Source organism: Helianthus annuus, chromosome 17, assembly GCF_002127325.2.
Source record: "Helianthus annuus cultivar XRQ/B chromosome 17, HanXRQr2.0-SUNRISE, whole genome shotgun sequence".
NCBI classification, from domain to species: Eukaryota; Viridiplantae; Streptophyta; class Magnoliopsida; order Asterales; family Asteraceae; genus Helianthus; species Helianthus annuus.
In genome coordinates, this window is record NC_035449.2 from 37,732,968 (window position 1) to 37,805,056 (window position 72,089).

A 72,089-nucleotide genomic window follows, 5' to 3' on the forward strand; every position below is an offset into this window, starting at 1 on the left:
GAAAATGTAGGTCCCCTTGATGTATGGATCTTTCACAGAATTGTCAATCTAATCAAGAGTACGGAATCCTCTTGATCAGAATATAGCAGAAAACGTGTAGGAACAGAAATCAGCAATTCACTTTCAAACCGGGTTTCTATTAATTATCAAACAAATGTATTACAATCAATCAAACCCTAACCAATACTCAAATTCGTCCAAGCCTATGTAGCTCTCACGAAATTCCTCACACAAACTGTTTTGGCTTATTAACCTAAACCCTAAAGCCTAACCTTGTTTATATAACACAAGGTTGCAACTTGGGCTAGGTTAAACCTCATAGACTGCGAATTGGTCAAGCCCAATTCGCCCCCATACACCCAATTTGTTGGGTTTGGTTAGCCCAAACATTACAACTAACTATTACAAAGCTAAACTCGCTAACTGTTTAACGTTTAACTAATTACAAGATATCCAAAGACCAAATCTAAGCTGTTGTCACAGAATATGCACCAACTAACTCCCCCTTGACAATAGCTTCATAAAATAACTTTGTCTTCAGTCTTCTTGCAATCTTCATGTAGTCTTGCACTGTCTTTGGTCTTTGGATAGCTTCAGCTTCAATAGCTTCTGTCAGCAACAGACTCCCCCTAAGCTGATGCATCCAATCACCAAATCTTCAACACGTTAGCACTTGAGTAAACTCCAGTTCAGCATTTGTAAAGCAATCTTCAATCTCTTCAACTTTGTCTGCAATGTAGAAAGGAGGGTCTACCATGCATCCAATCAAACTCTCATCTTCACAACAACTTCTCAGCAACCAATTGCTTCAATCTGTATACTATAAAACAAACATCTCGAGAAACCATAAGAATTTTTCAACAAAGTTAAATAAATTATTATTTTTCAAGAGATTGTTAAACTGTATCACAGATTAAGCATTTTCAACTTATCACCAACACGCAAAACTTTTTGTCCAACACACAAGAACCTATATGATTTAAAATTTTGAACTCACTTTCTAACACCGGCTCCCCCTATCAGTAACAATTCCTCCAAGAATAACAGTTTTCTGTACGTTAAGAATTTTTAAACAGAAAAAGACACTATTTTTGGATTTTTATATTTTTGAAAGAAAATAAATACAAAAGCAATAAACACTCTATTTTTGTGAGAATCACCGGTAAGAAGATCATATCAGCACAATCAAACTGTTTCACACAATTAGATAATTTTTTATTTAATTTTTCGTGAAAAGCAGTCCAAGACGATTACCAGTATGTTTGTCCACTTAAACAAAATGCATGAACATTTCAAGTACCATTACCGTATGATACGTTAAGGTAATTTTATTTACTGAAATACTAGTGTGTCCCACTTCAGGATATACCCCCGCGATCAAGGTATGCACAAAGATCCATCGTAGTAGGTGAGTATACTGAATTCATCCATTTTGTTTTTCAACGTTTAGATAATTGGTGATCAGGTCAGTACTTCCGTACAGCAAAGAGGCCAAAATATCTAACGAGGGCTAAGACAAATACCAATTTTGGTACGATTTATGCATTTTGCACATTTGAATGACTCTCTAGGAGAGCTTCTTCATTTATGGGATTTGGCATTTTTTGCTCTTTTAAGATATGGAATTTAATTTGTATTTCCACTAGGTCTTTGGTCCTGAGGGTTCCTATATGTGTTTGGACTATTTGACCTTTGAAAATTTTGATTTTGATACCTTGAATTTTGATTCCAAGAAGCATTATTGTTGTAATTTCTAAAGCCAATGTTATAAAAAGTTCGACCACCATTATTTTGGTATCGATTTTGATATTGACCTTGACTTCTGAAATTATTAGAATTATTATTGTTCATTCTTGGTGAACTGCTTCTAGGTCTCTCATATCTGCCTGGTGGAGATCTAGGCTGAAATCTTGGTTGATTTCTTTGAAAACGAGGAACTTGTGGAGTTCCCTTTTCAGCCTTATCTACACCAATAGCAACATGCTCTGGTTGCTTAGAAGCAGACTTCTTTGGATAATTTGCAACTTTCTCCTCAGTATTATCACCACTCTTCTCTGGTGACTTCTCTCTCTTTTTCTCACTCACTTGTGTTTCATTCTTTTTGTTAGGACAGCAGCTAGCTACATGTCCCTTGGTGTGACATTTGAAGCACGATCTCTTTTTCGAAGACTTCTTATCTGAAGCCTTTGAACTAGATTCAGGTTTTGATGATGATGCCTTAGAAGAATTTGGTTCAGTTTGCTTAGTTTCTGAATTTTCTTTGTTCTTGTTTTTAGCAAACTCTACATTAGATTCGTTTTCAATAACAGCTGTTTCGTTTTGCATGTCACTTCCTTGAACAAAATTAATCCTTTTAACAAGAGTTGGTTTCTTATTCTTAGGATGTGAAGTTTTCTTTTTCAAAACAGGTTTGTTGTTATTATCCTTCTTAGCATCATCACTCTCAGACTCATCACCTTGTCTTGATGTGGAACTACTTGGTGCTGTTGACATAAACTTTGTTAGCTCATCTTCATCAGTTAGGAATGAATAATCATGACTAAGAGGAGGTGGGACTTCATTAAAACCCTTGACTCCCAAACTAGTCTTATCATTACTCTTCTTTAACCCACCCATCATGTGTTTCATAACAAAAATAGAGTCCCTGAATTGACTTAATTTCTTTTCAAGTTCAACAATTTTTAGCATCTAACAACTCTTTGCATTTTTCAGAAATCTCTTTTGTTTTCTCAGCCATCATGTCATGAGCTAAGTCTATGACTTGAAGTTTTTCGTTTAGTGTGCAGGTTAAAGCTTCAATTTCACTTTCATAACCTCTTATCTTCTTCAAGTATATAGATTCATTTCTTTTAGCAAAAAAGTTTGACTCTTTTATGCTCGACATCTCGCTTACCAGACTTTGATTTTGTGTTGACAACCTGTCAACCTCACCCTGTCATTCACGACACCTCAAACACACAGAATTAGATTGTACCTCTTTCTCATGAACTCCTGTAGTTTGATTAGCAATAACCTGTTCAGCTTCACTCTCTTTCTCTACTTCAGCATCCATTTTTGCTTCAGCATTCTCCACTTTAGCGTCAGCATCATTCACAGTAGTTTCAGCCTCATCAACTGACACTATCTCTGCCATGAATGCCTGAGTGGCACTCTCATTATCTTCCAGATGAACACTACAATCATTTGAACCTTCTTGTGCTGTAGAGATCGCAGCTATATTCCTTTTGACATCTTCATTTCCTTGATACCTAATGCATCCCACATATCTTTTGAATGTGTGTACTTTTTGAAGGTATGCTTGATGCTATCAGGTAAGGACATCTTTATTGCAGCCAAGGCTCTCTTTTCAGCCTCATACATCCTTTTATCATTCTCTTGCATCAGCCAACACTCTGGAGGTTGAAGCATCAGCTACACCTGTGGTTGGAATGCAATTTACCTCTATTGAACAAGCATATGCGTTTTACAAATCATATGCTAAGTTAGGTGGTTTTTCTACTCGGAAGGGTGGTGAAGTACACAGTGGTGGTATAACCAAAACTAAGTATTTTGTTTGTTCCAAAGAGGGTCATAAGGCAGTGTGTATTGAAGATCGTTATTCGAAGTCAAAAAAGCCATACAAATCAAGGAACAGGGGGACCATTAGAACTGGATGCAAAGCTCATCTTATGATTTGCACGGTGGGTGATACATTATATACAGTAAAGAGATTTGTTGATGGCCATAATCATAAGTTTGTATGTCCACATGATATTCATATGCTACCAGCTTACAGACAATTGTCAGATGTCTAGGAGGAGATTGTATGGGAACTAGGCACTTTAAACCTTGGTCCTGTCAAAGCTTTCCATATAATGAGGAAACGTTTTGGTGGTTTCGAGAACGTTGGTGCCACGGTTGATGATTGCAAAAATTTTAGGAATCGAATTAACAGCTATATAGGAGAATATGACGCTGACATGGTGATTAATAGGATGACCGACAAAAAACAGTATTTAGCTGATTATTCGTTTGAATATTCTGTTGATGATGACAAACGGTTAACTGGTTTGTTCTGGGTTGATGGGTTATGCAAGCTGAACTTTATGGAGTTTGGGGATGTGATATCGATGCAACTTTCAAGACAAACAGGTAAGTGTTTCAAGACAAATATGTTTTTTTTTATTTTCGCATGTTATACGATTTCCTAAACTTGCAATATCGCAAATGTAGACATTGAAGAGTTGGTGTTGAATATATCGCATGTTATACTGTATTTTTTCGCATGTGATATATGTCTTTTTCGCATGTTTTGTTGGATCGTTATACGACCTGAATGAGTCGATCAGAAGAGTTTTAATCCATATCAAAGGCGGTATTCGATGATATGGACTTGATTACAGCTTGATTCTCCTTAATTATCTTGTTTTTATTGATTTCAAAGCAATACAGATCAGTTGACAATTTGGGAGCACCTCGACTCTGAAATCTGGATCGTTACAAATGAGAAACCAGCTCAGGTATATATAGGGTGACCATTTCGTACGAAACAGACACAGCCCATTTCATGCGAAATGGGTTTTTCCCATTTCGTGTGAAATGGCTTTAGCCATTTCGTGCGAAATGACCTATGCACATTCAAAACCTAATTTTTCGTATACTGAGCACTGGTTTATCCTATCTAGACACACGACTCAATACAAGACGAAATTAAGAGACATTTATGCACCAACAGACTCCCCCTTGGATGTTGACGAAGTCTTCGGCATCGAGTCTTCAGTCTTGATCAGTCTTCTCATTCTTTCCAAACTGTTTGACACTGTAAGCCTCCTTCAATCTCTTTATCTTTTAATTCTCTTGATCAGATCTCTTGATTCTTTAAATTTATCAGCATCAGCAGCTAGCTCTCGAACTCGACTTTTACAATCTTCAAACTCCCCCTTGAATGTTGATCCAGATTACATCAACAAGATGGGATCACGATCTTGAATAGCTCTCATTCTAGAATTGTATTCTGGCTCAAACTTAGCCATGGGGATCTCGCTTTGCTGCTTTTACAGGATCAAAATTGTTTCCTGCTTCTCAGAAATCTGACATTATAATCTATTGACTTTTTGACTTCATTTGTTGTTTTTATCAGCTTTTAATAATCCACTTAAGTATCCAGATCCAAATTAATGACCCTGGGTACTTAATTTGTCTACCAATTCCAACTTAATGATCTTGGTTGACCTGAGACAAAGCAAAACTGATTTTTGTTCAACATTTTTCAAAACATTATTCTGAAAATTACAAGTTTCAACTTAATGAACTTGTTTTGACTTTTCAATTTCACAGGTTTTAACATCATAAGCTCCCAACTCATCTTCCAGTTCAGAAACTTCCTGCATCTGCTACAAACTGTGAATCTGAAGATCAGCTTTTCACTTTGGATTGTCGAAGAAAATAAAGCATAAATGAAAAATCTTTTTGGATTTTGAATAAAGTTTCTAAACTTGAATGCTAAACAGAAATGAAATTCAGTAAATGTAAACTATTTACAAACATATTTTTGGTGAGCGTGTTAGAGAATCATATCAGCTATCGACAAGTTACTAGCACCGTTAAGCTTGATAACATACTAAGTTATTAAACAATTCGCATTGATTGTCGATATACTGATCCATTTTAAATTTTCATACAAATTTCAATCTGTTCAGGATACGAATTAGTGAATTAGAAACTTAGATTATACGCGTGTACCATCTTAGAATATACTCCCGTATCTAGACTACTATATTCAGTCTTACAGGTGAGTGCACACTAATGATATCTGTAAGGGGTAAATGCGAGGCCATGAGAGCTCAGGCTAGAACTTCCGTTCGTACAGAGAGATGATGGCTCGACTTTAGGTGGGTCCCTTTTGGGGATCTTCTTTTTCAACAGCACATGATTAGCATTTTTCAATGTTTCATCATTTTTTATGCTGAGGGTCAGCTTTTAACAACAAAGCAGTGCAGAATATTATACGAGGACTAGGCTATTGCTTCCGCAAAATCAGAAATCCCGGTATAATATCCCAGATATCATCACGTACAAAGACCTAGTATGTCAGAGATAGAGTCTTTCAAACAAGATTTCAGGGGTTACCTATATATCCGAGAGATGTTCCCCACGAAATAAGCAAGTGATAATTTAGGTTTATATCCCAAGCAAACTTACTAAATGTATAAAAACCTATCGACATATCATCAGCGAGACTGTTTAACACTTTAATCATTACAAATCTTTAGCATACTGTAACTGTCTAGCTGATGTACTATCATTTTCCCTTTATACACAAACTCTTTTTCGGTTTTCTATTGTTTTTGGATTTTTGAAATATATCATGTTTTTGGATTTTTGAATTTTTTTATTGTTTTTGTATTTTCTGAAAATATAACCTACCTCCCCTTAAATTCCAAAACAAGTAAAAAATCGACAAACCATTACAGATTGCTGTTCATCATCAGCTACAATGGTACCTTCATCTACGCCAAGAATTTCCTCCAACACCGATAAAAGCTTCAAACCATTCAGTTTTAAAAGATATTGAAAATGGGTTTTATCAAACGCTTTGGTATGTAAATCAGCTTTTTGCTCGTCAGTGTGGATTTTCTCAATTCGTATCAACTTCTTCTCGAAACAATCTCGAATGAAGTGATGACGAATTTCAATGTGTTTTGTTTTAGCGTGATGAACAAGATTTTTAGTTATGTTTATAGCTGCCTCATTATCAACAAAGATAGGGGTGTTAAGAAATTGCAAACCGTAGTCTCGCATCTATTGATGGATCCACAAGATCTGAGAGCAGCAGTTGCTAGCAGATACATACTCGGCTTCACATGTGGATAAAGCGACAGAGGTCTGCTTCTTACATTGCCAGGTGACCAATCGTGGTCCGAAAAACTGACATCCCGCAGTTGTTGATTTAGCGTTAACTTTGCAGCATCCGAAGTCGGAATCAGAATACCCTTCGAGCGTGAAGTCGCCTGCTTTTGGATACCACAATCCCAAAGATGGAGTTCCTTTCAGGTAGCGCAATATCCGTTTCACAATCACCATATGTGAAGCTCTAGGGCTTGACTAAAACCTTGCTGCGAGACAGGTTGGATACATGATATCGGGTCTTGAAGTTGTCAAGTACATCAGCGATCCGATCATGGAGCGATACATCGTTTCGTCTACCTTTTCTCCGGTGAGATCAAGGTTTATCCCACGATTCGTCGCTAATGGGGTGAAGCTGGAGCAGTTCCGGACATCGCAAATTTCTCTAAGATATCATAAACATACTTCGTCTAATGTATGAATATTCCCTTGGGCAGTTGATCAACCCGAAGTCCCAAGAAGAACTTCACCTCACCCATCGATGACATTTCAAACTTTTGCTTCATAACTCTTTCAAAATCTTTGCACAGATCTTCATTTGTTGACCCAAATATGATGTCATCCACGTATATCTGAACTATCAGAAGATGTCCGTTGACTTGTTTGGTGAAGAGAGTGGCATCCACTTTTCCACAGATGAAACTATTGGCAAGCAGATGTTGAGACAACGTCTCGTACCAAGCTCTCGGGGCCTGGTGTAAACCATATAGCGCTTTATCTAGTAAATAGACCTTGTCTTTGTGGATTGGGTCGGTGAAGCCCGGTGGCTGTCCGACATATACCTCCTATTTTACCTTCCCGTAGAGAAAAGCCGATTTAACATTTAGCTGAAAAACTTTAAATCTTTTCCAAGATGCAAATGCTAGGAAGATTCTAATCGCTTCAAGTCTAGCAACGGGAGCATATACTTCGGTGAAATCTATACCCTCCTGCTGACTAAAGCCCTGGACTACGAGTCGAGCTTTGTTGCGAATAATAACCCCACGATCGTCTCTTTTGCACTTAAACACCCACTTGGTGTTTATCTTTCTGTGACCATCAGGCAAGTCTACCAATTTCCACACTCCCAACTTCTCAAACTGACTCAGCTCCTCTTGCATAGTGTTAACCCAAGAATCTTCAGTTAGTGCTTCCTTATATGTTCTCGGTTCGATCTGCGAAATAAAACAACTAAGTGAAAACTCTGTTTGTAAAGGAGCAACTGTAGAATAAAAACAAGTAAGCCCTTGGTCAATTTGTCGTTTGGTGCGGACGCCTGATTGCAATTCTCCAATAATCAGCTCCTCTGGATGGTACGAAAGAGTTCTCGGCATTACCTCGCCCGGAACATCTACCTCGCCTTCCAAATTTATGACATTCTGATTTGCACCTTGTTCACTGACTGGAATTGTTTGATTTGAAATCTGGATTTGCTCCCCCTCAGAATCTGAATCACCACGATTGAATATTGGCCTATTATCAGATTCTAGATTATCATTGACCGCCGTCTGATTGTCAGGAGCATGTTCACGTTCTAAAGATTACTGAATATCATCATGTTCTCCAGCATTGCTTGGACCAGCTTCATTGTCATTGGAAGTTTACCATTGACGCCTAGAAGACTCGGCTGGAAACCTTTCTTGTGATGACTCATATTCTCTTAGAATATCCAACTCATCAAAGAACTCTGGTTCTTCCTCCATGTCAAATGAATCCCACAGAGTGTCATAATTGAAGTGCCATGAGTCACCGGGATTCTGAGGTGGCATTGTATAACCTTGGCATTCAACATTATGTGCTTCAATGATCTGCTTTAAACTTGGAACAAAGACTCGTTTTAGTGGACTTGAGTAACCCACGAATATTCCTTCGATGCTCTTTGGACCAAACTTTCCAAAAGGCTCTAGAACAGTACAGGGAGACCCAAACGGTTCCAGATACTTCAGGTTCAGTTTGCGGTTGTTTATCAGCTCAAAAGACGTCTTGTTGAGTTTCTTCACTGTAAGAACCCGGTTGAGTGTATAGCAAGCGGCTGACACTGCTTCTGCCCAAAAGTTGACAGGTAATTTCGAATCAGCAAGCATCGTCCTAGCCGTTTCAATTAGCGTCCTATTCTTTCGTTCAGCTACTCCATTTTGTTGTGGAGTGTAAGGAGCACTAAATTCTTACAATATACCTCTTTCATCATAATACTCTTCCATTTTGTCGTTCTTAAACTCTGTACCGTTGTCACTTATGATTCTTCTGATTCGAGTTTGATACAAGTTTTCAATTTTCTGAACAGTGCCATCAAACTTTCGAATGTCTCATCCTTTGTCTTCAGAAATGATACCCACGAAAATCTGGAGTAGTCGTCAGTTACTACTAGACAGTAGAGATCACCAGTTATGCTTTTGACGTTCACCGGACCAAAAAGATCCATATGAAGTCTCTCTAATGGTCTCGAAACAGAGTTAACTTTCTTTTGAGGGTGTGATTTCTTCTTTTGCTTGCCTTTGATGCAACTAATGCACTCCCCTTCCAGATGGAAACCTTTCAAATGAACACCGTTTACTAAGTCATTGTGTACCAAATAGTTCATTTTTCGCAGGTGAATATGGCCCATCTTTCGATGCCATAACTGTGACTCCTTTTCACTCGTGACATGAAGCAGTGAGCCTGACCCGTGGTAGTAGTGGCTTCGCTCATATCTAACACATACAGATCATTGACTCTTGGTGCTCTCATAATAATCCATTCTTCAGGAACAACAAACCCTGGTTTCAAAATCAAACATTCCTTATCCGTAAAGTACGTTGTATACATGCGATCACAGATTTGAAAGATGCTCAGAAGATTGTTTTCAAGCTCGGCGATGTAGTTTACTCTTTCAAATGTGACAATACCATTAGATAGAGTTCCTTCACCAACTATTTGACCACCTTGATTGCCTGCAAATCCCACATATCCTCCATTAAACCCTCTAACATCGTACAATAGGGTTTTCTTCCCCGTCATGTGCCGAGAAGCTCCACTATCCGTAATCCAACGTGAAACGGATCTTGGAAGCTCCTACACATATAAAAAACGCTTAGTTAGATTTTGATGCCACCCAAGCCTCTTTTGACTCAGGTAGCTTGACATTGAGGTGAGTTTTTGCAGTGTATAGTGCCGGAAAATTTTTGTCATTCATCTTTAAGCTCTCTTCAGATCCAATCTCAACCTCTTTGTATAAAAAGAAATCCTTTTTCGGAGGTTGACCAGATGATTGGTCTTTCTTTATCACATACTTCTTTTCAGAAATAGACTTTTGTTTCTCAAGTTTCTCATAGTAATTCAAAGGTATATACATCTTCTTCGTTGAAGATGATAATTTTGCAGTCTCAGACACCTTTGTTTTTGGAGAACTTGCTTTCTTTTCTTCAGATTTTGGCTTCCAAGTTTGTTGAGACGAAGCAACCCGTTTGTAAAATTTATCAGTTTTAGTTACCACATTCTTTACGGGTTCAGTTTTGGATTTGGTGTTTTCATTTTTCAAAACTTTCTTCTCAACAACCATTGGAGCTTTTCCTTTTGCATCAACTTTCTTTTTCTGACTCTCAACAGTTTCAGACTTAGGCTTTGAGTTGGTGCACTTTCGTGCAATGTGTCCAACTTTGTTGCACTTGAAGCATGTACGGGTATCAACTTCCCGACTTGTGCCTTCGGTCTGAGGCTGTGAAGCCTTCTTTTCAAAGAACTCTTCATTTAATTTTGAGAAAATTTCAGATTCTTGCTCAGAAAGTGAGCTTGAACTTGAACTTTTCACAAACACCTTTTTCTCAACAAACTTTTTGTTTTGAAAGTTCCTTCTTTGATAATTCTTACCACCCTGATATCCACCCGACCATTTGTTTTGATTGTTGTTAGAAAAACGTGGTTGAACAATAGGTTTTTTGTAGTAAGATTTGTCTTTTTCAAAGTTTAATTGCCTCTTGGAACGTTTCAAACCTTCAATTTCACAAACATTAATTTCGACCAACTTGAACACATTTTTCAATTTATCAACATTCACATTCTCCAAAGGAAATTCAAGATCCGAATACAACTTATCTGATCCCGACATCTTGTACATCACAAGATTAGGTTCTTCACTTAAGTTGTTTTTGGATTTTGATTTCGGAATATATTTATCCAAAAAGCATTCTTCATCCTCAGTTGTGTCACTTTCAGATTTTAAAACATTTTCAACCATACTTTTAACAACTTCTGACTGGACACTGTCTTCATCGGATGATGAAGTGAATGTGACGTCGATTGATTCTGGAAGTTAAACCTCATTTATTTCTTCATCATTAACCAACCCGGACTTTTTCTTTGAAAAAATATTTAATACTGGCGGTGGAACCTGATGATACCCAACCCCCAGTTCCATCCGAGTAAACATCTTCACTAGCTTTGTTCTTCCCAATTGGTTTAGGAACGATATGTTGAAGAACAAAACTTGTGGAGTTGTAGCTGTTGAGTTTCAGATTGATGCGCTCATTCTCAATCTTAGCTTCCTGAAACTGAAGCTTCAGATTAGCAATCTCATCCAACTGTTGGTTGATTTGCTTTTCTTTTAACTGAAGTACTCCTGACAGTTGAAAGTTTTCGTTTGTTGTTTTATCATTTCTTTCATCAGAATCTTTTGTCGTTCTTTTTAGCTTCTCATAATTTTCTGAAATTTGATGGTTTTCATGAATTAACTTTTCATTTTCTTTCCTGATTCGTTCTACGTCAATTTTATCTTTTTCAAGTTTATCAGTTAATTCTTTTATTCTATCATTTGAAGCTTTTACCAATTTGTCACGACTTAGGATCTGATTTTCAACTTCTCTGACTCTTTCTGTCAGTTCTTCAGTCTTTTTACCACTGAGGTAAGCAAGTGTGCTACAAACCTTGCAGTCTTTCATGCAATTTTTGCAGTCACTTTCACTTTTGGCTTTATCAGTCTTACCTGGCTCATTTGTTGAATCATTAGAACTGACCTTGCTCTTTGACTCAGTTCTAGACTTAGGGGCTGTTTGGCAACATCTGAATGGTTAAGTGCTGAACCAGTAAGAGGTTTGAATCATTAATTGCTGAACCAGTAAGAGGTCTGAACCATTAAGAGCCTATATAATTCTTAACCATTCAGAGGCAAATGTCTGACCAATTCAGATTAGAGGTCTTAACCATTCAGACTTTGTATAAATCTTAACCATTCAGAGGCAAATGTCTGAACCATTCAGACATCTACTCGTGAAACAAACAGTCTGAACCATTAAGTGTTGAACCAGTAAGAGGTCTGAACCATTAAGAGCTTCATTAAGAGGTAAACAAACAGCCCCTTAGACTCTACCTCGAACTCTTTCGCTGCAAGAACTTTATCAGCCATTTTCTTCAGATTTTCTGCTGTGAATTTTTTTGTCATGTCGATTATCCCACCATCGACCTTTTTCGACTGTAGCTCTTTTTCTTTCTCTTCTTCTTCACTTCCCCACCACATTCTCTATCTTGCTTCTTCCTCTTCTGCTATTTGCTCGATCAGAGTCTCGACAAGAAGTGTTGATGGTTTCACAAGTATATTTCCCTTAGGATCCAAATAGCTTTCTCTATCAGCATCCCATCTCTTCGCGCTTTTTGCCTCTTTCCATGCACGATAATGTTTGTCTTTCATGCCTTGAGCTAACATCTTTCTGTTGACATATTTTACCTCTTCTGTTCGGGTATCTTTGAAAGGAACGATTTTTGCCATGAAGGCATATCCCACTGCATCTTCTTCCGGCAACACATCACTCTAATCGAATCCCTCATCATCATGGATAACGGCTAATGCTCTTGATTTTTCTTTGGGATTTTCTTCTATCTGCTTCATTCTGGGAGGTTCAGATTTTTTTTGATGATAGATGGCTCTTTTATAATAGTCTTCACGGAAAGGGTTGGCCGTTTCATCAGCAGCTGCATTTCGACATTCTCGTTTAAAATGCCCCTTTTGCTTTCATTTAAAGCATGTAACCTTCGATTTATCAAAACCTAGCTTTGTTGAAGGTCCGCCAATGGAGTGTCTGCCTGTTATCTCCATGAATCTCTAAGCCTTTCTGACCGCACTCGCCATACACCATCTAAAATCAATCAACTCCATCTCTTCGGGGTCAATTTGATCATAATCTTCCCTGGTGAGGTTGGTGTTTCCGATTTTTCAGCAACAAGGCTCTCATATGATTCTAAGACGGATGCCAAAAACACCATTTGCTGTTTGGCTGCTTCTTCGCTGAAGTTTTGTGCATTGTTGAGGTCTACAGCAATATTGCACTGGAACATGTTTTTCGGAACTGACTGTTGTTGTTGTCTTAGAGCAGTTGACGATGATCCTCCATGATAACCACTGCTTGGACTTTCTTGATTTGACATGTTTGAATTTTCTACTGAGAAAGCAGTCTTCGGGGACACAGTTTTGGGAATCATACTTCCTCGATAATATAGGTTAACATTTTGTTGATACGTGGAATTGTTGACTTTGTTCGTTTTCCTGATCTCCAATCCATGACTTTCCAACCTTTCGATTAGTAGATCAACTCTCAGATCACTCGACTTCACTGTGTTCTTCAGCATTAAAGCAAAATACAGCCAATCTTTCTCATCAGGCAGTGAGTTAAACAACTTATCAACCAATTCTTCCTGAGTATACACAATTCCATATCTTGCAAGTTCCAACTTTAAGTGACAGAATCTTTCTATCATCTTTGACACAGATTCATTTTTCATACACCCAAACAGATCGAATTCCTTTTTCAACATTTTTTTCTTATTTTTGACAATTTCAGCACCATCCACACACTTCATCTTTAATTTCTCCCATAGATCTCTAGAATCTTTGTAGTCAATTAATGATATAATATCATCTCTCACTGATTGATGAAGTAAAGTGATGCATTTCTGTTCTGCAATGAAATTCTCTTGCGGAGTATCAGTTAAATTTTCATAGTCAGTTCTTCCGATATCAAAACCACTTCTCATACTCTTCCAACTTTGATAAGCAAATGCCTGTAGCCATTCCTCAAATCTACTCGCCCATCTGTTGTAATCCTCTATGGCCATTAACTTGGGCGGTTTGTTGTAGGTGCCGTAGGCATTATCAACACTCAAAGAGTCAGCAATGGTTTTCTTCGGACTCGGGATTGGTGCATTTTCATTTGTGTGGCTTGTTGTGCCATCTCCTGAACTGCTGGTATAGGCAAAAACATCACTGAACGGATTCAGAAAATCGTCACCCATCTTTAAGTACCTGAAACAATTAACAAACACTTAGACAAATTTTTGAAATTTTAAGAACAAACTTCACAACTGATGTAATTTCATACGAAATGGATTTCAAGCGGAATGGACTTCAAGCGAAATAGTCTTCAAACGAAATGGTCTTCAAGCGAAATGGTCTTCAAATGAAATGGAAGAAAATTTCACACGAAATGGCAGTTTTCATGCGAAATGGTCCAACCAAGTCCAATTCGTACGAAATGGACGAAAATCTCAAGCGAAATGGCAACTTTTATGCAAAATGGACACTTTCAAACGGAATGGAAGTTCAATTCGTATGAACTGATGATCTTTCAAGCGAATTGGCACTTTGGTGCGAAATGGGGTCCACCAAGTCTATTTCGTGCGAAATGAAATCCACAATGTCCAATATGTGCGAAATGGAGTTCATAAGATCTATTCCGTGCGAAATGAAGATCCAGACTTGTCAATCTGTGCGAAATGAAAATCTCGTTCAAACGAAATGATGTTTTTGTCAAATTGATCACGTTTTAGGTCAAATTATGGTCTGATTCTTTCAAGGATTTGTTAAAACTGTGTTTTACATGATATATGTGAAATTCAAGCCATTTTAACCGTTAAATCCTGATTAATTTTGAAAATTGTGAAGAAGAATGAGTAGAAGTCAGAAATTCCGGTGAAAACAAGCTGAATTGGTATGAACTCTTCCTCCTGAGCTCTGATACCACTTGTTGGATTGTTATACGACCTAAATAAGTCGATCAGAAGAGTTTTAATCCATATCAAAGGCGAAATTCGATGATACGGACTTGATTACAGCTTGATTCTCCTTAATTATCTTGTTTTTATTGATTTCAAAGCAATACAGATCAGTTGACAATTTGGCAGCACCTCGGCTCTGAAATCCGGATCGTTACAAATGAGAAACCAGCTCAGGTATATATAGGGTGACCATTTCGTACGAAACAGACACAGCCCATTTCGTGCGAAATGGGGTTTTCCCATTTCGTGCGAAATGACCTATGCACAATCAAAACCTAATTTTTCGTAAACTGAGCACTGGATTATCCTATCTAGACACACGACTCGATACAAGACGAAGTTAACAGACATTTATGCACCAACATGTTTCAATGTGTATTTCGCATGTGTTTGTTCAGGTACAAGATGGTGTTTGTTCCGTTCACTGGCATTGGCAACCATTGTCGAAATGTAACCCTTGGAGCTGGGTTGTTGTCATCGGAGAGCATTGAATCCTATAAATGGCTTCTGAATTCATTCATAAAGTCATTTGGGCGGCAGCCAAAGGTTGTAGTGACGGACCAAGACCCTGCTATGAAACAGGCTATTGAGGAGGTTTTTTCTACCAGCAGACACCGATTGTGCATGTGGCACATAATGAAAAAATTTGCAGATAAGGTATAACATGCTATATTGTCTTTCGTTAGCGTTTTTTTTATAATATAGATTTTGTTATAGGTTGACATAAAAAGGATTTATCGGTATAGGTTGGACACGAGTTGTGCAACAACGATGAGTTTAAAAGGAGGATGTGCGACATTGTATGGACTGATTCCATTGAGCCTGAAGAATTCGAGAGGCAGTGGAAGTTGGTGATGATTGAGTTCGGTCTCAGTGAAAACAAATGGATTGATGATATGTTTTCGATGAGAAACATGTGGATTCCGGCTTTTTACCGGCATGAGCCCATGTCTGGTCTCATGCGAACAACTTCGAGATCAGAGAGCGAGAATCATTTTTTTTGCCAGGTGTCAAATTCACAACTCACTCTTGTAGAGTTTATGAATCAATTTGACGGTGCAATGGATGTCCAAAGGTTCAATCATAGAAAGAATGATCATATTTCAAGATATACTGAGCCTGCTGATTGGAGCGAAAATACTTTGGAAAAAGATGCTGCTAAGATATACACCAGGTCTATATTCTTTGATCAGCAAATAGAGATTCATGGAACAATTTCCGAATGTCTGCCGATGGACACCAAAATCGAGGGTCCACAGATCAGGATATTGATGAAAGACTTTAAAGCCCATGGAGATGGTTTATTAGAGGTATTATAGCATATATATTTCAAACATGCGATTTTGAAAACCTATTTGCGAATTTCATTTTCAGTACAAGATTTTGCAATATCGATTTTGATGTACGAATGCGATTTTAAATTTATACAACTAAATGATTTTTAGACATGCAAAATTGTTAATTTACACATGCGATTTTAGTTTTTAATATATATTTTTTCTTTTGGTTTTCTTAGGTGTGGTTCAAGAATCTTGAAAATGATGTAACTGCACAGTGTAGCTGTTTGCGTTTTGAGCAGTATGGGCTGCTATGTAAACACATCTATTTTCTTTTCAAGATGTTTGGTGTTAAAGAAATACCAAACAAATATTTTATGAAGAGATGGACAAAGGATGTGGTTCCGAATGAATTAAATGTGAAGTACAATTTAAGGGTGGGTGACAAGGATGTGCAACACAAGGCTAAATGGATTGCTCGTGTAATCATCCACACAGGGGAGTATTTGGTTAGCAATTTGATTTCCGGCCTTGATCAACTTGTTTTAGTGAGGGATCAAATGATGCATCTTAAAGAGAGAGTTGATCAGAGTCATATAACCACGCAACTTGATCCAAAATTTGACCGATTTTCCAAGTTGATTGGTTATCAACAACCAGTAACTAATGCTCCTCCTACTGTCCGTGTGCCGGCTGGTATAAGAAACAAAGGTCGTGGCTCGCATAAAAGGATTAAATCCAAGAAGGAACAAATGATCAGCCGCAAAGGAAAAAGATCTAGGACATGTAGTGTATGCAATGTAAAAGGTCATGATATTCGGACTTGCGAGATACTGAAAGGCAAACAACAAGGCAAACAACAAGGCAAACAGCAAAAGAAGAAGATGAAGGGTGTCCAGATTGAAAAAGATCCCAGAGATAAAGACAACGAGGTCGAAGACGATAAAGAGGAATATGAGTTTGAAGATTACAGTAGTGATGATGGATCTGAAGAAGAAGATCAGTGGGAGGAGGTTTCAGAAGATGATGAGGAAGATTAATTTTTTTTAAATGTAAATGTAATTTTATATGAAAACATGCGATTTTATACTCATCTGTTTATATCATTTTTTCATGCGATTTTAGTATATAAACATGCGATTTTATATGCATCAGTTTATAATTAGTCTTACATGCGATTTCACTTTTAGTTCATGCGATTTTGAGTTATCTTGTTTTTTGTGACAAAGATGTCTAAATCATTCAGGCGATTTTATATTATAATTAAGCATAAGATGTGTTCAAAACATGTACCCAAAATATAAAATAGTTGTTATTGGCTAACACAGCTATAACCATAAAACGATTAAACAGAGAATTTAGTTACTTGAAGCAAAGATTTTGTCACGTTCAGCAGAGCTGAACTCCATCTTCTCCTTCACAGTATTTAGAGCATCTTTCAGGAAAGAGAAGGCTAAGTCATCAGCTTGAGATTGCTCTTTTATATGATTCAAAGCTGCGTCTCTAAAGCTTGATGGTGGTTCTTCAAGTAGTCTCTCCCACATCTCTTGATTTTTCTTGATTTCTTCAAGAATTTTCCCCTGCACATCAAGAATCAAATGAGAAGAGGTGACATCGGTGCTTATTTCTGTCAATGTGTGAGTTAACAATAGCTCTTTTATTGCAATGTTTTTTTTATTTTTTCTGAATCTTCAGATGCCATTTTTTGTGGGTGTGTTGTGTGTATTTTTGTGTTCTATGTCTTAATATAGAAGGTAGTTACTTGGGTATTTTATATTAAAATAGTAAATTTATTATGTAGGTAGGGTGGTAAGTTCAGTAGTATTTATTGTAAAATTGATCACTACATGTCAAATTACAGTTACATCGGTAATAAATTAAGTTTTTTTATATAAAATAGTTAATTTTTATTTATTTTAGTTATTAATTCGTAATTTTTATTTTTTTTTTTTTGCATTTTTTAGGTCAAAGTAATTTGAAAGTATGAGCAGCATTTTATTCAAAATCGCATTTGATTCTAAAACGAATTCGCAAACTTTAAGAAATCTCAAAGATAATTAACTTTTTTTGAAATCGCATGTGTAAAAAAGCATGAATTCGCAAACTATAAGAAATTTCAAAGATTATTAACTTTTTTTTTTGAAATCGCATGTGTAAAATCATGAAGTCGCACATCATAATACATCTTAAACATATTACCTTTTTTTGTAATCGCATATAATGTTATATGATTTCGCAAACTTTATAAAAAACACAACCTTTCTTTTTGTCTGAAATGTTTTTTGCACGTTTGATATGTATTTCGCATATTTTATTTGAATTTCATCCTGCATCATCTTCTTCGATAGACGGTCTATCTATTTTGTTTCAGTTCTGAACTTCCAAATTCAGCAGAAGTTCAATTCGCCGAAGGAGTTGGTGAATAAGAATCGATCAATTTTTGATTACTTGTTAGATTTTCGAATACGATTTTGAATAAGAATCTTACGGTATGATTTGAGGTTTTGTTTGCCGATTATCAGGGGTTTTTGATTTCGTAATGGATCATTTTAACCTTGGCGGTTTCATATATATATTTTAATTTGATTAATTTAATAGTTAAGCACGGGGTTTAATTGAGATGATCTGACGGTTGTGGTTATAGCGTACGTAATGTAAGGTTAGGCATATTGTATGATAACCGGCCTATATATAGGGCTGTAAACGAACCGAACGTTCAGTGAACCGTTCGGCGGGAAGTTCGTTTACGTTCATTCGATAAGCTTAACGAATGAACACGAACAAAAAAAATTGTTCGATAAGCTTAACGAACGAACACGAACAAAGGTCTCGTTCGTTCGACTGCGTTCGTGAACGTTCGGTAATATGTTTGTTTATGTTCGTTCGTGTTCGTTCGTTTATGTCCGTTCGTGTTCGGTTTTTTATGTTTATTTTTCTAAAAGTTTTTAATGTTTTATTAATTTTTTACTTTCCCCCATATGTATTATTTCCCTCTCTCTGGCCCTCTCCCTCTTTGATATCACGCTCATTCATTCAGGCTATCTCCAATCGATTGAACCCAATATCATCCATCCCTTCAATCTTTAAATGGTTATATTTAACTACTTTCTTTGTGTACAATGTTTAAGATTAACGGCGTCTTTTTTAATTTTCAAAATTAAAGTTCATTTATGTCCGTTTGCGTTCGTGGTTAGTGTTCACGAACTGTTCGCGAACAACCAAAATTCCTTAACGAACGAACACGAACACAAACTTCTGTTCGTCATGTGTTCGCGAACAGTTCACGAACATCCAAATTTCCTTAACGAACGAACACGAACATAGCGTTGTTTGTGACACCTCGGATCTTTCCGGATAACCTTTCGATGTAACAAACGTGTACGTAATCGACTAACAGTAAAAATGTATGAAAAACTATTTGTTATTATGGGTTATGTGCCGATTTACTTGTGTGTATGTATATATATATCAGTGTTATATATATGTGAACCAAACCCGAGACCCGACTCGAGACCACGGTCTCGAGTGAACAGTGAAGCACTTGGGCCGTTTGGGCCTTGTAACCGAGAACCCAACCCGGAAACCCCTAGCCCAACTCGGTACATTATATAAACCCAACCCCACCTCCCTTATCCATTTTACACACTCATCACACTCTCCCTCATTCACTCTCTTCTTCACTAAACCCTAAAACCCTAGCACAACACTACAATCCCTCTTCCTCCTCTTGGGTTCAACCAAATCAAGAACATACTCGGCATTAGCTCGGAACCACCAACCGGAAGCTCATTCATCGAACCCACACACCTTAAGTCTCTACCGGTTAGTGTTTATATGCTCATGATTGTTGATGTTTGTTATGGTTGTGTGCTTATTAATGCTCGATCGTGATGTTATTGCTATAAAAGACTTGTTAGATGATAAAGGTGATTTCTTGAAATGATTATGTGTCTTAATGAAAAATAACCCGGTTTGGTGTTACATGGTTTTGATATTATGCTAGATGTTTGTTTGAATGATTTTGGCCGAATAATATGTATGTTTCGGATATGTGCTAGTTGCTTGAATGATCATATCAAGGGCTTGATTATGAGGTTTTAAGTGCACGGTTTTGGGTTTTTAATAGTATGTCTTTGTTTGAATGATTTTCAGTTTATTGCTTGAATGTTCTGTTAAATGATGATGATGAACATGAAGAACAATTTGAATGCCTTTGAAATATTTTTGAAATGTGTACATTTGATCTGTTTTGGCTAATGATCAGACAAACAAACATGTTTTAGTGGAAATGGTACATAATTTTCATGAAAATGCATTTCTATTGGTTCGTACAAATGACAGGTTCTAGAAGGGATTGCCATGCACGTTATCACGGTTGCGAGTCGCAACCTTTGGTTGCTACTCGAAACCACGCATGACCAGTCGAAACCTCCCAGTTGCGAGTCGCAATCAGCACGCATCAAACCTAGTTGCGAGTCGCAACCACACCCGCTAAGTCGCAATCTCCGGTTACGATTCGTAACCAAAACGTGACGGACCGAGACCGCAGTTGCGAGTCGCAACCTCGGTTGCGAGTCGCAACCACCTTAGTTTCGACTGGGCTGTTTTATGTTATTGGGCCTTGACTGTTTGTCTTGTTGTCTTGGGCTTCAACTGTTGGGCCTCCTGTGGACTGGACTTCATTTTGATCTGCTACTGTATGTATACATGTTGCTGTCGTATTTCTGCCTGTTAATTGTTTGTATACGTGTATGCTATACGTGTTTACTTGTACCCGACTTGACCCATACTTGGTAACCATGCTAGGACGTGGTAACCAACGAGCTTAACCAAGTAACGTATCTTACCGAGCAACCCAAGGTGAGTTCACAACTTAAAAGCATGCGTCCCGGTGGTTTGGGACACGAGACTGAAACAACCCTATCCCCTTGTAAAGGGGATACCGTCTACATTCCTTCCCTAGTTACTGGGAAACAAACTTACTTTATCTTCCCTTGTATTGGGAAACCCTTTTTAGTTAATTACTGTTTATACGGAATGCAACTAACGGCACTAAACGCAACTCTATCACTCAAGTCCCTACTACATAATACCGATTAGTCGCCGGTGCCAGGCGAACGGGTTATTAGTTGATAGCGCTATTTAGGTCTTACCAGCCTCACACCGTGCCATGGTATGGGATCGGTCGTGAACTAATGTACTCAGGCATCCGTCAATGATGATAGAACATTGACATCGGGGCATCCTGCGGAAACGCATTCGGTTACCTAGTGTTCGGTATTGGAAAAACAGTTTAGTCGCTAACTTTTGGGGTAGCTCCCCATGGCATGTATAAACGGATAAATTAACTGGTGAAACGAGTTTTTGGTAATTAAAACTGGACAACTAGTGAACTCACTCAGCATTATTGTTGACCCCTTACTGCATGCTTTGCAGGTGACCAGTGACTGGAGCAGCTGCTTGGGATGTGTAGTGGTCGTCTGCCCGTGTGTTGGGCATTTATTATGTTTACCTTGCGAACAATGTTTAAAACTGTTAATTATGCTTCCGCTACATTTACTCTGAACTTAAAACTCTGAACTTGATATTTGCTAATCTTATGGTTAGTAAGTATTACTTTAAATATTAACCAATGCTTAGTATAATTGGTGGCTGGATCCTGGTCAGTCACGCCCTCGAAGCGGGTGTTACCCGCGGGTGGAATTTGGGGGTGTGACAGATTGGTATCAGAGCCATTGGTTATAGTGAACTTGGTTTTAAAAAGGGGAAAAATCTTTTTGAGAAAAACCAGACTATAACCCGTGACTCGTGACGACACTACACTCCAAGTACAAGGCTCGACTTATCTGACCTCATAGCTCGGACTCATAGTTACTTGCTTGATTGTCTTATGTTTCTGCTTTACTATACGTACTAGTTTGCCTGATTAGATAGATACATCTTCTCTCTTCTATCTTATTCTCGCTATCACGCACTCATACTATGTTTTCTGGTTATGAAGACAATGAGTGGACGCGGACGAGGAAACGTCAACATGACCCAGGCTCAGTTCACTAGCCTGCTCAACACTGTGGCTGCAGCCTTCGCAGCTCACCCGATAGGTAAACTCGTTGTTTTAGGATGTTTAGATCCTACCGCCACATCGTCTTTTCGCCTCTAAACCTATTTCGCTTCACTCCTCACAACAGGTCAGCCTGCACCTGTGCAACCACGCGTCTGTACCTTCAAGACCTTCATGGATTGCAAGCCTCTTCCGTTCAGTGGCACTGAGGGTGCCATAGGACTCCTGCACTGGATCGAGAAGGTCGAAGCTGTTTTCGCTGTCTGCGAGTGTCCCCCTGCTAATTGGGTGAAGTTTGCTACTGGTACTCTGGAGGGAAGCGCACTTTCATGGTGGAAAGCGCAAATTCAAATGCTTGGTTTGGAGACTGCTAACGCTACTGCGTGGGAAGATTTCAAGGACATGATCAAGGAAGAGTACTGTCACAGGGATGACATCCACAAGCTGGAGAATGAGTACTATGAACTCAAGATGGTTGGGTCAGAGATTGAGACCTACACCAAGCTGTCCAACGACTATGCTGCTCTTTGTCCAAACATGTCTCGACCTATGTATCGAAGGATCGAACTGTACATCAAGGGTCTGGCTCCAGAAATCCGAAGCCATGTAACTTCAGCCAACCACACTACCATTCAGCCAATCGTTCGACTTGCTCACAAACTCACTGATCAGGCTGTGGAAGAGGGCAGGTTGCCCAAAAGGATCAGTGCTGCGGAAGGAACTTCTAGTGATGGCAAACGAAAGTGGGATGGAAATCAGGGCAAGGATGCTAACCCTACTCAAGCCCCAGCTCAGCAAAGGAAGACTGACAACAACAAAGGCACTCAGCAACAGGGTGGCTACCGGGGAAACTACCCTAAGTGCAACAAGTGTAACAGGCACCACAATGGGGCATGCAACAAGGGTCAGTGTCAGCGATGCCACAAGATGGGGCACGAAGCAAAGGATTGTAGAAGTCAGTTTCCGGCAAGACAGAATCAGCAACAACCCCAACAGCAGCAGCAGCAGGGAAACAACAGAGCATGTTTTAAATGTGGGGCAACAGGGCACATGCGAAAAGATTGCCCTGAACTGAATCAGAATCGCAACAACAATCAGGGAGCTGGGAACAATGAGCAAAACAACAATGCTGGGAATGCAAGGGGAAGAGCTTTCGTGATTGGAGCTGGAGAAGCGAGGAACGATCCCAACGTCGTGGCGGGTAAGTTCCTACTTGATGATCGTTATGTTTCTGTGTTATTTGATTCCGGTGCCGATGCCAGTTATGTATCCCTTCGCATTAGTAAGAAACTTAAGCACTCGCCTGCATTATTAAGTACTAAGCACACCGTCGAGATAGCTAATGGTAAGAACATCGAGGCCACGCATGTGATCCACGACTGCACCTTGGAATTGTCTGGCCATACGTTTAGTATCGATCTTCTCCCTGTCAAACTCGGAAGCTTCGACGTCGTCATTGGTATGGATTGGTTATCCAAACACCGCGCTGAGATCCTCTGTCAAGAGAAAGCAGTTCGTATACCTCGCCGTTCTGGTCAACCCCTCATCGTTAAAGGCAACAAGGGTGGAGAAGTCACAGGCATTATCTCGCTTTTAAAAGCCCAGAAGTGTTTGCAGAAAGGGCACACCGCTATCTTAGCACTCGTCACCAATACCCACGATAAGGAAAAGAGGATTGAAGATTTTCCTGTAGTACGCGATTATCCCGAGGTATTTCCTGAGGAACTACCTGGACTCCCTCCTCACCGTCAGGTCGAATTCCAAATCGAGCTAGCTCCCGGAGCAGCACCCATAGCTCGTGCACCGTACCGTTTAGCCCCTGCAGAACTGAAGGAACTCTCTACGCAACTACAAGAACTATTGGATAAAGGATTTATCCGTCCTAGTTCATCACCCTGGGGAGCCCCAGTACTCTTTGTCAAGAAGAAGGACGGCACATTCCGAATGTGCATCGACTACCGTGAGTTGAACAAGGTTACCATCAAGAATCGTTACCCTCTCCCGCGCATCGACGACCTATTCGATCAATTGCAAGGATCGAGTTACTATTCCAAGATTGACCTGCGATCAGGCTACCATCAGTTGAGAGTACGTGACGAAGACATCTCTAAGACTGCGTTCAGGACCCGTTATGGTCACTATGAATTTCTCGTCATGCCTTTTGGAATGACCAACGCACCTGCAGTGTTCATGGACCTTATGAACCGCGTATGTAAGCCTTACCTCGACAAATTTGTGATTGTGTTCATCGACGACATCTTGATTTATTCGAAAAGTCAAGAAGATCATGAACAGCACCTACGCCTTATCCTCGAACTCCTTCGCAACGAGCAACTGTACGCCAAATTCTCTAAATGTGACTTCTGGCTTCGAGAAGTCCATTTCCTCGGCCATGTAGTTAATAAGAACGGAATTCATGTCGACCCAGCTAAGATCGAATCGATAAAGAACTGGCCTACGCCTAAGACCCCCACTGAAGTTCGTCAATTCTTGGGTTTGGCGGGCTACTACCGCAGATTCATTCAGGGATTCTCAAAGATTGCACAACCCCTCACGACTCTTACTCAGAAAGGCGTCGCCTACAAGTGGAATGCAGCATAGGAATCTGCTTTTCGGAGGCTTAAGGATAACCTCTGTAGCGCTCCTATTCTCTCGTTGCCTGAAGGTACTGACGACTTTGTGGTTTACTGCGATGCGTCTATTCATGGGCTCGGTTGCGTGTTGATGCAACGCGAGAAAGTTATTGCCTACGCCTCACGACAACTCAAGACGCATGAAAAGAACTACACGACGCATGATTTGGAACTGGGAGCAGTGATCTTTGCTCTTAAGATATGGAGACATTACCTGTACGGTACCAAGTGCACCATTTACACCGATCACAGGAGTCTCGAGCATATCTTTAGGCAAAAGGAATTGAACATGAGACAACGTCGATGGGTCGAACTCTTGAATGACTACGAATGCGCCATCAAATACCATCCGGGCAAAGCCAATGTCGTGGCAGACGCCCTCAGCCGAAAGGACACTATACCAAAGCGCGTACGAGCACTGCAACTTACCATCCAGTCTAACCTCCCTACCCAGATTCGAAATGCTCAAGTTGAAGCATTGAAGCCGGAAAACGTCAGGGCTGAGTCTCTGCGAGGATCGAGACAGCAACTGGAACAGAAAGAAGATGGTGCTTACTATGTAACAGGACGCATTTGGGTCCCACTCTTTGGAGGTTTACGTGAACTCGTGATGGACGAAGCCCACAAGTCCCGCTACTCAGTACATCCTGGTTCGGACAAGATGTACCACGACTTGAAGACTACGTATTGGTGGCCTGGTATGAAGGCCCACATAGCAACATACGTCAGCAAATGCTTGACTTGCGCGAGAGTCAAGACAGAATACCAGAAGCCAGCAGGTCTACTCCAACAACCAGAAATCCCGAAATGGAAATGGGAGCAAATTTCCATGGATTTCGTTACAGGGCTACCTAGATCTCAACGCGGAAATGATGCTATTTGGGTAATAGTAGATCGATTGACCAAGTCCGCACACTTTCTGGCTATTAAGGAAACAGACAAGTTTTCTACCTTGGCGGAGATTTACTTAAAGGAAGTAGTTTCGAGGCACGGAGTGCCGACCTCAATTATTTCCGACCGAGATGCTCGATTTACTTCGGAATTGTGGCAAGCTATGCACAAATGCTTTGGCTCACGTTTGGATATGAGCACTGCTTATCACCCGCAAACGGATGGACAATCCGAACGCACCATCCAAACTCTAGAAGACATGCTTAGAGCGTGCGTGATCGATTTTGGCAAGAACTGGGAGAAGCATCTACCGTTAGTAGAGTTCTCATACAACAACAGTTACCACACTAGTATTCAGGCAGCACCTTTTGAGGCATTGTACGGTCGTAAATGCCGGTCACCTCTCTGCTGGGCAGAAATCGGTGATAGTCAAATCACGGGCCCAGAGATGGTGGTGGATACAACGGAAAAGATTGCCCAGATCAGACAACGCATGGCGGCAGCTCGTGACCGTCAGAAAAGTTACGCTGATAAGCGTAGGAAGCCCTTGGAATTCCAGGTCGGTGACCGGGTTCTACTTAAAGTCTCACCCTGGAAGGGTGTGGTTCGCTTTGGTAAACGGGGCAAGCTTAATCCACGATATATCGGACCATTCGAAATTACCGAGAAGATCGGTAAGGTCGCTTATAGATTGAGTCTGCCTGAAGAACTGAGTGCGGTACACAACGTTTTTCACGTATCCAACCTGAAGAAGTGTTTGTCGGATGAAACACTTGTGATTCCTTTTAAGGAACTATCGATTGACGAACAGCTACACTTTACTGAGGAACCAATCGAGATCACGGATCGAGTGATCAAAACCCTCAAACGTAGCCAGATACCTCTTGTACGAGTTCGTTGGAACTCGCGATGTGGCCCAGAGTATACCTGGGAGCGGGAAGACCAGATGAAGCACAAATATCCCCAGTTGTTCCCAAACGAAAACCCCAGCACTGAAGCTACGAACGAATTTCGGGACGAAATTCCAAACTAACGGGGGGATGATGTGACACCCCGTTGAAACGCTTTCACTTACACTAGCTTGACAGTGGCTGCCTTAACTTTCGGGACGAAAGTTCCTAAAACTTGGGGATAATGTGACACCTCGGATCTTTCCGGATAACCTTTCGATGTAACAAACGTGTACGTAATCGACTAACAGTAAAAATGTATGAAAAACTATTTGTTATTATGGGTTATGTGCCGATTTACTTGTGTGTATGTATATATATATCAGTGTTATATATATGTGAACCAAACCCGAGACCCGACTCGAGACCACGGTCTCGAGTGAACAGTGAAGCACTTGGGCCGTTTGGGCCTTGTAACCGAGAACCCAACCCGGAAACCCCTAGCCCAACTCGGTACATTATATAAACCCAACCCCACCTCCCTTATCCATTTTACACACTCATCACACTCTCCCTCATTCACTCTCTTCTTCACTAAACCCTAAAACCCTAGCACAACACTACAATCCCTCTTCCTCCTCTCGGGTTCAACCAAATCAAGAACATACTCGGCATTAGCTCGGAACCACCAACCGGAAGCTCATTCATCGAACCCACACACCTTAAGTCTCTACCGGTTAGTGTTTATATGCTCATGATTGTTGATGTTTGTTATGGTTGTGTGCTTATTAATGCTCGATCGTGATGTTATTGCTATAAAAGACTTGTTAGATGATAAAGGTGATTTCTTGAAATGATTATGTGTCTTAATGAAAAATAACCCGGTTTGGTGTTACATGGTTTTGATATTATGCTAGATGTTTGTTTGAATGATTTTGGCCGAATAATATGTATGTTTCGGATATGTGCTAGTTGCTTGAATGATCATATCAAGGGCTTGATTATGAGGTTTTAAGTGCACGGTTTTGGGTTTTTAATAGTATGTCTTTGTTTGAATGATTTTCAGTTTATTGCTTGAATGTTCTGTTAAATGATGATGATGAACATGAAGAACAATTTGAATGCCTTTGAAATATTTTTGAAATGTGTACATTTGATCTGTTTTGGCTAATGATCAGACAAACAAACATGTTTTAGTGGAAATGGTACATAATTTTCATGAAAATGCATTTCTATTGGTTCGTACAAATGACAGGTTCTAGAAGGGATTGCCATGCACGTTATCACGGTTGCGAGTCGCAACCTTTGGTTGCTACTCGAAACCACGCATGACCAGTCGAAACCTCCCAGTTGCGAGTCGCAATCAGCACGCATCAAACCTAGTTGCGAGTCGCAACCACACCCGCTAAGTCGCAATCTCCGGTTACGAGTCGTAACCAAAACGTGACGGACCGAGACCGCAGTTGCGAGTCGCAACCTCGGTTGCGAGTCGCAACCACCTTAGTTTCGACTGGGCTGTTTTATGTTATTGGGCCTTGACTGTTTGTCTTGTTGTCTTGGGCTTCAACTGTTGGGCCTCCTGTGGACTGGACTTCATTTTGATCTGCTACTGTATGTATACATGTTACTGTCGTATTTCTGCCTGTTAACTGTTTGTATACGTGTATGCTATACGTGTTTACTTGTACCCGACTTGACCCATACTTGGTAACCATGCTAGGACGTGGTAACCAACGAGCTTAACCAAGTAACGTATCTTACCGAGCAACCCAAGGTGAGTTCACAACTTAAAAGCATGCGTCCCGGTGGTTTGGGACACGAGACTGAAACAACCCTATCCCCTTGTAAAGGGGATACCGTCTACATTCCTTCCCTAGTTACTGGGAAACAAACTTACTTTATCTTCCCTTGTATTGGGAAACCCTTTTTAGTTAATTACTGTTTATACGGAATGCAACTAACGGCACTAAACGCAACTCTATCACTCAAGTCCCTACTACATAATACCGATTAGTCGCCGGTGCCAGGCGAACGGGTTATTAGTTGATAGCGCTATTTAGGTCTTACCAGCCTCACACCGTGCCATGGTATGGGATCGGTCGTGAACTAATGTACTCAGGCATCCGTCAATGATGATAGAACATTGACATCGGGGCATCCTGCGGAAACGCATTCGGTTACCTAGTGTTCGGTATTGGAAAAACAGTTTAGTCGCTAACTTTTGGGGTAGCTCCCCATGGCATGTATAAACGGATAAATTAACTGGTGAAACGAGTTTTTGGTAATTAAAACTGGACAACTAGTGAACTCACTCAGCATTATTGTTGACCCCTTACTGCATGCTTTGCAGGTGACCAGTGACTGGAGCAGCTGCTTGGGATGTGTAGTGGTCGTCTGCCCGTGTGTTGGGCATTTATTATGTTTACCTTGCGAACAATGTTTAAAACTGTTAATTATGCTTCCGCTACATTTACTCTGAACTTAAAACTCTGAACTTGATATTTGCTAATCTTATGGTTAGTAAGTATTACTTTAAATATTAACCAATGCTTAGTATAATTGGTGGCTGGATCCTGGTCAGTCACGCCCTCGAAGCGGGTGTTACCCGCGGGTGGAATTTGGGGGTGTGACATTGTTCGTGTTCGTTCGGTTCGTTTACAACCCTACCTATATATATATATATATATATAAAAGCACTATACGCATGTTTTCATCGACGTACACGTAATTTTTTTACACATACATATTAGATGATGTCTCTGCATATAAATAGAGTCGATGGAATATTGATGAGGCTCATGGAATCACAAATGAATATCTTATGTATAGGCATTTTATTGCTCTTCATGCGGCATGGGTGTAAGTTCATATATAACAGTTTTATCATATTACTTTTTTCATATGAACATCCTAATTCATATTATCGTTTTTGGATATACAGGTGAAACAAATAAACATCATACGGTAGCATTCGGGGTTGCACCACCAAAAGATTGTACTCCACGTTGTGTTCAATCACTAGATTATACCCATTGGTGTTGCTGTGGTGAATGCGTCTTTAGTAAAAATATATGTGAACGGGATTGTAGTGAAAAGAAAAGGGAAAAGAAAAGTTGTTGCTAGTAACAAACATAATTTATATATATAAAGATAGTATTCTATTAATATTGTTATGAAATAATTTGGCAATAAAGAAAATCTATATATTTAGCCTACTCATATGTGTGAGTAATATATATATATATATATGTATATATAGGATGAGGATCATTACAGAACACTAATTATTGCAAGAACAAAAAGAACAACTCTAAATCACTAAATTTTGGGATTTAAGGTTCATATTTCTTAAATTTTATGTTTCTTACATTCATATGTGTTTTATATATACATAAAAAAATCATATATTTTTTTCCTACACACAGTCTACATACATGTAGATAATTTAGCCTACACATAACCTACATGTGTGTAGGTTATTTAAAAACTGGAGATTTTTCATATTTTGTTTTAAATTCTAGTGTGAGAAACAATAAATCTTGCATTTATAAGATTTTCATTTACTTTTTAGCTTTTTAAGATTGAAAAAATGAGTGATTCATTTTGTTCTGCGTGTTCTTGCAATATTTAGTGTTCTGCATAGAACCTTCCCCTATATACATACATACATATATATATATATATATATATATAGGGTAGTGTTCTGGAGTGAACAACCTCCCAAGAGTGAACTGCGTGAACTGATCTGGACCCTTGATTTTGTAGATGATAGATCTTAGATCAATGGCACAATTGTAATTAAATGTATAATAAATTTAATTTAAATTTTAATCTAAAGGGTAAAATAGGAAACTTTCATATTAAACATATGGAAACTAATCAATACGTTTGTCATTTGTAATCCCCTAAAAGTCTCTGTATCAGTTTCAAAGATAAACACTATATAAAAAAAATCCCCTAATGAAATCACAAAGACAGGACATGTGTTCGACGATGATCCAGTTAGTTTTCCGGTGATAATATTTGAATGATCCGGCTGGTTGTTAAGGTTCGGGGTTAATATCTTCGGTCTGCGGAGGTGAGTTCAGCACCAGATGAACGGCGGAAATGGCGTCATGGTGTTCAGATCTGGCGATGGTCTTCAGATCTACCGGTGGCGGTTATGATGGTTTTGACTTTTGAAGAAGACATGACGACAACAAGGTGGTTCAAAGCTTAGCCAGAGTTCTTCCTGCAGCGGCAATCATCGATTCATCGATCTGGTTTTTGTTTAGGTTGAAAGAAGAACAAAAATTGAATGGATAAAAGACAAATGGTTATTATTTACAAAATTTGAGTATGATGTTGGCCTTTCTTTACTTTTAGACATAGAAAAATGACAATACCGTGACAATCTTTATTAAATTATATTATAGTTCCATATCTTATTTTTTCCATAAATCGAAGCAAGACTCTTTTTTTTCGTCTTCTTCAGGCTTTCGAGATTTTTTTTTCAAATGGCTATTCATACTTCCGGTGGCTTATTGAAGGTATGATTCTTAGTGTTAATCTTCCTTTTTTTTTTGCGATGTTAGGTTGTTCATTGACTGTACACATATGTATTGTAGCAGGTTTTGTGATATCTTAGAAGGTTGTGTGTATTGATTGTGTGAAGTCGTTGATGTACACTTGTGAATAGGGTTGATTTAACAAGATAGTGGATTTTACTATGTTTTTATGCGATGTACACATGTGTATTTTGTTGTCACCACGGAGATGTACACATGTGTGTATTGTTATGAAGATTTATTAATATACTAGGTCGTACACATACGTACAAGGTATTTTTTTTTGTTTATCTGCAACCTGGGTTGTACACTATGTACACATGTGTATAAGCAGTCGATACACAAGTGTACAAAAGGTTGTATACTATGTACACATGTGTATAAGCAGTCGATGCCCAGGTGTACACAAGGTTGTTTATATGTCTGCAACCTGGAATACACATCATTGATATTAAGACCGTTCGATCATTCAAGTTTACGGATAATGTGCAGGCAAATGGTGTTCCTAACAGAGTCCGGAATAGGTCTAATGTACTTTCAAATAAAAAATTTTCAACATAATGTGTGGATGGGAGATGCGATTATCAACTGCTTTGCTTCGATGCTTAATTATGAAGAGGCTAGTAGAACAAAGGGAACAAGTCTGCGGCTTTTCTGACACACAATTTGTTTTGTAAGTATTTTATTTAGTTTAGTTATAAAATTTATTAATATATGTGTAGAAAATAACATTAATAAAGTTGGTTACTTGCACACTTAATATAGATTGAAGATGTGTTTGACCCGGTTAAGGAAAAAGTATGATGTGAAGATTGTGTGCTCCCATGCTAACATGCTCCACAATTAAGTAATGCTGAAACGGTTACATACAACGTGGGGAATAGGCTTAATATTTAAAACGCTCGATGTAGACAATAATATGTTTATGACTATGTTTTTTTTATTTTAACCATATGTGGTTACGTGGTTAGGTTGGTTTTTGTTTTTTATGATGAAAACTGGATGTTTGATTGGTTGGTTTAGTTTTATTCTAGTTTTGGATTAATTTTTGTGGATTAAATGTACAATGTATTCAAGTGTACATGTTATATACACAAATGTATTTATAAATATTTTCTTTTATTCACTTGACAATTGAACAACATGTAAGTTAGATAGTTTAATTCCCAACCTTATATAAACCCAAAAGAATAATTTTGTGATAAAAAATGTCATTATATGAAAAGTAAAGAAACAATATATATATATATATATATATATAAGTAGAGGATCCTGTACAAAGTCCATTTTTTGTAAGAAGTGTAAGAAATAATTTGAGAATGACAAGTGTCCCTCATCTTAATTAATTCAAAAGGGTATATTAGTAATTGTACATTCTTGTCAATTAATTGATTTCCAATGTAACTGAAAAAAAAATAACTGGCGATGAGAATGTTTAGGGATTGATTCAAATTTTGTATTTTTTTTTTTTGCAAGATCCAATACGATTGTTATCTACGTATCATTTATGAAATCGCTAGAGACAATACAGTTGTTTAACTTCTGCGATTGATTCGATTCTGGTGTTTTAAAGGGTTATATACATACAGCTTCGATCTTGAATTGGTGTTTTAATGTTTTTTGGATTCCAGATAAAACACCATGACTTGAATCATAGTCATGGTGTTTTAAAATCTGGGAATGTTGCGTATTGATTGTCCAGATGTTAAAACACCATGGATGTAATCACAATACAATGTTTTCTGGATTCCAGATAAAACACCATGACTTGAATCATAGTCAATGTCTCCAGATTTTTAAAACACCACGCCATGAACAATGTCTCTACATAAAACACCATGACTTGAATCATAGTCAATTTATCCAGGTGTTTTAAAACACCACGCCATGAATCTGATTATGCAATGTCTCCATATAAAACACAATCACTTGAATCATAGATGTTTAAAACACCACACCATGAACAATGTCTCCAGATAAAACACCATGACTTGAATCATAGTCATGGTGTTTTAAAATCTGGGAATGTTTTGTATTGATAAAACACCACGCCATGAACAATGTTTCCAGATAAAACACCATGACTTGAATCATAGATGTTTAAAACACCACGCCATGAACAATGTCTCCAGATAAAACACCATGACTTGAATCATAGTCAATTTATCCTATTGTTTTAGAACACCACGCCATGAATCTGATTACAGATCTCTTTATGATAACGTATGAAGAATATGCAACCAAAGACCTCCCTACAATTAAGGTGAATCATTAATTCCTATATTTAAGGAAAAGGAGTAAATGTAGGTGTTTTTGGTTGTGTAGGTTACGGTTACCATATTTCAAACATTGAAAAAGACACTATTGCCCTTCAATTTTACATAAGGTCCCTCTAATTAAAACACAATTTACATTTTTATACCCTATTGATCTCAACCATTAGATTAAATATCCAATGGTTTAAAACACTTCTTACCCTTCTCACATTTTAAACACTTTTTACCATATCCCTACCCTATATATATATATATATATATATATATATATATATGGCAAGGATATATAGGAAACCATTTTGTAGTGAGAAAACTAAGGAAACCCAATTGTGACCATTGATCTTGATGATCTAATAGTTGAGGAAATAACTAGCATTATTGAGTTAAATAAATTGCAATGTTTATCTTCATATGTAGTTTAAAGGGTATTTGGGTAAAAACACAATAAAACAAGGTACACAAAATTTATTAAAAAATGTGAGGCTTGTCCTCTTATTCTCTTTCTTCTGTATAAGTCACCATTATCATTATCATCATTCATTCTCTCTCTCTCTCTTCATGTTTCAAAATAAACACCAAGAACACACACAAGTGTGTGTGAGAGAAGCAGGCCTAAATCGTTGTTTTTTAAGAAAGAGAAACACAAAAAACACACACACAAGTGTGTGAGAGAAAGAGAAACAAGATTCTCCATCATCTTTATCAAGAACACCAAGATGTGTGAGAGAGAAGCAGGCCTGAAATCATTCGGTTTCATGAGTTTTTAGAGAGAGAAAGTTGTTGGAAAACCAAAACCACAAGTTTGAAAGAGAGAAGCAGGTCAGAAATTCATTTGGTTGCATGCGTTTTTAGAGAGAGAAAGTTGTTAGAACACCAAGAACACACACGTATGAGAGAGAAGCAGATTTGAAGATTTCTTTGAGAGAGAAGCAGATTTGAAAATGAACATGAGAGAGAAGTAGATTTAGAGAGAGGAACAACAATCTTCATCGTGTTCGTCTCGAACACCAAGAACACATGCACAAAGTGGTCTAGTAATGGTAAATGTTTATGTAGTTACAGGTTTTTGTTTTTGTATTAAAATCATTTTTATTTTTTGATATTTTAGTTGTTATTAACTTACAAATCTATATCTTTTTAAATGTTGAAATGTTATTTTAGATGAGTTGTTAGTTATCTTGTATAAACTTCACTCCGTTATCACATTTTCATTACCTTTTAGAAAGTCCATAATTTAATAGTTGATGATCTCGTTCATTTTATATATAAAAGTTGTTCTTTTTGCTGCTACATATGTTGTAACAATGTTACACGTGTTTCTTATGTTAAAACAAGCCCTTTCTTGGACACAAAAGGGGCTACACATGTGTAACACATGTTTGTAATGTGTGTTACACTAGAGGGTAACACATCTAAAACAATTGTTGTGGGAGCACACTGTCCAGTCTAGAAAACAAAAACAAAAGCTATACGACGGCAAACAAATACGAAAGGTTGTGCTAACATATGTTACATGTTTGTTTAGTGCTTGCAGCGAGGGAGTTGGTTCCACAGGATAGTAGTTGTTTGAAGTGTATGGTAACTGTTTACATATGTAACCTTTTTTGGGTGGTTTTACTTAGTTTTTTTTTATGTGTGAAATGATGCAGATAAAAACTCAAAATTTGGGGAGTCTTCAAGTTCAGGGCATAATTGGGTAGAAGGTAACTAGTGTTAGTTATGTTACTACTATTTTTTTAATTAGTAGATTAAAAATACTGGACTGTAACTTGTGTTATTACGACTTGACTATAGCAGTTGCAGCCAAACGAGAAGGGATCTTGGCAGGAAGAAAGATAACCACAATATCGGATGCGACAAAAGGTGGCCATAAAGCGAAAGAAGGTATATGGAGAAACCGATGAAGAAGGGGAACAAGAAGTCAATGAAGGGCAGGTGGTGGGTACCTTTGACGTTGTACAGAAGTTACCCTCTAGTGTAACACATGTTACAAACATGTGTTACATATGTTCAACCCCTTTGTTACCAAAAAACGCAGCTGCACATATGTAAGCCATGTTTTGTAACTTATGTTACACTAGAGGGTAACACATCGATATCCCCCAAAAAGGTTACACATGTTACGACAGAATGGGAAATATGTAGCAGCGTTCAATACTGTTGTTCCATTCTATAGTGTGTAACATGTGTGACATGACGTTTGTCAGCAAAACATATAACTTGTAAGGTGATACGGCTGTATCTTTGAAACATATTTACCTATAAGTACTTACATGTTACATGTTGTATCTTTAAAACATGTTTAAACTGGAAACTAGAAACACTTACAACGTATAAAGCAAAGTTACACAAGATGTAACATGTGTAAACTGGAAACACTTGTGCAACACTTCGATGTAACACATGTTACAGGTTGTATCTTTAAAACATGTTTACCTATAAGTACTTACAAAATATAAATCAGAGTAGGAACATAACTTTTAAGGATGTTACACACGTTGTAGAGAAGATGTTACATGTGCACACACAACTAACATGTGTAACATGGCGACAAGTGTCATGTGTGATCTTTTTTTGTTACCCTAGGGTGCTAAACGTATTATAACGTTCATAACACACATAAACTTATACTAACATCTGTCCCTATGTCCACAGATGATCTAGAACATACTCCATGTTACCATCTTTACGAGTATCTAATGGCACTAAATTGTGGACACCGAATGTCAACAAGCAATATCATCCTATTATTGTTAAATCATACGTCACACCGGAAGAACTTCTTGCCATGTGTAAGACTTATGACCAATAAGCTGGGTTCAATGTAAAAAAATATACATTAATGCAGTTTTTTATCTACTAATAACATTGTTAATAACAAGTCTAGGTACATATGTAACATGAAGTGTATCTTTGTCCCTTTAATTTGTTACACTAGTCTCATATACTTATCTTCCACACTTCTGCTACGACTTTGTTGTATCTGATGGGAAGTTGAAGGTTGTGTTTTGGGCTGATGAGATATCCAAGCTAAACTACAAGGCTTTTGGCGATGTGCTAGCGTTCGATGCTACTTACCAGACAAACAAGTTAGTAGATATATTACATATGTATCATACTTACCTAATATATGGATACGCATGTAGCTCTTATGTTACAACCTTTTATGTTACTTCAAAACAATAAGCAATTGTAACATGTGTTACACATCTGCCTTCATCTTGAACACAAAACATCCATTCACCTATGAACAAAACAAGTACATCGGTATATGTTATAACATGTGTACTTGTGTAAAGTTTTGTTGTAACACGTGTAACAACTATATGTAACATGTGTAATGTGGCTATACATGTGTTACCACTCTAATGTAACACAAGTTACAAACATGTGTTACATATGTGCAGCCCCTTTTGTGTCCAAAAAGGGTTGGGGTAACTATAAATAACATGTAATATATGTATCTAATTATCCCACAAAAAGACACTACTTTTTATTTTTAAAATAAACGATATATTATGAATAAATTATGAAGTTTCTAAAGGTAACACATGTTATAACATATAGGATAAACAAAAGCCCCAAACAAGTAACATATAGGGGCTTGCACATATGTAACACATGTTTGTAACTTGTGTTACACTAGAGTGGTAACACATGTATAACATGTGTTACGTGTTACACATGTGTAAACTTTTTGTTGTAACACATGTAACATGCCTATACATGTGTTACCGCCTAGTATAACACAAAAAACAGTTAGTATTCAGATCAAAAGCCCCAAACAAGCAATCAAACTAACAAAAACAGTTACTGTTCAGATCAAAAGCCTCAAACAAGCAACCAAACCAAACACAATTTTTTTTGTAAAATAAACGAGATCATCAACGATTATATTATGGACTTTTTAAATGTAACTAATATATAACAACAACAACAACAACAATCATTATCTCAGTTCTAATTTTTTTAATACACTTAAAATAAAAAAAAATACCCAACAAACTATCAAATCTATTTTACTAATACACACACAAAATCATTCAACTTTTACCAAATAAATAACATTAAGACATGGAACCAGTCCATGTCATACTTGTGAGTATGTTCTTTGTGTTCTAACAAGTTTTTCTCTCAACCAAAACCCATGTAACCAAACGATTTCTGACCTGCTTCTCTCTCACACAATTGTGTGTTTTCTTGGTGTTCTAACAACTTTCTCTCTCTAAAACCCATGAACCAAATGATTTTTGACCTGCTTCTCACTCACACACTTATGTGTGTTTTTGGTCTTGGTGTTCCAATAACTTTCTCTCTCTAGAAACTCATGCAACCAAACGATTTCAGCCTGCTTCTCTCTCACACACTTGTGTGTGTGTTCTTGGTGTTCTTCATGAACACGATGGAGAATCTTGTTTCTCTTTCTCTCACACGCTTGTGTGTGTGTTTTTGGTGTTTCTCTTTCTTTAACAATAACGATTCAGGCTTGCTTCTCTCACACACACTTGTGTGTGTGTTCTTGGTGTTTATATTGAAACATGAAGAGATAGGATGAGAGAATGGATGATGATGGTTTGATGGTGAATGTATAGAAGAGAGAGAATGAACAAGATGAAGAAAGAACAATGGAGTTTTAAAAAAGAAATGGTTTCTAAGAAGATAAGAAATACAAAAAGGTGATGGATGATGTGTTGGGGTATAATCGAGTGTGGATGGTGGGGAAATGTGTTGGTTGGTGAAAAGTAGAAAGCACATTCTTCAAAGAAAAGAACAAAAAGACCAAAATACCCTTAAAGCATGGGTTTAGATGAGGTGATGTGGATGAATGTGGTCCACATATTCTAGTTTGCTAAGTTTTCTCTATAAAATTGGTTTTCTCCATATACTTACACTATATATATATATATATATATATATATATATATATATATATATATATATATATATATATTCTACTATAATAAAAGAAACCAAGTTTTGGACACATGTCATTCATTGAAGGTATCCTCAAATTTATATTTATTTTATATTAACTAAATAAATAATAAATTAATATTAAATCTTATCATACTTTAATAAAATAATATCCTCAAATCTAAATTGTTAATTTAATATATTTTTAAAACAAATACCTCTATTTCCTACTTATCTTATATTAAATATATAAATAATAAATTAATATTAAATGTTATCCTAATTTATTAAAAATATAACTTTTTAATAATTTGTATACAAAATTAAATTTATTCCACACCTGTAAAATGCGGGGTTTTAAAAAATATAACTTTTTTTATTATTTGCTATACAAAATTACATGTGTATAACCCGTGTAATACACGAAGTATTTAAAGATATAACTTTTTATCATTTGTTATGTAAAATTAGATTTATTCAACACGTGTAATACAAGGGTTTTTTAAGGATATAATGTTTTTATTATTTGGTATATTTTTCAACCCAACTATACACGGGTTTTCTAAAGATACGACGTTTTTAGCATTTAATATACAAAATTACATTTATTTAATATGTGTAATACACATGGTTTTTAAGGATGTAATTTTTTTATTATTTGGTAGATTTATTCAACCCGATTATATATTCACGGGTTTTTTTAACGATACGGCGTTTTTAGTATTTAGTATACAAAATTACATTTATTTAATCTGTGTAATGCACATGGTTTTTAAAGATATAATTTTTTAATTATTTGATATATAAAATTACATTTATTTAACCCGTACATATACGGGGTTCATAAAAATATAATTTTTTATTATTCAATATATAAAAATTACATTTATTCAATCCGTGTAATACACGGGGTTCTAACCTAGTATATATATATATATATATATATATATATATATATATATATATATATATATATATATATATATATATAGGATGAGGATCATTACAGAACACTAACTATTGCGAGAACAAAAAGAACAACTCTAAAATACTAAATTTTGGGATTTAAAGTACATATTTTAAAAATTTTATGTTTCTTACATTCATATGTGTATTATATATACATAAAAACCCAACTATTTCAATCCACACATAACCTACATATATGTTGGTAATTTAACCTACACATAGCCTACATATGTGTAGGTTCTACAAAAAGTGAAAATTTTCTATATTTTGTTTTGAATTCTAGTTTAAGAAACAATAAATCTTATCTTTGTAACATTTTCATTTACTTTTTAGGTTTTTAGAATAGAAAAAATGGGTGATTCATTGTGTTCTGCGTGTTCTCGCAATATTTAGTGTTCTGCATAGAATCTTCCCCTATATATATATATATATATATATATATATATATATATATATATATATATATATATATATATATAGTGGGGATCCTACGGAAAGTGTGTTTTTCCTAAAAAGTGTAAAAAGTCATAAAACACAATAATTTCAGGCATAAAACACACCTAAAACTCACAAATAATAGAATGAATATTACTAAAACATCATATTCAAACTCTAATAGTCCATAAAAACTTCAAACACACCATCGTAGAACTATGAATATAAAACACACAATGCTAAACAACATAAAACACAATAATATTTGTCATTCCACAATCAGAGCCTTAACATCTAAAACACAACACAAAACCCACATACATGATGTTTTAGTAATCTTCATCATATTATTTGTGGGTTTTTGGTGTGTTTTATGGTTGATATTATGGTGTTTTATGACTTTTTACACTTTTTAGGAAATTTAGACTTTCTGGCCAACTCCTATCCTATATATATATATATATATATATATAATGTTAGTATCTATAGAAAACCCACTTTAATTTAGAAAACCCGAGAAACTCAAAGCTCCCAATGTTTTTTTTTCTTGAAAAAATTTACACATGTTATATACATGTTTTTAAGGGTTTTGGGCAAAAAAATCAAAAAAGCGCCGAGTAGATATTTTTAAAAAAAATAAACAAGTTTTGGTGTAACACATGTTACAAATATGTCAGATGAATGTAACATGTGTTACACCGAAACTTGTTTATTTTTTTTTTAAATATCTACTCGGCGCTTTTTTGATTTTTTTTTGCCCAAACCCCTTAAAAACATGTATATAACATGTGTAAATTTTTTCAAGAAAAAAAAAACATCGGGAGCTTTGAGTTTCCCGGATTTTCTAAATTAAAATGGGTTTTCTATACATCCTTCCCCTATATATATATACACACACTCTAAGAAACTCTCTAACAAAATAAGAAACGTCTCTAACAAAAATATTTTAAATAAAAAATTGATTTGGTCTCAAAAGAAGTAAAAGCGGTTATAAATAAAATGAGAAAAACATGAGAAAATAAAAATGATAAAAATAAATGGTGCGTTTGAATTCAAAATCAAGATAATCATGGATAAAATTAAATGAAATCTCATGTTTTCGAATAGGAAGTAACTGATTGATCATAAACAAATATTAATTCAAAAAACAAATATTAAATGTAAAATTACAATCTTATCCTTTTCATCACAAAAACAAATGAATGGTTGAGATTAATTCACTATGAAGATGTTCACAAATGAACCTAATCCCACATATATATATATATATATATATATATATATATATATATATATATATATGTGTGTGTGTGTGTGTGTGTGTGTGTGTTTCGGTACAATATTATTAGAAAATATGTCTTATGCAACTTTTTATAAACAATTTTTTAAATGAGTTTTATTTGACTCTAATGTAATTTCGTTGAAGATAAAGATTGTATTGCATCAAAAAAGAAGTTGCAAAGTTATGCAACCTTTTTATTAAAAGGCAGATATTACCAAAAATTGCAACTTTTTCTTAAACATGTTCATCTTTTAAAAATCAAATTAAATAAAAATGAAAATAATTAAAAGCATATATTATGTAAAATATAAGAGGTGAAATTGGTGCATAAAAAAATTTCATACAATACCATAATAAGTTTATGTTACTATTCATAAAGGCTCTAAGTTGATATATTTCGCACGCGATGTGAAGAGAATTCGGTTAATATCGATTCGGCTCGTGACGGTATAGTTATGGTACTGACATTCGGTTTAAAGTCAATGATATGCACAAAAGAATGCATTTTACATTGAAAACTATAAGAACAAACATTGGTACTAGTCCCAATAATAACAATACCAGTACCAATGTCGATAAAAACCATAAAAACAGATACCGGAGTACCGGTTCTAATAATAACAAAACAATATCGAGACCAATGTCCTGGCCGATTTATCACTGGACTATTTTGAATAAAAAGACCTTTTCAAACAAAGTTTATGTAACAACGCTGATAAAAAATAAAAATTATAATAAATAACTTGTTTCTTTGTCATATGCTCTTCATATTCTTTAGTTTAGCAGGTCGAAAAATGCCAGTTTTTATAATGGTGATGTCCATTTCATATTATCTTTATATTCAAGAATGAAAGATTTTCAAGTTTTCATTTCATGTTTAAGCAACAGATCACGCATAACAAGTTACAAAAATGAACTGAATACAAACCTTAAATCAAGCAAACGATAATGTTGGCTATTTAATATTATAACAACAGTAACACCATAAGAAACCGCTCACAATAAACTACATTATCATACATGAATACTTGCACAGCAAGCAACATCTATACAACGTAACCAAAAGAGAGTATAACACCACGCATTACGAAACTTCTATCCATAACTAGCAACTGCTGGTCACAAAAGTTCCTTGTCATAAAAAGCAAGGAGTTGCTTCACATGGTTATTCCAGGCCGACACGTTTTGACCGTCCACAGTTACCCAGTCAACAACCGTTGACGCTGGCTGTTCCCACCATTCCTCCAGCTGTTCCCAAAAAACAAAACCAATCCGTTAAGACCCAAACCCATTTGGACCCAGTACCTGACCCGCCCGTTTATTTCAAATCCCGGAATACCAATCCTTAATTCCTTATGATGTCAGAAAAAACTACTTACCAACCCTGTGACATATTTGCAATCATCGAGACTCTTCTGAGCGTTCACAACCCCGTTTCTTAGCTCCGGCAACCACTTTTCATTGATTGTTTTTTCTTGTTCTGATGCCAGTTCTAAGCAGTAACTTGTTGTCCTGCAACATACACAAGTTGTGTCAATGATAAGCCAAGTGATGCAGGAATTGGGTGGTGGGCCTGGATATAAAGCAATTTTTAGGACGCCTTATAAAAGGTCGGGTTGTGCATCCTTTAAACAATTTCCCTCGAGTAAAATGCCATTTTTGTCCCTGAGGCTGGCCAGTTTTGCGACTTTCGTCCAAAGGTTTGTTTTTTCGCATATGAATCTAAAAAGTTTGAGCTCTTGTCATTTTCATCCGGCTCGTTAACTCCATCCATTTTTCTCCATTAAGTCAGGGTTACTTCCGTCTTTTTTGTTAACTTAAAGAGCAATTTGGTCTTTTTCACTTTATGTACAAGCATTTAACATAATGTACAGGTATTCAAAACACCGAATTGCCCTTTAAGTTAACAAAAAAGACAAAAATTCCCCGAACTCAACGGAAAAAAATGAATGGAGTTAACAAGGCAGATGAAAATGGCAAGATTTCAAACCTTTTGGATCCAGATGCGAAAAAACAAACCTTTGGATGAAAGTCGCAAGACTGGCCAAACCTCTGGGACGAAAATGGCATTTTACTCATTAAACTCATTTCCCTTTTATCTACAGTTTCCAGCAATATACCAAATTTGAACCATTAACGATATAATATATCTCAATTTGACCCATGTTCATACTAATTGTAGAATATAAAACTTCAAATATGAACGTTAGTCGTCTACAAGGTACCTTTCATATTCTTGTTGAGCATGATAGGCATGATTTAACAACGCATGACCGCTTTCAACAAGATTCCTTCGTATATGAACCAAATTAATCGCCTTTGCTAAGTCCTCTAACACACAAGCTTCGGAACCCCTCAGTTTCAAACAAAATTCCATTGATTCCAGCACCGAGGCTAACCCAGCATCCGAACCTTCCAATCCTAGTTAAATAAACGTCAAAACAATCATCTAACGGTTGTTGAAAACACCGGTGAGCTATGATTTAATTGAGTAAATATTGCAATAAACTATCAAGCACACCTGCAGGATACTGAAGGGCTGCAGAAACACGACATATAGAAGGAATTGCAGATGGGTCTCTTGCACCTGCTCTGGCGGTCAAAAGCGCAGCACTCTTTTCGGCAGCAGCAACCGCATCAAGTCCGGTTGAACCAGTGGGACCCATAGACTCCAAAAGTGCCTGTGGGGTTGATGGAAGCATGTAAAGGCTATTATCAGGACTTCGATAAAAAGCGGAAACTTCCTTATCGATAAGATCCTTTGCGTTATTTGATATGTCGATAAGAACGTTGCAAGCTGGAATAATGGTACTTGATGCATAGTCTCTAGCAGCTATGGGTTGTTGACTCCAGAATGCAGCAGCATCCTACATCGTGAAAGACGAACAAATATTAATTTTAGTTATTTTACATCTACTGTTTCGGCTTCTTACAAAAATGTCATCTTTGATCTTACCATGTTTGCTTTAAGTAGAGCGCTATAGATAGACTTGAGTTCTAATCTTCGAGCATCGAACTCTTCAATTTTCTTCCATTTTTTCTTTAACGAATCTTCAGCTTCCCTTCTCTCTTCACACAACATGTTTAAACGTTGAACTTCAGAGATTAACGTTGTCAAGCTCGCCTTTAATCCAGCCGCTTCTCTTTCTTTTGTCCAAACATCCAGCTGAACCAGTAAAAGACTTTCATGAGCAAAAAATGACAAACTTAAAATAACGTTAGCGAGTTTGACCGACCCATACAATATTACCTCTAGCTGTCTTAGACTACTCATAGTCTGTGCGGTCCCACCAACACCGAGAGGGTGTGACGGGTCAAAGTCAACACTTCCATACAAGCGTTTTAAAAGCTTTTGGCATGTGCTTCTAGCCTCTGCAGCTTTGTTGAGTTCATCTTCGGTAGCAACAAATTGCTGAACGTGTGCTTTCTGTACGCAAAAATAAAACGCTTCTGAAGATGTTTCAGACAAAACACAAATTGTAATAATAATATATTATATATAACAAAAGAAGATGTCTTAGGAATAGTACCCAAAACACAACCTCCGATCTTTATTGTTTTTTTGGCCATACTTACAACAATGCCATCCATGTTTTTTTTCTTTTTGTGTATTCAACCCTTCAACTTTTAGCATTGCCACTTACACCCCATCAGCTTTCTAAAAACTTTGTAAAATTAATTTTTAACTCCCTCGAGTTTTACGTGCTTATTTTTATGTAAGTGGGTCACATAAAACGTTTCGTGCTTATTTTTTATGTACGTTTTTGGTTGGTCTATGCTTTGTTCGAAAACGAGTCGGGTCAAATATAATACGTTTTCACTAGGCGGTATAAATTCGAGTTACTTTATGTTTCAACTCTGCCGCAAAACGTGGTACCATTTTTTAACGTAAAAAACACAATTTTCTTACGTGCTTATTTTTAAGTATGTTTCGTTATAAATCCAAGTTGGTTTACGTTTCGAAGTAAATTTTCTTGGTAATGAGTCGTGTCAAATACAATACGTTTTCGAGCTTATTTTCATGTGTGTTTTCAGTTGGTCTGCGTTTTAACGTAAATTTTGTTCGAAAACGAGTCGGGTCAAATATTGACGGTATAAGTTAGTGTTACTTTAAGTTTCGACACCGCCGCAACACGCGGCGGGTCAAAATACTAATTACACCACAATCACACTTACTTTGTTAAGGACATAAAGTAAAACGTAAGATACCTGTCTTTCAAGAAGTTGATTTTGCGTTCCTCTTGAAGGCATATCCATCCCACTTTTTCCGTTACCGTATAGTTGAAACGGCAACGGTGAGTTCACGTCAGGAGAAGAATCATGCATCACTCTGTTATTTTCATACTTGTACCTGAACGACGTCACGAGCATACAAAATACCATCAAACTGGAATTACCGTCACATTTAAATAACACCGAGCATTGTTAATTAAAAATATACCTTAACATATCTGCATCGGCTCTAACGTCAATTTTCTCGATTTCTTTAGAGACTAAAGATTTCAACCTCTGAGTGTACGTGGTTATAGCAAGAAGCAACTGGTTCGGACTTTTAAGACAATTACGAATCACATCAAGCACATCATCCGGTACATCTCCATCAACATCAACACCTAACTTTCCAGCTTCTATTTGAGGGTTCGAATGGATACCGATTCCTTCATACGCAGGAAACGAATTCTGAATCCTTTCAATCATTTGTAACGCAAGTGATTCGCACACCTTTCGGATGTTTCTTTCCCTACTTGTTTCAATAAGAATTACATCATCTGCAGGTTTTGACCCTTTGACAGTTGAATAAACGTCTCCTTTTTCGTTGTCTGTTTGGAAACTGGTTACTACTTCGTTTGATGACTCTTTGTCTACTCTTTGAGCGTCTTTGACTTGATTAACGTAGGATCTAAGTCGCTTATGATATTCTGAAAATATTCTTGCGGCTTCATCGCACTGTTGATCATATGCATCCAACACCACCTGCTTATGCCTGCAATAAGAATCACAACATGTTATAATCCTTACAAAAATGTAATTGTCTAGCTATCTTTACTCTTTAGCTTCAATCAACATATATATTTATAACTGGTATTTCTTCCTAATTAAGTGTAAAGTGAACGAGAAAATACAGTTGAATACTCTAATTAGAATTAGGGGTGCAAACAAGCCGAGACCGAGCTCGACCAGGCTTAGGCTCGAGCTCGATTAACTTAGAGCTCGAGCTTGGCTTGTTGGTAGTTTCTCAAGCTCGAGCTCGAGCTCGTTTATATTAACCATATTTATTAATAGCGCTAGGCGCACTCAAGGCGTATAGGCCTCGCCTAGGGCCTAGGCGCGAAGCGCAAAAAAAGCGAGGGCCTGAGAAAAAAAAAGTGCACTTAAATGAAATAAGAATTAAACTATACTATGTAATGAAAAATAATACTTTCTTCACATTTTTTTTATATAACTAATATACTTAGCAGCTAAAATGATTTAACAAGTATCAAAAAACTTAAAACCTTTTAAAATAACTTAAACTTAAAAATACTTTGTGAGAAATAAGTATTATTGAGCATGTATTGTAATTGTTATGTAATAGTACACTTCTGAAACTCTTCAGAACTTTTTCTGAAATCGCTTTTCAGCTAAGCAGCAAGTTTTAAACCTTTTATTGACCTTTGGTCATATACAAGTCCATCTTCAGATCTTCTTCATCTTCTCATCTACATCTTCATTTTCTCATCTTCTTCTTTCTATCTTCTTCAAGTTTTAGGCTAAATCTTTTAATATTGATGAACATGAAACCTAAAGGCTGTCTAGAAAAATATTCTGGTAACTTATAGGCTGATTAAAGCTGAATCTGGCCGGAATATTGCCAGAATCCGGCCGGACACTCACCGGAATCGCGCCTTAACTGCCAAGAGGCGTTTTTCCGGCGCCTCGCCTCGCCTGAGCGGCTAGGCGCAAGAAGCGAGCGCCTTTAACAACTATTATATTAACTAATATATTAAATAAAAATAATATAAATAATAGACTCGTTAAGCTCGCGAGCTCGATAACTGAAGCTCGGGCTTGTTTACTAAACAAGCTTGCCTTTAGGTTCTAGCTTAGCTCGTAAACAAGTTTTTTTAAGCTCGGCTCGGCTCGTTTACTAGACAACTTTAAATAAGGGGTCAATGTTATTATATATATGAAACGAAAGTCTTGATGAACAGTATTTGTTTATTCTTTAATATTTATTTAATTTTGCTTTTGTTTTATGAGCATTTAATTTTTGATATACTTTTTTAATAAACTTATATTTATTATTTAACTTGTTTATTTTTTCAATAAGTTGCGTTCGTTAACTTATTTAAAAAATCTAAATTTACAGATACGTTTTTTTTACAACATTTCTATATAAGTTATATTTAATATGGATATTGTGTTGTTCTCCTTCTAAACCAAACCGAAGCAAACGATAAATGGTAATTTATTATCTTGAAGTATTTATTCATTTATTTAATATAATTTTATTCATCATTTAATTTGATTTTTTCCGTAATAAGTTGCATTCTATGTTTATTTTTTTCAATATTGCGATACAACTTTTATTGAAAATGAATATTATGCTGCTATTGCCCCAAAACGAACTGAAATAACTGAACAACATCTGTATCGGTGCCGTTATTTAAATTTATTGTGTTTTGCTTTTGATAAACCGACATAATACCACTACCATACCGTACCGAACAAGACCGGCAACGGTAGTTGTATTCATTTTTATGGCTTCATGTTTAATAACGGGACCACATAAAAAAATTATAATTTTTAGTACCGGTTTTTTTTTATTAGGTTTGCTTTTAATAAACTTACACCGTATCATACCGAACAACATTGGTACCTGTACATATATTTATTTTTATTGTTTTAGATTTAAACAGTTTTTGACTTCTACAAATTTGTTTGCGACGGTATATGAATATCGGTACCAGTACCGCCGTGACGATCTGAACCGATCGATACCACTCGAACATTGGTGCTGGTATCGGTGTTCATTTTTATCGTTTCGATCGATGTAAAACACGTGTTGATTTTTATACTTGGTGCAAGTGTATCATACCGATACTATAAGGAACCAAACCGATACCGATCCAATCCTTGCGATAATGTACCGCCGCAAGGCGCGGCTAAATACCCTAGTTAATTATTAATAAAAACTAATATTACATTAAGGCTGATGAACTTCACATGCCAGGCTCGAGCCCGGGCTTGATAAATAAACGAGGTTTATTTTAGGATCAAGCTCGGCTCAAACTCGATAAGGCTCGGCCCGTGCGTTTCGAGCTTTTTCTTGAGCCGATCTCGAGCAACTCACAAGCCGCTCGGCTCGTTTGCACCCCTAATAGAATGCAGGGGAACCTCAATATATACCGAAAAGAAACCAAAAACCCTAGAACTACCTATCTTGGGCGTGTACACTAAACACAACTAAACCTTAACACTACAATATTAAGGATTCAAATTCCTGATATCATATACCTAAAAACCAAACAAAATGCAGAAATCACTAACTTGGGCAGCGGGCTAAACACAACTAAACCCCTAACACTGCAACATCAAATAACTATATCCAAATCAAAAATTCAAATTCCTGATATCATATACCTAAAAAACCAAATAAAACGCATAATCAATAACATTCAAATTCCAACCATTAATCAACACCACACAAACCTATAATTCGACCGTTCATCAAGCATCCGTTTCCGCTCCGCCTCCTCACGCGAAACCTCGAGCATCCGCGCCTTCAACTCCTTCCGCTGGCGCCTCACCATATGCCGCAACCTCTCCACCTCCTTCTCAGCCAATTCCCTCTCCTGCAAAGCCAATTCTCTACTCCCAACATCCCCTGAACCCAAATTCCCCACAGTTTTCTCCTTCTTCCTCCCTCCTCTGCTCCGCCCGCCCTTCACCGTCTCCGAACCACCACCCGCAGCACCCGCATTGTCCTTCTCGCCGTGCACCATGATATTTCGCCTGATACTCTCAACTGTCTTCTCTGATTTGACTCTTTTTAGTAAAAAGTTCCAGACTGGGATCATGTTTCCTCTGCAGACTCTTCGGATTGATTCGGGTGGTGGCATTGAGGCCTTGGTTGATGCTATGTAGGGTCCTAGTGGTCTATAGCCCATTTCTTTCTGGAGCCAGTCTAGTATGGCGTCTGGGGAGCTCTGCATTGTTGAGAGGAAAGAGAACAAGGGCTTTCAGAGGTTGAATTGAAGATTGTTTGAGTTTGATTGTAGTGGATCAGTTTGGGAGTGGAAGTGAAACCCTAGAATTTGGGGGGAGAAGTAGATCTGTGGATTCTGGTGAGGTGGGTTTGGCCGGCAATTTACAAATTTGGGATTCAAGGCATCTTTTTTCTTTAAATATTATTATTATATTTAAATGAAATAATTCAAATTTGAATAATAGGAAGTATAAAATAGAGTTAATTACTGTTTTCGTCCCTGAGGTTTGTCAAAAATAACGGTTTCAGTCCATTAGTTTAAAAATTGTGATTTCAGTCCATTAGTTTCATTTTCGTAACCATTTCAGTCCACCAACTTAACTCCCATCCATTTATTCTGTTAACTTTAGGTGAAATTACAAAATTGCCCCTATGGTTTAATTAAAAAAAAAACGCTGGTCACAGGTTTCGAACCTGTGACCTTTGCTTTGAAATGCGATTGTTAAACCAATAGGCCATGTATCAAGATTCTAAATGAATTCAAATTGTTTACCTTATAACATTGCATATTCATCATCATCTTCCCTAAACCTTTCATCTTTATACATACATATGTATGTGTGTGTATGTATGTATGTATATATATATAGAGAAAGAGAAAATGCTCTATGGAAACAACGTTTTTTTTAGATCCATTGACGCATTTTTATACCCCAAATTCAAAGCACAGGTGTATGACAACAGAAATGAAAAGCACAAGAACTGAGAAAATATTATATACCGAAACGCGACGAAGAACTCGTGACGTTGTTCCGGCGTGTTCGGTTTACTCCGGCGTTGTCTTCTTCATTCGAACAAAGATCCGTAGGTTCCGTCGACGTGCGTTCCAGGTCTACGACGAGTTTACGTTCATCCTGGGGATGTTCCGATGTCGAACACACGAACACGTAAAAGAACCGTCGCGTCGAGTTCCTCTCCGGTCGTCTTCTCCGATCTCCAGCGAGTGCAAAGGTTTACGAAAGGTGTTGTGAGGGTTGAAGGTGTGTTGTGGGTGGTCGGCTTGCCGGAAACTCGGCCGGAACCGGCCGGAATCGTCGCCAGAATCCGCCGACAGAGAGAGAGATGGGATGTTGATATGTGTGAGTGTTGAGATAATTTGCAGAGTATAAAGGTGAGTTGAGGCTGTAATCTCTATGTGTGGAGGAGATGAGATCAAGTTCTTCATATTTGAGTGATTCTAGTTGCAGAGATGATGATGAAAGGGTTGGGGAAGATGATGAATAATATGCTATGTTATAAGAGACAATATGAATTCATTCACAAGTTTGATACATGGCCTATTGGTTTAACAATTGCATTTCAAAGCAAAGGTCACAGGTTCGAAACCTGTGACCAGCGTTTTTTTAATTAAACCATAGGGGCAATTTTGAAATTTCACCCAAAGTTAACAGAATAATGGATGGGAGTTAAGTTGGTGGACTGAAATGGTTACGAAAATGAAACTAATGGACTGAAATCGCAATTTTTAAACTAATGGACTGAAACGTTATTTTTGACAAACCTCGGGGACGAAAACAGTAATTAACTCTATAAAATATAAGAGCATTCACATCCAACCCCCTAAAATTATACATACATTCCACTAAAAAACAACTCCTATATCAATATATTTCCACTAAAAACAAATACTTTTTCTCTCTCCTTTTCAATTAAATAATATTTTTATACCTTTATCATTATATTTTCTCTCTCCTTCACTCACAACCACTTTCAATATATATTAAAAAATTGTAGTGGGTGAACAGTGTCCCCCCAAATATACAGATGAACAGTAACATTTTCTCTCTCCTCCACTCACAACCACTTTTTATACTTTTTATATTTTAAAAACACCACACTGAGAATATGATGCCTTGGATGTGAATGCTCTAAGAAGTATAAAATATAAGAAGTATAAAAAGTGGTTGTGAGTGGAGGAGAGAGAAAATGTTACTGTTCATCTGTATATTTGGGGGGACACTGTTCACCCCTATACTTTTTTAATATATATTGAAAGTGGTTGTGAGTGGAGGAGAGAGAAAATGTAATATATATTTGTAACGTCCGCGTTTGCGTCTAATAAAAGACGACTAAAGGACACTAGAAGAATAAAAAAAAAATTTCTTAAGAGTGTCCAACTTTTCGCAATTTAAAACGATGATATCAATAACATATGCATTAATTTTAACAAAATTTTGGCATGACCCGTCCGTAAAACGGGCATACCCTTGTTTTAATCATAATCAAACTAGATACAACTCTACAATTCGTTCAACAAAATACTACTAAAAACCATTACAAAAATTTTTGGACCAAAAACAGTTGGACAAGCTAGCAGAAGCGTTTGGTATGACATAACATGAACAGCGCTCGCTCCGATTCTCCAAGTCGCCTAAATTGAGGATTTACCTACATTCAACAACAAAGCTTTAAAAAGTTAGTCAATATACTTATCTGCTTATAAAACCATTATTTTAATTCTATTCGAGTATGTACTTTCATTTTTCTTACGCATTCGATTACCCAATTAAATGGGTATGACATATATTTTCATGCGACTCACCCGTTAGTAGATGATGACGACCAAGCATAAAATATTATATAAACTAAAACGTCCATAGCGTATTCTAACCGCATAAGTTACTTCCACCCAATTAACCTTCCATCATTCAATCGTTTTATTTCTATATCAACACTTCGAAAGTCCGACATACATAACCTGCACTTTCAAACATACTCAATAATAACTTGGTTAGCAAACCCGTAATCTCAACATGTTCAAGTACTACATTTTCGTAAAAAGGGTGCCAACCGTTTATATACATCTATTTAACTATCACACAATGTACGCCTTTCGCATAACTATGAACATGCATATGTATATATATATATATGTATTTTCCATACACATCATGCATACTAGTTTATACGATTTAAACTCACCATGACACCAATTATTCATACCTACATACCATCCTATTCACTTCAACTTAATTAACACACCTCCCTAGTCATGCATATGACCATCCGATAATAGACTACTTATAAACAATTCCTTCTGTACTAGTCAATTCATAAATCACGATTAAATCCCTTTTAATATTACAAAAATCCCATACTCGATACTTACAACCCCTTGGTTTAATCCACCAACCCTGTTTCCAATAATCTTATCCCTATTAGTTCCAATTCCTTTACTTCGTATATTAGACAAACTAAATATATATAAAGATCACATACCTTATACTCAATCCTCAATAAACGATCTTGTGGTAAGTCTACACTGCTTATTACTCTCAGTATCTGCATCTTACTCCCATCACCTTGTTTATGATTTAATCATACTAATAAACTCGGATATTTATATCACTGACAATAATTACCATTATCACACAACTTCGTACTAAGATTAACTCTCCTCTACAATCTTACCGCACACCATATAAAAATTTTCACAAAGGTATTTATATAATTAATAAAACATGCTACATGAGTAAAGCGTCACTCACCTTTTTCCATAGAGGTGTTGTCTTCCATGCCATCCTTGTGACCCGTTGTTTCCCATCTATGTCATACCTGCTAAACAACAAGTCAACTTGCAAATCATTAGAACACATAACGACCATTCACCCCCTTTTTAATACGTAAGTATTATTTATCCAACTCGTTATATGTGTTATTGACGATTTTCACCATCAGTCTTTTAATTAGGTCAACCCTACTCATTTGACCCGTTTTCTCCTCTTAGTGCAAGTGCTTGCAATGCTCTTGAAGCAAGTACTTTAAACACTTCTAATATACTAAGTTAGATACACATAAACAACTAAAACTAACCATTTATGTTTAGTTCTAATGTGTTCTAACATTCTTTTTATTTAGTTTTACAAAAACTTTATTTTTAGTGCACCACTATTCTGCGCAACTGTTGTATTCAGCCTATTAGACCCTTGTACAGTTTTAGTTGGTTTGAAATCTTCAAATATGATATGTAAAACATTCTTATATCTTTTCAACCCAAAAAAATATCACCCCAAGTGGAATTTTCTATGATTTTCAGAAGAGACAGAACTGATTCATAAATCAACTAATAATTCAGCTTTAAACCAATCTACTAAGCTGTTTTGTACTGCAGTTTTCGTATACCTATCATTCTTATTTCCTCTCATTCTAAACATATTCAGAAAATTTACTCCTAGGGCTTTCCAACCATATAAAGAACACCCCAAACGGACACTCGGTTGATTTTATATGATTTTTCGAATTCTGCCCAAAATCTGATTAAAAAGTTGCGAAAATCATGTTTATGGTGCTCCTAACTTCGACCCAAACCATAAAACGCAGCCCTCTTTCATGGTTAAAACTTATGCTGAACTCTTATTAAGGGTTAGGAACATCAAACACATTTATTATATATCAATGGATGGTAAAACATTACAAATTTGCAAACAATCATTCCAAAACCATCCAATTTCCAAAATCCCCAATTTAAATCAAAAACCCTAATCTTCATAGATCAAGTACAACCATAGTTAATCATCAAGGAAGTAATTACAACTTACTAACATCAACATAAAGTCATAAAATTCAGGTTATAGTCATAGCTTGTTCAATCAAACAAGAAACCCTAACATGCATATTAATCAACAATGGAGTTTCTAAGTATCATCAACATGAAATAACTATGCTAGAATTGTTAACTTCTCACCCAATGGGTTTTTGCTATAACTCAATCAAAATGCTAAAATCAAACATGATTCCTATCATATCTTGCATTCATAACTTCAAATCACACTCATATTTGCATAATTTCATGATTAGATGAAAAACCCTTTTCCTAAAATTCACCAAATCAAAGAATTCGACTTACCACTTTACTGAACAAGTTAGATGTTTGCAAATTGAGGTTCATGCATCCGATTTTCATTGAGATTCCTACTAAATTTGATGAAGTTGGTGAAACTAGGGTTTCACCTTGCCTTCTGCCCCTGTACGATCGCAAGAAACCAAACACTGGTTTCTTTCTTTTTTTTTTATTTTTATTCCATTACACATTTACACATTAGCCCCCTTGTCTATCAAAGTGTGTTTAAGTTTGTTATTTCCCTTACTAACTTGGCCTTTTATCTTTATTTAACTTAGATACACACATATATAAATTTACTATCATTTCTTTACGGTACCGTTTTACAGTACCGTCTTCCGTTGTCTAGCATCACAAAATAATATTATTTTATAACATACGAAGTTTGGGGTGTTACAAGTCTAACCCCCTTAGAGGAGGTTTCGTCCCCGAAACCTTGCTCATTTCCACTTAACATTGAATACCTTTCCTTACGGGTTATCACCAACCCTTCTATTTAGCACACTTAGGGCACACTTGTAGATTGTATACCATTAGATTTTGAATTCTTGCCTCATGTTAGTTCCCTAGTGATGATTATCAATACAAGTTCATTCGCTCGTTTCATTCAAAACGCATATCATGGCATTAATTCACTCATGCCTTATAACAGGGGCTTTGTTCAGGAACAGAATATAATCGTACGCATTGACCCTATCTCCTTAAATTAGTGATTTACTTTCATAATCACACAAGGTTCAGTGTCTGACCCAGAGCTCTTATTAGTGTCTTTTACTTTATAATGCTAGCTCATAGCGCATACCATCACTAGCGTTTCATTCATCAAATTTATTCCAATTTTATGCAACTATTAATCGTGCATACCCAAGTCTATTACTTGTTTCTAACTTCCTAATTAACCATATTACATTCATATATTTACTAATCGAAATAAATCGATTTATTTCATACTACTCATACACCATACGCTATCTTTCCTTTTGTTAACTATGAGTCATCCTAGACATTCCATTACTATCATTACTTTCGTTTACCTTTAAGCTCATAGGAGGGGTCGATATATTACCATACGCATACTATAATCATTCAAGGACTTATTATTACAACTATAATCACCCTTCCTAAACTTACTTATCCGTACTTAAATCACGAAGGCTAAACATTATTCCCATAGTTACTGTTGTCATTTATGCCATGTGTATCTTTTTCTACAATGTCTTGTTCAAATGAACATGGCCAACAAGCCGAGCATCAAGGTTAGTATTTCTTAACGATACTTGTCGTCTCTTATATTCTATCAGAATTTCCACCGTTACGAGCATTCAAGTTCTATACCACTCGACGATCATTACGAGCATTTTGAAATTCATTCTACATTTTTGCATTACGGTTTGTATATATACATTCTATTTTAACACATCCATCTCTAGTCGAGTCATAACCTCCTATTTATGTCATAACTCTTTTTATACATACCTGACGGAAGTAAATTCCATTGATTTGTTATCCATGCCTTACGATGATCATTCCTTTCCGATTAGTGACATTGCGTCTCTATTCTTCAAGCTCACCTATGAGTATAAAACTTAACAAATCAAATCATTAACTACCGAGTTCAAATGGCGATCGCCGTCTGACCCGTATGTCCCATTTATCATTTCTACCATTCTTGCATACGACGCATCTGCATAAATATATTCATGTATATATATCATATATATATATATATATATGTAAGTTTAAACATAATTTGGGTCATATCACTTAAGGAATATTTACTTGTTCGGTCCGTAACTACTTACACATTCGAATATTTTCATTCTTATCATTCTTTTGCTCATTTGTTTTACATTTACTTATCATGGTCAAGCTATCGACTTCTTCTTATGTAGACTAGTTTCGCCTTTTATATCTTAAATCTGTTTCGCGGATTCGAACAGATTGCATTCATGCCTTTCATTCCTTGAATCCGTCTCGCGGATTCAAGCATTGCATCCATATCTTTCATTCCTTGAATCCGTCTCGCAGATTCAAGCATTGCATTCGTATCTTTCATTCCTCGAATCCGTCTCGCAGATTCAAGCATTGCATTCGTATCTTTCATTCCTTGAATCCGTCTCGCAGATTCAAGCATTGCATTCGTATCTTTCATTCCTTGAACCCGTCTCGCGGATTCAAGCATTGCATTCGTATCTTTCATTCCTTGAATCCGTCTCGCGGATTCAAGCATTGCATTCGTATCTTTCATTCCTTGAATCCGTCTTGCGGATTCAAGCATTGCATTCATACATTGTTGGTCCGTACTTCTTACGGATTCAACATTTTATTCTTATCACTTGCACTTTTACTCTTACTTAGTACTCTCAATCTCCCGAGAGTCTTACTACTCATTTTACACGTACGCCCACCTGCTACCCAACTCTAACGGACATACATGTAGCAATTATCACGGTCTCACGAACGTGATACGTTTCTTGTGTACTGGCCAGGTACACAACCCACGTACTAGTTTCGTGTCTTCGCGTAATCGCCACATCATGCCCGAAGAATTAAGTTTCGGCTCGTGCTACATTTTTAAAACTCCTCTACCATGTCGTTGTTATATTCATTTAGAATTTCCTTTCACTTACCTAATTATACTATTTCATACATTAACGCGTTGAGTATACGTACCAGGGGTCAATTCGTCTTATTACTTACCTTAATGCCAGTCCTAGACCGCATTCACGGATCATTCCTTCCGAACAATTGTGTTTACCCTTCACGTAACCCGCGTGCTCTTGGCCTTATAAATAACATATAAATAAATGATTAGCATATTCCGTTTATCTTATCCACTAATCATGGTCACATGTATCGTACTACGCCTTACATAGATCTTATACGAACATTCATTAAGCTTTTGGACAATTTGGAAACTCAAAGTACGAAAACAAGACAAAACAAAAAAAAGTTTCAGCGGATTTGATTTCCGCTAGCCGTCGGCGACGGCTTCATACCCCATCGGCGACGGGCTTTGTAATTGTGCGTCGCCACAAAAGTCCGTAGACAGAAAAATAGGCCGTCGGCAAGCATGAGGGCGTCGGCGACGACATCACAGCCCGTCGGCGACGGCCCTTCCTATTGCTGAAACACCGAAAAACCGTTTTGGGACGTTCTGACTATTTATCGGGTCCGTTTTTCAGCTACACGGGTCCCGGAACTTCTTATTTTACACACCTTATCACCCATAACCTACTTGAACCTTAAAACTTATACCGTAACAAACTATACATACTTATATTTGTAACACCCTAACACGTAATTAACGAAAGTTGCAGCGGAAGTTCATGCCATAAAAATTCTTTCATTATAAACCTTACGTCTTACTTGAAAGTTCATTTTTATAATAACTCTTTTATATTGAATACGACAAACTGACTCAATTATAGAATAAATCATAGCTTATGTACAACAATTTGCATCCTTAGACAACCCCGTACAATCCCTTATGTGACTCGTTCTTCGATCTTTATTCCTCGATGATCCTCCGTGACCCGCACAACCTGCATTCACCACATACATTCAAAAACATTAGCACACGATGTATAAACAAGATCATTCGCATACACTTTACATCTCGTTCTTTATCAAACTTCAAGCATTTCATCTACGTATCCATTTCCTGGCGAGGCTTCATGAATGTACCTGTATTACTTATCATTCTTAAGGTACACCATTAATAACGTTAATCCTCAATGTGTCTAAATCATACACATATACGTATTTACATACCCACATACATATACATCTACATACGTACGTACACTCATACATACCCTTATACATATCTACATGCACAGCTACGTACTTACATATCCTTCCTATAACTAGACATACATTCAAACACTCATGCATATTATTAAGCATAACTACATAACCCACTACATACGTACACTTGGAGTTATAAACATACATACCTTTCCTTTATCAAAAATGCATCAGAAACTTGATTTTGGTCCATTCGGGAGCTTAACGGAGCGCCGGGACACGAACTGGATCAACCGGGTTCACATATGGAAGAAAACAGAAAACATAAACTCTGGGCACCGTCGCCGACGCCCATAATGGCCGTCGGCGACGCACCTTCGTCGTCCAAAAGCTCCGTAGACAGGAAACTAGGCCGTCGGCCAAAATCCAATTCCCACATGCCGTCGGCGACGGCCCTTCTGGGCGTCGGCGACGGCCCCTCGTTTATTCATTTTCCTGCAGTGTTATTTCGTTGTTCGCATAAACTAAAATTCGCATAACTTTCAACCCGTTTACCCGTTTAACCTCCCGTTCCTTTCTACATGCTTGTAAATTCACCGTTTATCATAAGAACCCAAAACCCAACATCCGGATCAAGGAAATACTTGTCTTACACGCTCTTGGCTTATTATTCACTTATGAATTATTCGACCCGTTATGAGTATTTATACATTAAAAGGTCTATAACATACATAACCCTATACTTCGCTTTCATACTAAACCAAGACATTACTCTAATCGAATAACTCACTTCCAAATGACTTTTAAGGTTGTTTACCCGAAATCCCCACCAAGGGCGTTTTAGTCAACCTTGCCCCATTATTAACAACAAGCACTACCTTGCATAAGCAACCAATCCTACTACCTAGTTACGATTCTCAATCACGCATACCTTGCTCGGATCAAAGCTGAGATCCGTTTAATACTTCATCGATATCATACCATTTGTTCCTATTCGATCTCAATTATCATACCTAGTTAAGTTGCATATAACTTTACATAAATAACTAAGAAGTGATTACGGAATCACTTACCTTGTGCATCCGTGTTCATACCCGCTTGCTTGCCTCATCTTGACCCGTTAGTCTTTCGTGCTTGAGTCCATGTCCACATGATCCCTAATGCTTTCATATTACCGCAATCACATCCTTGTTAGTGTACATGATTTCACATCTAAATGATCATATCAAGAGCGTAACTCACATTTGACTTTCATGGTCAAGTCTAATAAACATAAAGCATACATCCAAAAACCACATCTTTTTAGACTCATGCAATCCATCACGTTAACGCATAAAACACATATTAATTTAGCACCTACCATACGACACTATGTACATTTCGTACTTATGATGCTAAAGTACCTACAACCACATGATCACATAATCATACTCGCATACACATTTGCTTACATATACTTTCACATATCATACACCTTCGCTCTTAATTACCTTGATATCAAGCACATCTAATACAAGGTGAGCATTACACCATTCAAGCACAAGGTACAAACTCCTAATGCATAATTTTACCAAACCATATATTCAATCCGAATTCTCATATGGACTCCACCTTAAGCACACTTAACATATTATTTTGCTAACGACTACACCATAAACACCTTCTATACATACTACCCACAACTTTCATACGATTTCACAATTTTGTTCTCTTAGGCATTTCATCGAACACTTGGCGGGTATCACATTTGTAAAACATTATGTACAAGCTTTTAAAGCGTGATTCCTACTAATTCTTCACATAACTTATTAACAATCAATCAAGCTCATAACAATATTTCGCCCTAACTACGGACATATGGTTGTGACACCAATTATTCGTAACAAGATCACCAAAAACAATCAAATTAACACATAGAAATCTTAATGTTTCTAGCCATTCCTTGACATGCAAGTGGGTTTAGCCTAATCCATGTTCATATTCAAAATTTAACATATCTCGATGTCTACTCAGCCATTGCAACCATCATTCATACTGGATTTAGCATTATATTCATGAATTACACTAAACCCACTAAATCAAACATCACCAAATTACAAAATTCGACTTACTTGATGTAGGAAATGCTTAGATGATCACCATTCTTAGTTTATGCAGTCAACTAGCCTTCGATTTCCCTTTTAATTTGAAGATTTTGAAGAAACTAGGGTTTGAACCCTTTTCTTCCTTCCTGCTCATCGACACACACACACACTCTATGTGTGTGTGGTGTTTAATTTCTTTTTTATAAAATCATGTTTCCCACTTAACGGTTTTGGTCCCTCTAGTTTCATTTCGGTTAATTAAGAGATTAAAACTTATTTGTTTACATCAACCGGGTTTTTAATTTACCAAACCCGTTTTTGGGGCGTTACAAGTCTACCCCCCTTAAACGAGGTTTCGTCCCCGAAACCTTTCTCATTCTTAGTAGACTAAAACTACTCTTATTTTCCATCTATTCATTCACGATGCTCATCATAACATGAATATATTCGGGATCTTGGTCAGAAGTTCGTTTCATACCTAAACATGATCGTACGCATTGTCCTTACGTTCTTAAATTATATAAGTTACTTCCACCATTCTTACTACAACCTAAACGCATTCGGGATCTTGGCAAATGTTTTATTCGTGCATGAACATAATTGTACACCTCGTTCCCATGCCCTTATATTAAGTAAATTACTTTCATAATTATACTTACGTCAGACTCTTCTCCAGAGCTCTTATTAGTGTCTTTTACTTTATATTACTAGCTCTTAACACATAGCATTACTACGTTTCTTTCATCGAATTTATTCCAATTGTATACAATTATTAATTGTACAAACCTAAGTATCCGACTTGTTTCTTACTCCCTATTTAAGCATATCATATTCATTTATTTGCTAATCAAAATAAATCGATTTACTTTATACTACTCATTCATCATATACTATCCTTCATTTTGTTCGCTATGAGCTATCCTACACATTCCATTACTCTCATTACCTCTGATTAGCTTTAAGCTCATAGGAAGGGTCGATTTATTATCATACGCCTACTGCAATCATTCGAAGACTTATTATTACAACCAAGTCACCCTTTTTACACCTACTTATCCGTACTTAACATGAAGACTAAGCATTATTTCCATGGTTACTATTGTTATCTATGTCATGCATATCTTTTCTACCATGCCTTGTTCAAATGAACATGGCCAACAAGCCGAGCATCAAGGTTAGCATTTCTTATCGATACTTGCCGTTTCGTATATTCTATCATAATTTCCACAGTTATGATCGTTCAAGTTCAGTACCACCAGTTCACATAAAAGCATCATTCAATATGTAACTTTCTATTTAACATCCACAAGTTAAACCATTTACTAACCTTGCTAATTTGGCACCGTCCAACGTGTAACAACCCGAGTTGACTCGCTCCTTCACGAATCCGTATCTTAACAGGGTTGATCTTGTCCATCTGGTATCATGAGCTTTCATTCATGAGCATTCTTTCACCGTTCTCGGTAGATTCATTGCATCATGATTTCTGCCAATCTCATTATAAAATTAGGGGTTTACACACTTCATTCGATTTTATTTAAACATGATGTTTATCACCCGACCTCGTTTTTACATCAATACTTTATTAATTCCTTCTTAAGACATTAGTGTGTTAGACCTATTCATAACAGGTCAATACATGGCCATTTCTTAATATATCATTCTTGTTATATATATATATATATATATACGTATCGAGGTACATGTTTTAAATCCGTCCCACGGTTTTAAATGTAACATCCATACCCCTCATTCCTTCTATGTTTGAATCCATCTAGCGGCTTCAAACATATCATTCGTACCTTTTCTTCCTTACATGTGTTTTAACAAAAACTTAAAGTTTTGCCTACCTTCAGCAACAAGATTTTAAAGTTAGTCATCTCAGTTGTCGAATCATAATCACTTCATTTTAGTTCCATCCACATATGAGCTTTCTTCTTTCTTACACATTCAACTACCCAAGTAATTGGGTTCGGCATAAACACTCTCAAAGAGAGTTAAGCATACACATTCGACTACCCAAATAATTGGGTTTCGGCATAAACACTCTCAAAGAGAGTTAAGCATACACATTCGACTACCCAAATAATTGGGTTTGGCATAAACACTCTCAAAGAGAGTTAAGCATACACATTCGACTACCCAAATAATTGGGTTTTCGCATTTAATCATAACTTCTTCTTTCAATCCGTATAACGGATTAAGCTTCTAACATTCATTAGAGCATTCAAAATCACCCGTTCAAAACGGATGGTAGCTTATTCTTATTCGACTTGTTCGCCAGAACCGGTCGACTCGCATAACTTTTCATAACCTTCGTTAGCATAACCAAATCCGCAATGGATTTGCTATTTCGCATTCGCTACAACATAGCGCCCACCTGCTACCCAGTTCTACCGGACATACCTGCAATAATTGCCACGGTCTCACGAACGTCATATGCTTCTTGCGTACTGGCCAGGTGCGCAATTCACACACTAGTTTCGTGCCTTCGTGTAATCATCGCCTTATGCCCGAGAAATGGGTTTCAGTTTCGTGCACATTTCTAAAACTTCCCCAAGACCACATCATTGTCTTTCGTTTAATAATTTCCCTCCCAAGGAGACCCCTTCCTTTTTCTTTTGACATCGGTACTCATACATATTAGTAGTGTGTACCTGGGGTTAATTTGCCTATTTGCACCATTGCCCGCCTTAGCATTCATCCTATTCTGTATTCACGGATCATCTTCTTCACGCTCTTAAGCTTACCTTGCACATAACACACTATTAGTTTCCTTCAAGTACATAATCTAATACATACTTACATTCGCCCTTGCATTTAGGCCTCGATCGAGTCTTGGATTGTACGGGTTCTTGATTACGAGAGCACACCGGTTTGAGTTCAAGCATTTACTTTCTATTACTTGATTCTCTCAAACCAGGGCTCTGATACCAACTTGTAACACCCTAACACGTAATTAACGAAAGTTGCAGCGGAAGTTCATGCCATAAAAATTCTTTCATTATAAACCTTACGTCTTACTTGAAAGTTCATTTTTATAATAACTCTTTTATATTGAATACGACAAACTGACTCAATTATAGAATAAATCATAGCTTATGTACAACAATTTGCATCCTTAGACAACCCCGTACAATCCCTTATGTGACTCGTTCTTCGATCTTTATTCCTCGATGATCCTCCGTGACCCGCACAACCTGCATTCACCACATACATTCAAAAACATTAGCACACGATGTATAAACAAGATCATTCGCATACACTTTACATCTCGTTCTTTATCAAACTTCAAGCATTTCATCTACGTATCCATTTCCTGGCGAGGCTTCATGAATGTACCTGTATTACTTATCATTCTTAAGGTACACCATTAATAACGTTAATCCTCAATGTGTCTAAATCATACACATATACGTATTTACATACCCACATACATATACATCTACATACGTACGTACACTCATACATACCCTTATACATATCTACATGCACAGCTACGTACTTACATATCCTTCCTATAACTAGACATACATTCAAACACTCATGCATATTATTAAGCATAACTACATAACCCACTACATACGTACACTTGGAGTTATAAACATACATACCTTTCCTTTATCAAAAATGCATCAGAAACTTGATTTTGGTCCATTCGGGAGCTTAACGGAGCGCCGGGACACGAACTGGATCAACCGGGTTCACATATGGAAGAAAACAGAAAACATAAACTCTGGGCACCGTCGCCGACGCCCATAATGGCCGTCGGCGACGCACCTTCGTCGTCCAAAAGCTCCGTAGACAGGAAACTAGGCCGTCGGCCAAAATCCAATTCCCACATGCCGTCGGCGACGGCCCTTCTGGGCGTCGGCGACGGCCCTTCTGGGCGTCGGCGACGGCCCCTCGTTTATTCATTTTCCTGCAGTGTTATTTCGTTGTTCGCATAAACTAAAATTCGCATAACTTTCAACCCGTTTACCCGTTTAACCTCCCGTTCCTTTCTACATGCTTGTAAATTCACCGTTTATCATAAGAACCCAAAACCCAACATCCGGATCAAGGAAATACTTGTCTTACACGCTCTTGGCTTATTATTCACTTATGAATTATTCGACCCGTTATGAGTATTTATACATTAAAAGGTCTATAACATACATAACCCTGTACTTCGCTTTCATACTAAACCAAGACATTACTCTAATCGAATAACTCACTTCCAAATGACTTTTAAGGTTGTTTACCCGAAATCCCCACCAAGGGCGTTTTAGTCAACCTTGCCCCATTATTAACAACAAGCACTACCTTGCATAAGCAACCAATCCTACTACCTAGTTACGATTCTCAATCACGCATACCTTGCTCGGATCAAAGCTGAGATCCGTTTAATACTTCATCGATATCATACCATTTGTTCCTATTCGATCTCAATTATCATACCTAGTTAAGTTGCATATAACTTTACATAAATAACTAAGAAGTGATTACGGAATCACTTACCTTGTGCATCCGTGTTCATACCCGCTTGCTTGCCTCATCTTGACCCGTTAGTCTTTCGTGCTTGAGTCCATGTCCACATGATCCCTAATGCTTTCATATTACCGCAATCACATCCTTGTTAGTGTACATGATTTCACATCTAAATGATCATATCAAGAGCGTAACTCACATTTGACTTTCATGGTCAAGTCTAATAAACATAAAGCATACATCCAAAAACCACATCTTTTTAGACTCATGCAATCCATCACGTTAACGCATAAAACACATATTAATTTAGCACCTACCATACGACACTATGTACATTTCGTACTTATGATGCTAAAGTACCTACAACCACATGATCACATAATCATACTCGCATACACATTTGCTTACATATACTTTCACATATCATACACCTTCGCTCTTAATTACCTTGATATCAAGCACATCTAATACAAGGTGAGCATTACACCATTCAAGCACAAGGTACAAACTCCTAATGCATAATTTTACCAAACCATATATTCAATCCGAATTCTCATATGGACTCCACCTTAAGCACACTTAACATATTATTTTGCTAACGACTACACCATAAACACCTTCTATACATACTACCCACAACTTTCATACGATTTCACAATTTTGTTCTCTTAGGCATTTCATCGAACACTTGGCGGGTATCACATTTGTAAAACATTATGTACAAGCTTTTAAAGCGTGATTCCTACTAATTCTTCACATAACTTATTAACAATCAATCAAGCTCATAACAATATTTCGCCCTAACTACGGACATATGGTTGTGACACCAATTATTCGTAACAAGATCACCAAAAACAATCAAATTAACACATAGAAATCTTAATGTTTCTAGCCATTCCTTGACATGCAAGTGGGTTTAGCCTAATCCATGTTCATATTCAAAATTTAACATATCTCGATGTCTACTCAGCCATTGCAACCATCATTCATACTGGATTTAGCATTATATTCATGAATTACACTAAACCCACTAAATCAAACATCACCAAATTGCAAAATTCGACTTACTTGATGTAGGAAATGCTTAGATGATCACCATTCTTAGTTTATGCAGTCAACTAGCCTTCGATTTCCCTTTTAATTTGAAGATTTTGAAGAAACTAGGGTTTGAACCCTTTTCTTCCTTCCTGCTCATCGACACACACACACACTCTATGTGTGTGTGGTGTTTAATTTCTTTTTTATAAAATCATGTTTCCCACTTAACGGTTTTGGTCCCTCTAGTTTCATTTCGGTTAATTAAGAGATTAAAACTTATTTGTTTACATCAACCGGGTTTTTAATTTACCAAACCCGTTTTTGGGGCGTTACAATATTAATCGAAAATTTAAAATTTTACCTCATTGGCGATCTCGGAGCGAGCACACTTTTGCACGAGCCATCGGTTTGAGTTCAAGCACTGATACTCTTGCTCGAATCACTCAAACCTAGGCTCTGATACCAACTTGTAACGTCCGCGTTTGCGTCTAATAAAAGACGACTAAAGGACACTAGAAGAATAAAAAAAAAATTTCTTAAGAGTGTCCAACTTTTCGCAATTTAAAACGATGATATCAATAACATATGCATTAATTTTAACAAAATTTTGGCATGACCCGTCCGTAAAACGGGCATACCCTTGTTTTAATCATAATCAAACTAGATACAACTCTACAATTCGTTCAACAAAATACTACTAAAAACCATTACAAAAATTTTTGGACCAAAAACAGTTGGACAAGCTAGCAGAAGCGTTTGGTATGACATAACATGAACAGCGCTCGCTCCGATTCTCCAAGTCGCCTAAATTGAGGATTTACCTACATTCAACAACAAAGCTTTAAAAAGTTAGTCAATATACTTATCTGCTTATAAAACCATTATTTTAATTCTATTCGAGTATGTACTTTCATTTTTCTTACGCATTCGATTACCCAATTAAATGGGTATGACATATATTTTCATGCGACTCACCCGTTAGTAGATGATGACGACCAAGCATAAAATATTATATAAACTAAAACGTCCATAGCGTATTCTAACCGCATAAGTTACTTCCACCCAATTAACCTTCCATCATTCAATCGTTTTATTTCTATATCAACACTTCGAAAGTCCGACATACATAACCTGCACTTTCAAACATACTCAATAATAACTTGGTTAGCAAACCCGTAATCTCAACATGTTCAAGTACTACATTTTCGTAAAAAGGGTGCCAACCGTTTATATACATCTATTTAACTATCACACAATGTACGCCTTTCGCATAACTATGAACATGCATATGTATATATATATATATATATATATATGTATTTTCCATACACATCATGCATACTAGTTTATACGATTTAAACTCACCATGACACCAATTATTCATACCTACATACCATCCTATTCACTTCAACTTAATTAACACACCTCCCTAGTCATGCATATGACCATCCGATAATAGACTACTTATAAACAATTCCTTCTGTACTAGTCAATTCATAAATCACGATTAAATCCCTTTTAATATTACAAAAATCCCATACTCGATACTTACAACCCCTTGGTTTAATCCACCAACCCTGTTTCCAATAATCTTATCCCTATTAGTTCCAATTCCTTTACTTCGTATATTAGACAAACTAAATATATATAAAGATCACATACCTTATACTCAATCCTCAATAAACGATCTTGTGGTAAGTCTACACTGCTTATTACTCTCAGTATCTGCATCTTACTCCCATCACCTTGTTTATGATTTAATCATACTAATAAACTCGGATATTTATATCACTGACAATAATTACCATTATCACACAACTTCGTACTAAGATTAACTCTCCTCTACAATTCTTACCGCACACCATATAAAAATTTTCACAAAGGTATTTATATAATTAATAAAACATGCTACATGAGTAAAGCGTCACTCACCTTTTTCCATAGAGGTGTTGTCTTCCATGCCATCCTTGTGACCCGTTGTTTCCCATCTATGTCATACCTGCTAAACAACAAGTCAACTTGCAAATCATTAGAACACATAACGACCATTCACCCCCTTTTTAATACGTAAGTATTATTTATCCAACTCGTTATATGTGTTATTGACGATTTTCACCATCAGTCTTTTAATTAGGTCAACCCTACTCATTTGACCCGTTTTCTCCTCTTAGTGCAAGTGCTTGCAATGCTCTTGAAGCAAGTACTTTAAACACTTCTAATATACTAAGTTAGATACACATAAACAACTAAAACTAACCATTTATGTTTAGTTCTAATGTGTTCTAACATTCTTTTTATTTAGTTTTACAAAAACTTTATTTTTAGTGCACCACTATTCTGCGCAACTGTTGTATTCGGCCTATTAGACCCTTGTACAGTTTTAGTTGGTTTGAAATCTTCAAATATGATATGTAAAACATTCTTATATCTTTTCAACCCAAAAAAATATCACCCCAAGTGGAATTTTCTATGATTTTCAGAAGAGACAGAACTGATTCATAAATCAACTAATAATTCAGCTTTAAACCAATCTACTAAGCTGTTTTGTACTGCAGTTTTCGTATACCTATCATTCTTATTTCCTCTCATTCTAAACATATTCAGAAAATTTACTCCTAGGGCTTTCCAACCATATAAAGAACACCCCAAACGGACACTCGGTTGATTTTATATGATTTTTCGAATTCTGCCCAAAATCTGATTAAAAAGTTGCGAAAATCATGTTTATGGTGCTCCTAACTTCGACCCAAACCATAAAACGCAGCCCTCTTTCATGGTTAAAACTTATGCTGAACTCTTATTAAGGGTTAGGAACATCAAACACATTTATTATATATCAATGGATGGTAAAACATTACAAATTTGCAAACAATCATTCCAAAACCATCCAATTTCCAAAATCCCCAATTTAAATCAAGAACCCTAATCTTCATAGATCAAGTACAACCATAGTTAATCATCAAGGAAGTAATTACAACTTACTAACATCAACATAAAGTCATAAAATTCAGGTTATAGTCATAGCTTGTTCAATCAAACAAGAAACCCTAACATGCATATTAATCAACAATGGAGTTTCTAAGTATCATCAACATGAAATAACTATGCTAGAATTGTTAACTTCTCACCCAATGGGTTTTTGCTATAACTCAATCAAAATGCTAAAATCAAACATGATTCCTATCATATCTTGCATTCATAACTTCAAATCACACTCATATTTGCATAATTTCATGATTAGATGAAAAACCCTTTTCCTAAAATTCACCAAATCAAAGAATTCGACTTACCACTTTACTGAACAAGGTTAGATGTTTGCAAATTGAGGTTCATGCATCCGATTTTCATTGAGATTCCTACTGAATTTGATGAAGTTGGTGAAACTAGGGTTTCACCTTGCCTTCTGCCCCTGTACGATCGCAAGAAACCAAACACTGGTTTCTTTCTTTTTTTTTTATTTTTATTCCATTACACATTTACACATTAGCCCCCTTGTCTATCAAAGTGTGTTTAAGTTTGTTATTTCCCTTACTAACTTGGCCTTTTATCTTTATTTAACTTAGATACACACATATATAAATTTACTATCATTTCTTTACGGTACCGTTTTACAGTACCGTCTTCCGTTGTCTAGCATCACAAAATAATATTATTTTATAACATACGAAGTTTGGGGTGTTACAATATTGGATGTGAATGCTCTAAGACCGTAAGAGTACTTACGAATCCCCTCACTTGTAGCCTATTGGTAGGATATTTGGGTTTTCCTGAAGATTCAAGTTTAATTCCTACTTTTGTCATATTGGGTGGATATTGGGCAATGATGGGGACAAACCCACTGAGGGGGGTTCGATCCTGAGCCGCACCCTGGTTTCCATCCGGCTATTATTTCAGCGAGGCATCCCGTGTGGAGATACTATGGTTTCTGGGGAACGCCGTAACCAAATCTGACCAACCCAGCGTGGACCCGGTTAAGACAACATAGCCTAGGCAGATCTTGGTCAGGGCTGCCGTTTAGACGGTGTGACATTGAGTCACTCAAAAAAAATTACAGTTAAAAAAAAAAGAGTACTTACGATAGAGTCGGGTTCACTATTGAGTAGGAAAGAGTATTGTTTATTTGATTATGAATAAATTTGAAGAATCGGATGTAAGGGTTTCTAAAATTGTAAACAAATTTTGGAGATAAATATATGTTTTGCTTAGATTATCTCAAACCTACGTGGAATAGAATACAAGTGACTTTTTTCACATTAAATATTACTTTTGTAGTTGTTTCATTTACATCATTCATTTTTATGAATTAATCATTCATCAGAGATTGAAGGACAATAAACAATATTAAAATTTGAATAGTTTTTATAGTTAAAACAAGTTTAAGTGATTTTAGGAGGAATATAAAAAATTGGTTATTATTAGACAACATATCTATGCTAAGCTAAAAATAAATAATAATAACAACAACGACAAAACTTTGAGAAACTGAAACAATATGAATTAATGAGTTTTTTTGTTAATATTTATATAACTTTTGTTGTTAAGTGTTGCAAATATTCAAACAACATTTTGAAAATCTACTAATGGTGTTATATTTTTTTAATTTAGTTTTTGAAAATTGATGTATTATTACCATGGTTGCAGAAGTCTTAGGCACTCCCAAGTTGGTTGATTAAGAAGTTGTGAGTACTCAGCCTATGCATAGAGTACTCGGACATGTTAAACTATAAAGAAAAGGTTTCATTTTTCGCATGTGGGTCCAAAAAGGTTTTACCGTTGTCATTTTAGTCCACTGGGTTAACCTCATTCTTTTTTTTCTGTTAATGAGAAGAGCAATTCGGTCATTTTATATATCCAAATTGCCTTTCTAGTTAACATAATTACATTAAAAAGGACCGAATTGTTTTTCTCGTTAATAGAAAAATGGATAAAGTTAACCCAGTAGAATAAAATAGCAACAGTGAAACTTTTTTCAACACACATGCAAAAAATGAAATCTTTAAACTAAAATTACATTTAACTCTTTCTAGAATCAACACCAATGAATTAATTATAGTATCAAAAATTTCTAACACCGACACCAATAATTGATTTTATTATCCAAATTTCAAGACTAGTAAGCAAAGATAGAACTCACGAACATGGGTATTCACATTTCACAATAGTTTTCGTTTCCGATTGAGGAAAAAGAAATGGAGGAGACAAAGGTGTCAGTGGGGTGAGCAGAAAACCAAAATAATCGAATCGTAACTGAAATAATTAAAAAATCCAGACCGAAAAAACCGAACCGAAACAAAAACCGACGGTTCAGATTTCGGATTTTATTGACCGAAAATTTTGGTTCGTTTTCGGATAATCATTTTCAATAACCGAAAATAACCGAATCGAACCGATAAGTTTTAATAGTATACCAAATCTATATATTTTTATGTTTAAGTTGTGTAAGTGTTTACCTATGCTACCAAGAATTATCAATTTTATTCTTGTTTGTTATATATTTATAATAAGAACATTACCATATTTATTATATCATTAAAATTATCCAGATTACAAGAACTAACAAAATTAATATAAAAATTAAATGATTTTTAAAGTATTATAAAAGAAAACTTCTTAACAAAAACTTTGAAGAAACATTAAAATAGATTAGAAGGTTAGGTTTATGTGAATAATATTAATTTAAAAGATTAGATATATTAACTTAAATGTAAACATTTAAGAAAGATTCTTAAACTATGAATTATACTTTTAAGTTTGAATCTTACATTATTTGTTTCAAAAACCGAAAAAACCGAAAAACCGAACCGAACCGTTGCTAAAACCGAAAAAACAGAAACCGAACGGTTTTTAAAAACCAAAAACCGAACTTTCGGTTACGGTTTTGGTTTTACCAAAAAACCGAACCGAACCGTGCACACCCCTAGGTGTCACCACTGTAGACAAGGCAGTTGTGTAGGAAATGAGGGCAGAGAGCGGTGGCAGTTGTTCTTCAAAACCTATGTGAAATTGTATTTGGTGACCGATAAAAACCGTGTGGAGTCTGAAAGAACCGGTATTTAGCCAGCTCCATAAAATCCACCTGCTTGAATTTTCGCATCTTGCCATCGCGCTAATACGGTACCAATTCGAACATACCTTTACAGTTTTCATATATTATCCATGACTTGATGTTTTTTGCTATGACTTTGCCACTAAAAATAACCATATCATAGTAAGTAAGCTCATGTAGGGTTTTCTAGGATACATGTTGCTTAATCTCCTACCTTTTTAATTTGGTAGCGATCGCCACTATTAAAACTATAGGGGGTGGAGGAGCCCCCATCTTTAAGAAATGGGCCTCCACGTAGGCAATCACGTCAGGGCCGTCCCTGAAAATGATATAAAACTTTTGGGCCTTGTGCGAGACAAAAAAATTGGGCCCCCTCCCTATTATATAAACCCATCAATCATATAGATTCTCCTACATCACAAACTTACTTACTTAAGCGAATCGTGAGGCTTTTCTAGCGATTTTGAAAGTAAAGCTCTCGATCAAGTATTGTAATCCATACCAATTCTTCTCTATATTTCAATGTACCACAATTATCCATGTTCATAAAGTGAA

At 36.6% G+C, this 72,089-nt stretch overlaps 2 protein-coding genes and 3 long non-coding RNA genes across 5 annotated transcripts; 2 read left to right on the forward strand and 3 right to left on the reverse strand.

Moving 5' to 3' along the window:
• The first annotated feature begins 15,040 nt into the window (after positions 1-15,040).
• LOC110893355 (protein FAR-RED ELONGATED HYPOCOTYL 3-like) lies at positions 15,041-17,200 on the forward strand. Its single transcript, XM_035986200.1, has 5 exons — positions 15,041-15,057; positions 15,282-15,540; positions 15,630-16,193; positions 16,502-16,669; positions 16,991-17,200. The coding sequence occupies exons 1-5, from the start codon at positions 15,041-15,043 to the stop codon at positions 17,198-17,200; spliced, it is 1,218 nt and encodes a 405-aa protein (XP_035842093.1).
• Positions 17,201-30,351: 13,151 nt separating this feature from the next.
• Positions 30,352-32,191, forward strand: LOC118489247. Its single transcript, XR_004886894.1, has 4 exons — positions 30,352-30,971; positions 31,110-31,164; positions 31,675-31,855; positions 31,948-32,191. It is a non-coding gene; the product is annotated as an uncharacterized LOC118489247 (long non-coding RNA).
• A 9,770-nt stretch (positions 32,192-41,961) lies between these two features.
• LOC110918507 (AUGMIN subunit 5) lies at positions 41,962-49,425 on the reverse strand. The gene is made up of 9 exons (XM_022162810.1): positions 48,751-49,425; positions 45,500-46,042; positions 45,268-45,409; positions 44,309-44,485; positions 44,015-44,224; positions 43,580-43,925; positions 43,284-43,479; positions 42,438-42,570; positions 41,962-42,306 (listed from the first exon to the last, which is right to left on the reverse strand). Exons 1-9 carry the CDS (start codon positions 49,251-49,253, stop codon positions 42,178-42,180), a joined length of 2,379 nt encoding a protein of 792 aa, XP_022018502.1. The 5' UTR covers positions 49,254-49,425; the 3' UTR covers positions 41,962-42,177.
• An 8,133-nt stretch (positions 49,426-57,558) lies between these two features.
• On the reverse strand, positions 57,559-60,156 carry LOC118489248. The gene is made up of 3 exons (XR_004886895.1): positions 60,008-60,156; positions 58,970-59,059; positions 57,559-57,691 (listed from the first exon to the last, which is right to left on the reverse strand). It is a non-coding gene; the product is annotated as an uncharacterized LOC118489248 (long non-coding RNA).
• Positions 60,157-63,047: 2,891 nt separating this feature from the next.
• LOC118489249 lies at positions 63,048-65,667 on the reverse strand. The gene is made up of 3 exons (XR_004886896.1): positions 65,519-65,667; positions 64,481-64,570; positions 63,048-63,180 (listed from the first exon to the last, which is right to left on the reverse strand). It is a non-coding gene; the product is annotated as an uncharacterized LOC118489249 (long non-coding RNA).
• Positions 65,668-72,089: the final 6,422 nt, after the last annotated feature.

Excerpts from the sequence above, each read along its gene's own strand:
- LOC110893355 (XM_035986200.1), top strand. Across the intron at positions 16,194-16,501 it reads ATGGAGATGGTTTATTAGAG|ATGTTTGGTGTTAAAGAAAT; the intron begins GTATTATAGCAT and ends TTTCTTTTCAAG. Across the intron at positions 16,670-16,990 it reads TCCACACAGGGGAGTATTTG|ATACTGAAAGGCAAACAACA; the intron begins GTTAGCAATTTG and ends CGGACTTGCGAG.
- LOC110918507 (XM_022162810.1), bottom strand. The coding sequence starts at position 49,253 with ATGCAGAGCTCCCCAGACGCCATACTAGACTGGCTCCAGAAAGAAATG. Across the intron at positions 42,571-43,283 it reads GCTCAACAAGAATATGAAAG|GACAACAAGTTACTGCTTAG; the intron begins GTACCTTGTAGA and ends TGTATGTTGCAG. Across the intron at positions 42,307-42,437 it reads GCAAATATGTCACAGGGTTG|CTGGAGGAATGGTGGGAACA; the intron begins GTAAGTAGTTTT and ends TTTTGGGAACAG.